The sequence below is a fragment of the Dermochelys coriacea genome, chromosome 7, assembly GCF_009764565.3.
Source record: "Dermochelys coriacea isolate rDerCor1 chromosome 7, rDerCor1.pri.v4, whole genome shotgun sequence".
Lineage (NCBI taxonomy): Eukaryota > Metazoa > Chordata > Testudines > Dermochelyidae > Dermochelys > Dermochelys coriacea.
The window spans coordinates 60645846-60717934 of record NC_050074.1 but is presented as its reverse complement, the minus strand read 5'-3'; the positions used below and the strand labels follow the sequence as shown (position 1 = coordinate 60717934).

At 46.1% G+C, this 72089-nt stretch overlaps 1 long non-coding RNA gene across 1 annotated transcript; it reads left to right on the top strand.

Annotated features, from left to right (window-relative positions):
* The first annotated feature begins 44617 nt into the window (after positions 1–44617).
* Positions 44618–70965, top strand: LOC122461018. Its single transcript, XR_006282700.1, has 3 exons — positions 44618–44840; positions 67805–68050; positions 69310–70965. It is a non-coding gene; the product is annotated as an uncharacterized LOC122461018 (long non-coding RNA).
* Positions 70966–72089: the final 1124 nt, after the last annotated feature.

Below are 72089 nucleotides of genomic sequence, written 5' to 3'. Positions count from 1 at the left end.
GCAGGAAGCCAGCATGTTAGTGAAGCTGCTCAGAATTTCCAGCACAAACGTTCCCCCTTCTAAAGTGTGGCTTTTTCAACAAGACAGTTTTACAAAACTGAGTGGTTTTAAAAATGAAATTTCAGTTTTTTGAAAATGTGACAAATCAACACATGCAGCTGTGTGTGCTCTGGGTTTTGTTTGATCGGTTTTAGGCTTCTCTTTGAGGTCTTGGTTTTTCAGCTTTGGTTGCTGATTCTCCTCTTCCTCCTCCTACTTTTTGTATTTTTGTGACGAGGGGGAGGAGTGCCCGATCTGCCACTCTAAACCTTTCTTTATTGCCTATAATTCCATCATGCCCCTCTCAATGTCTCCTCATGCGGGGTCCCTACAGACCTCAAGTGATTTTCATTGCAAAGCCCTCTTGTATCTTTAGTGATATAGTCAAAGATCCATAGTTTAAGGCCAGAAGGGATCACTGTGATCACCTAGTCTGACTTCCTGTATAACCCAGGCCAGAGGACCCCCCACTCAGTAAGTGTCTCTCTCTGGTTTTCCAGATCTCAAGTCGGGTTTTTTTTTCTTGGCTCTTTTCTGAACCAAATCACATTTTCCAAGATCCTCTTTAAAATGTGGGCACCATAACTGTGGATGAACTAGAACATATCTTTAAGATTGGATATCTTTCTAAAGACTTAGAGTGATAGCGAATCCACTACATCTTTTGGAAACTATTCCAATGCTTTATTACATCGTTAAAAGTGCAAACCTTATTTCCAATTTAAGTTTGTCTACAATTTCCAGCCACTGTATCTTGTTACACCTTGATCTGATAGCAGAGTCCTCTTTAATTTATCAGTCAGAAATCTACTCTATGTAAATACTTAAGGATCATAAGTATTACTTTTTTACATGAGCTATATAGATTGAGCTTCTTCAGTGCAGCAAAGGGCCACATCTTGTCTCAGACTCTCATACAACTCTCCTAAGGGCAGAAATTGGCCTTTTGTCTGAAAAAGGTGTCTGTCACTTTGGGTGAATTCCCCCCCCCCCCCCAGCAACTTCCCAGCATTCCAGGCTAAAATACTTACCGGGGAATATTAACACAAACTGTTACATCCTAGGCACCTTACTGTGCTCGGTGAGCAAGGAATCATCTACCAAACAAACATAGCTTCTGCAGTCAAGTTAGTTCTGTTCTGAGATGTTTGCTAAATATCCTAAAATTCTGATATTAAGGGGCAGAGGAGGTAATAAGTTGTGGGGGTACCAGAGGGATGCCAGCTTAGTCCATTGTATGTCACAGGGTTTTGGTGGTAGCCTTTTGAACCTGCTTTCCTGTTTCAGGAAAGTACTTAAACTGAAGTCAACGTAACTGAAATGCATATTTTGGGTTAGGCATGTGCTTAAGTGTTTTGCCGAACTAGGGTCTAGAATGATCATTATGAATATTTCAGTGAACACATTATGGAGGTACAGCATGTTACTGGGGGGGTTGGGAACTAGTCATGCAGGATTTAATAATCTGATCTTAACCTAGGGAGAAATATCCTAGAAGAAAGTATTGGCAAAGCTAGAAAGGCAGGTTTAACGCATAGGGAGCTGTCTGGAGCCATAGGAGACACTGGGTCAATGCCTGGCTCTGCCGCAGGCTCGCTGTGTGACCGGGGGCAGGTGGCTCAATATGGGGGGTGGGGGGGAGGGATAGCTCTGTGGTTTGAGCATTGGCCTGCTAAACCCAGGGTTGTGAGCTAAATCCTTGAGGGGGGCTGTTTAGGGATCTGGGGCAAAAATTGGGGATTGGTCCTGCTTTGAACAGGGGGTTGGACTAGATGACCTCCTGAGGTTCCTTCCAACCCTGATATTCTATGTCCACAATTCCCTACCTGTAAACTGGGGGGGTGATGAGGGGTACAGATGTCAGTTAATGATTGTGAAGTGCTCAGATGCTACAATGGTAGGGGCCATACAAATATATGGCTGGATGAAGTCTGTCCTGTTGGTATGATGTGAGGAGAGAGGACAGGGCCAGCATCGCCATAGCAAAATGAGTTTGTGACCTGGGGTAAGTTTCCCTTCTGTGCTGAAACTCTGTTCGGACGTCCCATTCCAAGATGAAATTTTTCTAACCAATTTTTAAAAATAAATTCATTTTATAGGAGTAAAATGATAAATTTGTGCCACTCTCAAAGACTGCATTGCTCCTCAAAAGCCACTGTGTTAAACATTCATGTGGTGCTTGTGCATAATGTGGATCATAACGTCCATACTGGGTCTGACCAATGGCCCATCTAGCCCAGTATCTTTCTTCTGGGAGAGGCCAGCTCCAGATGCTTCAAAGAGAGTGAACAGAACAGGGCAACTTATCAAGTGATCCGTTCCCTGCTGTCCATTCCCAGCATCTGGCAGTTGGAGGTTTAGGGATACCCAGAGCATGGGGTTGCATCCTTGACCATGTTGGCTACTAGCCATTGTTGGACCAATCCTCCATGAATTTATCTAGTTCTTTTTTGAATTCAGTTTTATACTTTTGGCCTTCACAACCTCCCCTGGAAACGAGTCCCACAAGTTGACTGTGTGTTGTGTGAAGAAGTACTTCTAGTTGGTTGGTTTAAATCTGCTGCCTATTAATTTCATTGGGCGACCTCCTGGTATATCTTATGTGAAGAGGGTAAATAACACTTCCTTATTCACTTTCTCCACACCGGTCATGATTTTATAGCCCTCTCTCATATCCCCCTCTTAGTTGTGTCTTTTCCAATCTGAACAGTCCCAGTCTTATTAATCTCTCCTCATATGGAAGCTGTTCCATACGCCTCATTTTTTGTTGCCCTTCTCTGCACTTTTTCCAATTCTAATATCTTTTGTGAGATGGGGTGACCAGAACTGCATGCAGTATTCAAGGTGTGGGCATACCATGGATTTATACAGTGGCATTATAATATTTTCTGTCTTGGCTATCCCTTTCCTAATGATTCCAAACATTCTGTATGCTTTTTTGACTGCTGCTGCACTTTGAGCTGTTTTCAGAGAACTATCCACAATGACTCAAAGATCTATCTGGAGAGGTAAGAGCTAATTTAGAACCCTTTAATTGGTATGTATAGTTGGAATTATGTTTTCCAATCTGCATTACTTTGCATTTATTAACATTGAATTTCATCTGCCATTTTGTTTCCCAGTCACCCAGTTTTGTGAAATCTCTCCAACTCTTCACAGTCTGCTTTGGACTATATTCAGTAATTTTGTATCCTCTGCAAACTTTGCACTGCACTATTTACCCCCTCTTCTAAATCATTTATGCATATGTTGAATAGCACTGGTCCCAGTACAGACTATTGGTGGACATTGCAATATAACTGACATCACTGTGACAACTGACCATTTATTCCTACTGTTTCCTCTTTTAACCAGTTACTGATCCATGACAGGACCTTCCTTTTCCCATGACTGTTTAGTTTGCTTAAAAGCCTTTGAGGGACCTTGTAAATGGCTTTCTGAAAGTCCAAGTACACTTTATCAACTGGATCACTCTTGTCTACATGTTTGTAGACATCCTCAAAGAAGTCTAGTATATTGGTGAGGCATAATTTCCCTTTACAAAAGCAGTGTTGCTTTGGCTCCAACATATCACATTCATGTATGTGTCTGTCAGTGAATTTGCCTGGTACTGAAGTTAGGCTTACTGGCCTGTAATTGCCAGGATTGCCTCTGGATCCTTTTTTAAAAAATTAGTATCACATTAGCTATCCTCCAGTCATCTGGTACAGAGGCTGACTTAAGCAATAGTTTACACCCACAGCAAGTAGTTCTGAAATCTCATATTTGAGTTCCTTCAGAACGCTTGGGTGAATACCATCTGGTCCTGGTGACTTACTACTTAATTTATCAATTTGTTCCAAAATTGTCCAACACCTCAGCGTGGGACAGTTCCTCATTCCCTGAAAAAGAATGGCTCAGGTTTGGGAATCTCTCTCATATCATATGCAGTGAAGACTGATGCACGAAACTAGTTCACTTAGCTTCTCCACTATGGCCTTGTTTTCCTTGAGTGTTCTTTTAGCAGGTTGATTGTGCAGTGGCCCCACTGATTGTTTGGCAAGCTTCTGCCTTCTGAGGTATTTTTTCTTTTAAGTTTTGGTGTCTTTTGCTAGTGGATCTTCAAATTCTTTTTGACCTGTCTAATTATACTTCACTTGCCAGAGTTTGTTCCTTTCTATTTTCCTCAGTAGGATTTGACTTCCAATTTTTAAATAGAGGCAAGACCACATCAATTGCCTCTTTTACTCTGTTTAGCTATGGTGGGGGGGTTTAAGTCCACTTTTTTTATTTGGGGTATACATGTAGTTTGAGCCTCTGTTATGGCATTGTTTAAAAGTTTGTTCAGCTTGCAGGCATTTCACTCTTGTGACTGTTCCATTTAGCTAGCCTTCTCATTTGTTTAGTTCCCCATTTTGAAGTTAAATGCTACTGTGGTGGGTTTCTTTGAAACTTCTCCCTAAAATGAAATGTAATTATGTTATGGTCGCTATTACCAAGCAGTTCAGCTGTAGTCACCTCTTGGACCAGAGCCCGTGCTCCACTTGGGACTGAAACAGGAACTGGCTCTCCCCTCATGGGTTCCAGGACTCCAACTAGCAGTCATTAATGGTGTCTAGAAATTCTCTTCATCCCATCTTGAGGTGACATTTTCCCAATCAATATGGGCATAGTTGAAATCCCCCATTATAATTGGGTTTTCTGTTTGGCAGCCTCTCATCTCCCTGAGCATTTCACAATCACTATTACCATCCTGGTCAGGTGGTTGGTAGTAGATTCCTATTGCTAAAATCTTTTTATTCAAGCATGGAATTTATATCCATACAGATTCTATGGTACAGTTTGATTTTTACTATATTTGATTCTATGCTTGCTTTTCCCATATAGTGCCCCATCAGTGTGACCTACTCTGTCATGCTTGTATATTCTATATCCTGGTATTACCCTGTCCCATTGCTTATCATTCCATCAAGTTTCTGTGACACCTATTATATCAATATCCTCTTAATACCAGACACTCAGGTTTTACCATCCTAGTATTTAGACTTTTTTTGCATTTGTATACAAGCACTTAAAAATTGTCAATATTGTCTGCCTTCATGTAATGAAACTGAATGGGACACTTTTTTTGACTGTTTCTCTTCAGTTCCTGTTTTATTATATCAACTTCTATTCTCTCCTTATCTAGGATATAGAGTATCCTCTTTAATAAATCCTCCCTTCAGGGACGTGCCTGTCTAAACTGTGTGCTCCACCACATCTGTCAGCTTTCTGCCAGGTCTTAGTTTAAAAACTTCTCTATGATCTTTTTATAGAGGGCTAGCGGTCTGGTTCCATTTTTGTTTAGGTGGAACCTATCCTTCCGGTATAGTCTCCTCCTCCTTTCCCAAAAGGTTCCCTAGTTCCTAATAAACCTAAATCCCTACTCCATCTCATCCACACATAGAGACCCTACAGTTTTGTTTGTCTGCCCCGTTCATGGAACTGGAAGCATTTTAGCAAATGCTACCATGGAGGCCCTGGACTTCAATCTCCTTACCATCATTCACTCTAGTTCAGGCCAGCAAGTGACCCATGCTACAGAGGAAGAGAAACAGATCTAGATCCAACTCTGTCACAAGATCAATGGCATGTTTAGGGCCCCACAGGTAATGGAACCATGAGCAGTAACTAGACTGGGGGAATCCAGTCAGACAGACTTGCCTGCAATTTTACATTTTCTAGAATTCTAGATGAGCAGGAGCTGTGGGATATCTGCATATCAGTAAAGTGCTTTATACCACTTATCCCCCAGTCCCATAGAAAAATCCTTTCAGATTTACTTGGACGCTGCCTTCTGATCTGCAACCAATCAGTGAAACTTTAGAGATGAAGAAGCCCTATCCCTGGGATAGGGTGAATCCCTTTTAGAACCACTCCTGGTTCTCCATGGCAATCAGAAATGTATAACCTTGTAAACAAACAACATTTGAATGGCTCTGCATCCTTCTTTCAGCCATTTGCTCTCTCCAGATGGAGATGTTATCCCTAGGGAAAAGGGCTTTTCTAGGTCTATGTGTTATGAGACCTCCATCCCGTTATGGTCTAGCTGGAGCTCGCTTCCAGCCCTTTCCTATAGTCAGACACACATTGTTTCTCCTTTTCTACCTAGACCCCACCTGATTTCAAGTAAATGGGCAGCTAACCTCCTTTCCATAACTACTGTGGTGTTTCTCCACCATGTTAGCTCAGTCCAGGCAGCATAACATGGCTGACAAGCCCCCTTGTGATGGAGAGCAATATGCCTGAAACTGTGCTAGCTGGCCATGCTGGAGCCTATTGGGGTGCTTAGATAATAAGGTAGGTGGGCCCAGACCTGAACACCAGAGTAGGAGCCACCAAAGGTGGCAGAGGTTTAGATCCAGCTCTGCTACATAGGCTCCTCTCTGGTAGTACTTCACACTCCAAAGAGCTTCAAGTTAGTGAAGGAGCTGCCTGGCCCCATGGCAAAGCAGGCAGATGTTGTTAGCTCCATTTTGCACAGGGTGAAAGTCCCCGTGTGGCAAAAAAAAAAAAATTTTCCCTCTCGCCAGCCTAAGCATTTCTCCCCTCTGGCAATGGTGGGCCAGGGGAAATTAGTCCCACTCAGGGTTTGCCTTCCCCCTTCAGTGCTCCCTTGGTTGTGTCTTCAGGGTAAGCCTGATGGTAAACCTAAGAGGTGCTCCTTCCCAACTCAAAAAGGAGAAATAGTTCTATAGACCCAAACAAAGGGTGATACCTTTCCCTGCCTCCTTGCTGGAACGGGGTGTCATCCTGTTCTTTGTTCAGGGATGTCAGTCCTTCTCCTAGCCAGCACTTGGGCTTGTCTGCTTCCCCTATGGGAAGGAACACAGCTTTTCCTCCTGGAGAAGCGACTTCCCTGCTGCTACTAGCCTTGTAACAGCTGGTATCTCTCTCTCCTCCCTTTCTCTCACTGGAGGAGCGGTTTTAAAAGGTCTCAGGCAGCCCTTAACTTGATTCAGGTGTCTCCAATTAACCTCAGGTAACACATCTCTGCTTGTAGGAAAAAGGGCCTGTAACATTCCAGGTCTAACATATGTCTTCCACTACCCTCTTGCACCTATGACCCGCAAGGGATATCGGTTGGCGGCTCCTTCATGGAGGACAATGCCTGTTCATTCTGTTGTCCCCCAAAATCAGTTGAGTTCCTGGGCTCAGTGGATCCTTCCCAAAGGCTGGAGGCTAGTCCTTTAGCAGTGAGTGGGCTTATGCCTGCCCACTTCCCCTGGAATTTTTCAATAGGACTACCCTCTTGCAGCCATGTGGCCTGACTTAGTCACTCCAGAAAAGGAAATGACTTGTCCAAGTCATGCAGAAGAGTCTGTGGTTCTCGTAGATCTTCTGGCTCACACAGGCTTGTGTTCTAACCACTAGACCACAGTTTCTCTCCAATGCCTAATGAAATCAGTGTCTAACACAGCACAAAGCATTTGCAGCTCAGGAAATGCTTTGTGCTGTGTTAGACATCCTCCTTGTCCATCCAAGAAAAGCTTTTCTGTGAGTTTTCTGTTCTCAACTCTTCCCTGTGTGTGAAAAGCATAGTCCAACTGCAATATTTCACTGGTAAGCCAGTCAGTTACACAGGATGGAGTCCAGGAATTTGTCTTGTGTACTATCTCCCATTATGTTGGCTCTGCTCACCAGCATTTTATAATGTGTAATATGAACAACTCTAGTTATGTAGCAACTAAATATGATCTGGGTTTGGTAGGGATTGAATGGCTCCTACTTCTATATTTTCTACAAGTGACTGAGAAATGTACAGCCCACCACAGGGGTCCAGCCCTTGTTTTGTCTAGGAAAATGTAATGTTTAATTTTCCTGGAAATGGCTATCATTCCAGAGAGCTGCTCGGCCATTCTTCGGGGAGTAGCATGCAAAGCACTTGCTTCCACTGTGCACTTTCCTAGTGACAATGAAATGGCAGTGGGCCAGATCTTGCAAAGAAACAACACTGATTGACACCAGCTGGGGATCCGGCCCATTGACTCCAATGGTGTGTGCTGATTTATGGCAGTTGGGGATCTTGACCCACTTGGCTGCTTTACACCATCTGGGGTTCTGGCCCCATTGCCTTCAATGGGGCAAGGCCCATTACACTAGCTGGAGACCTGGCCCAGTAATTAATAGGGAGCCATGACAGTCTTATTTTAACTGTGGGGAAAAAAAAAAACCAAAAAAACAAAAAACCAGGTTTTAATAAGCCCAATTTTTAGGCCCTCTCCCTCCCCATGCTATAATTAACCAAATTGGTTTGACCTGAAAATTGACCCATTTGCTCTGAAAGAAAAGAATTTCTGCAAATTTTGAAGGAAATTGTTCAACTGTTTTTTGAGTTATGTTAAATGAGCTTAGTTTGACATCTTGGTTTCTTTGAGTCCTTCCAACCCCAAACCAGCTTATTACTGCCTTATTAACCCTTCCACATGGCAAACTCTCCGGGAACACTCTAAAGAAAGTAGGCCATAATAAAGTGAAGTTATTAATGATTGCTGTCTCTGAGTGTAAGGGTTATAGTCAAGGCCCTGTGGCCTATGCAGCACACTAGACCTAAATGGCTGGCTGGCAAGGCTGGCAGATTATGCTGTACTGCTTCCTTTGGCTTTTTCCCCCTTCCTGCACGACCGACCATAACCCTCGTGGTGTTAACAGTGTGGCACTGTGCAGCTGTGTCTCAAACTCTTGAGTAAAAGGCAGCAGGGGAGGGAGCAATTAGGACTCTTAGTACCCAAGGGAGTTTGAGGCCATTGGTGTTTTAGGACAGCGAAGGGGTGATGTCATCTTTCCTTCTCTTCTTAGGCCAGATTTGTGTAGCAGCCCTGAGGGGCCAGAGAATTCTCTCCTCTCCCTCCCCCCCCCAACAATTTTTTTTTCCAAACATAATTTTGTAGCAATTGATATGGCCCTGTAACAACATTTCCCCACAGGGGCCTGGTCAGGTATAGCTAGGAGCTGCATGCCCTCTGCTGGGTGGCGGCAGCCGGGGAAATGAAATGGTCAATGACACTCATTTGCCATTAGCCTGTGCTTTTGGAGCTGTAGCAGGAGTGTTGCAGGTGTGCAGGGTTATCCGGTGGTGGTGCTTGTTTAAAGCAAAGGCTTTGGAGCAGATGGGCACGCAAGTGGGGTTTTTGACAAAGTGCGAGGCAAGGTGCTCACACTGTTTCTAAGTCACAGATGCTGCAATAGCTCTATAGGCTATGCCCACACTGAGCTGGGGATGAAATTTCAAGTTTGAGGATGCACACCCTCGCCAAGCAATCGAGCTAGTAGCTAAAACTAGTCATGTACACGTGGCAGCAGGAGGGGCCCCGAGTATGTCCCTGTCAGACTCTCTCTACTCAGGGCAGCCAACCACTCTCACAGCTATGGCCACACTCAGTGCTTAAACAACAAGGAATACTTGTTGCACCTTAGAGACTAACATTTATTTGGGCATAAGCTTTTGTGGGCTAAAACCCACTTCATCAGATGCATGGAGTGGAAAATACTGTAAGAAGATATATACAGAATATATGAAAAGATGGGGGTTGCCTTACCAATTCTAACGAGACAGTTCATTTAAAGTGGGCTATTAGCAGCAGGAGGAAAAATCACTTTTGTAGTGGTAATCAGGGTGGCCCATTTCAAACAGTTGACAAGAAGGTATGAGTAACAGTAGGGGGGGAAATTAGCATGGGTTTTTAGTTTGTGTAATGACCCATCCACTCCCAGTCTTTATTCAGGCCTAATTTGATCGTGTCCAGTTTGCAAATTAATTACAGTTCTGCAGTTTCTCATCGGTCTGTCTTTTTTTTTTTTTTTTTTTTTTTTTTTTTTTTTTTTTTTGGGTTGAATTGCCAGCTTTAAATTTGAGTGACCAGAGAGATTGAAGTGTTCTCCAACTGGTTTTTGAATGTTATAATTCTTGACGTCTGATTTGTGTCCATTTATTCTTTTACGTAGAGACTGTCCCGTTTGGTCAATGTACATGGCAGAGAGGCATTGCTGGCACATGATGGCAGATATCACACATGTGCTTAGCATGCTGATGTGGGTATGTCTCCTTGAGCTGGGGGATTATACCCCCATCTCAAAGTGCAGCCATACCCATAGTGAAGGGTGTAATCAGGACTCTGTTATCAGCATTTGTTTCATTTCCCTTACGCTGTACCTTTCCACACGAGTATTTCTGCTTTGCTTTGAAGGCTCACTGGAATTTTGTTGTTGAAGTTCGTAAGGCAGGTGGTCAGACTGTTTTAATTCATGGCATGCTGGATGGGAAGGCAGGCAGGGGAATGGAGGCACGCCAAAACACAAATTCAGGAAGCTTCTTACAATCTAATTGCAATTTCACTGCAACAGTCGTTGCCAGTAAATAACCCTGCTGCCTTCTTCCCAGGAGGTGCTTGGCCCTGCTCAATTTTTTTAACACAGTGTTATTTTAGTGAGAACAAATGTCTTTGTGGAAATCTGGGGGGAACATTTTTTTTTCCAGGTTTTCAACAGAAGCAGGGGAAACAGAACCTGATTTTTTTTTTTTTTTTTGATAAACTTGTTTTGGTTTTGGTGAAGATTTTCTGTTCTTGTGTTCAATTTTTTTTTAATTTTTATTTTTCCTAGATCCTATTTATTTATTTTTATTTATTTTGAAAAACAACTTTTCAATTTAGGGAGGTTCAGTTTTCTTCTTTTAAAAACTGGGGGCAGGTTAAAATCTTGATTAAAAATTTTCTTTTTAAATTTCCCATGACAAATCATTTCTCATGTTCAGATCAGCTGCAGCTGCCCTTAGCTAGTGTGACCCACTGGTAACTGTGTGGTGCAGTTACCACTCCCACTCCCATGCATTTAGTGCCAGTCCCCAAAGGAGATGAGTGAGTTACAGTCCTACCAGCTGAGCAGGACTCCTTTTAGCTCCCGGTGTAGCAGTGTGTGTTTCTTGCACTGTGTGCCCTTTGATCTAGAGGGCCCATGTTCATGCCTCGGGCAGCTATCGCACTAATCTCAACAGGGAGTTGCTTGGCCTGGCAGATGCCTTATGCAAACTTAGAGCAGCCCTGGAGCATACACCTAAACACACATGACACTCTAGGGTCATTTTCACTTTGTTTGGCCCAATGCATGGTTAACTAGTGATACGCAGTGGAACAGCTTCAACAGGAGAGAGACCCTCACTAGAATATCCCATAATCCAGGGGGAAGGGCACTCTCTTCTGAGATGTGGGGAACCCAAGCTCAAATTCCTTCTCCACAGCAGGCAGAGGCAAGAATTGAACTGGGATCTCCCCACCTTCTGGGTAAATGCTGTGCCTGGGTTAGCCTTACCTCCCAGCCCTTTTGTGTGGAGCTAGGTGTGCTCTGAGAATGCTACCAGACCAGGCCCTGCAGGCAAGATAGATGGGGAAATACCTAGTTTGAGGATCCCACCAGGGCTTAGATGAGCGCTGGCCATGAGGACTGAGGCATTTGCATGCCATTGGTAGAAACGTAGGCATTCAGGGGACTCGAATGGCAGAAATTTAGACACTGAGGGATTTTGGGCACCTACAGAAGTAGGTAGCAGCTGAGCAAGGGTTTTGCGGATCTCAGTGGTGGCCAGTTTGACTTGGGCACCCCTACTGTGGCAGTTAGCACTTAAGGGCTTTTGTGGATCTGGGCATAAGTGCTTTGCTGAATTGGAATTTTAGGCCCTGATCCTTAAAGGTGTTAGGGTGCCTAACTCCCATAGACATCAATAGGTACCTGAATCCCTGTGAGGCTCTGGGCGGTAAGCCTCACTTCTGATCTTTGAATGTGCAAATGTGGCTTTTGTTTTAAGTGCTGGCTGGGACTAAGGTGGAACAATCTGGTTTTGCTGAGGGGAGGGATAAGAGGGGATCTCAGCACTTGTTTCCTCTCCAAATCATGGCTGAAGTAAGTTCTCTCCATATGAGTGTGTCATGAGGTAAAGCAGAAGAGAAGCACCATAAAATCTGTTGGTTGTTATCCTGATTTGGTACAGAATTAGGTTTTCTAGGACATGAGGAAAAAGTATGCCCAAAACATGATTGTCTCATTAAATTTAAGATCAAACTGTGAAGTCAAGATGTTGGTGGGAACCCATAACATACATCATTCCCTTTGGCTTTCCTAACTTTATGTTACCGTGTTATTTAGGTCAAACTGGAAAAACGGCAAAAGTAATTTCATTTAGCTTTTGTTTTTATTAGTGTCAGTGTTTTGCAATACAAGTCCCTGAAGTATGCATTGTAAATGACTTAAAAGACAAAACAATTGACATGATGTTTGATTGTTATGGAAATTTTAAAGGACTAATGGCAACAGCTTTAAGAAAAAACCATTCTAAAACCATACTTCAACCTGGGAGCCTATTTGTCCATCATTTAACCATGAAACACAATAGAATTATTTAATTTGAGGAAAGAATTGTGAAAATCTCCTTTAACTTGATCAATGAGGATTTCATGGTCATTTTTAAAAAACAAGAGTTAAAGTATTTAGCGCTTGAGGCACTTCCATTTTTTGTGCATTAACGATTTTTATGCCATTGTTTCATTACGTAATTAGCATGTTTACTGGCTACAGTAAGAAATTAAACACATGAAAAGCTATGAACTGAACAGGGAAAGACGACTCAAGGAGAGCATTTGACCTCTTTAAAAGGTACTTTAGCTTTAGGTAAGTCTTTTTAAATCAAGACTTCAGCCAGGGGTTAGGGGTCTATTACAGGAGTGAGTGGTGAGGTTCTGTGGCTTGCAATGTGCAGGAGGTCAGACTAGGTGGTCATGATGGTCCCTTCTGGCCTTAAAGTCTGAACATTTTGTTTCCTTGCAGGGCTGTCCTTAGGCATACGTGGCTGTGTAGGGCACCTGAAATTTGAGGCACTATCAGGACTACAGGCACCGACTTCTCATCTTGCCAGGGGATGCGACTCCTTCCCCCCCCCCCCCCCCAAACTCCTGGCTCTTCCCGCTCCTGCTCCACCCCAACCAGCCTCTTCTCTGTCTCCTCCCTGAATGCACCCTGTCCCCACTCCTCCCCTTCCCTCCCAGAGACTGAAAGCCATGAATCAGCTGTTTGCGGCTCTGGAAGCACTGGGAGGGAGGGGGAGGAGTTGGTAAGTGCAGGACTGCCGACACGCGAGAGGCACGGGGGAGGGGGAAAGAGGAGGGGAGTTGGGTCCGCACCCACTAAATTCCTTGTGGGTGCTCCAGCCCTGGAGCACCCACCCACAGAGTCCATACCTATGATCAGAACAGCAGGCAAGAGTGGGTCGGCTCCTGCACACCCAGTGTGCATTGCAGCCTCCTTACTAGGCAGAAGGCAGGGACTGTATTCACAGAGCTGAATGTGCTGGCATAGGGGCACCAGTTGCGCAGCATAGGGGCACCAGTTTAATAATACTGCGTAGGGCCCCATCAATCCTAAAGACCGCCCTGCTTCCTTGGGACAGAATTAGGAACAGGGATTTCCAATCTTCCCTTTTTTGAAAACCAGCACTTCCTTTCTTCCAACCTTTTAGCACTTGTCTAGGGTTTAATTATCATGATAGTTCTGAGTAGTACAGTATGTTCATTAGCAAATCCCATTAATGCCCAAGGATGCATGTGGCTCAGACCAGCTGATCTGTATACGTCTGAATTGTGAAACTCCCTCCCCTGCTCTACCTCAGGAGTTATTGTAAAAATAAGGCTCCACTTTCATTATTATTGCTTAGAAATCTGCTCTGTGTGTGTGTGTGTCTGTGTGGTGTGTGTGTGTTTTTGTTTTTTTTAAGGGGAGATTTATAAAGAAGAGCTGGTTGGCCTAATGGGACCATTGAAGGAGGTAGGGAAAATCCAGCATTTAACACAATGAGAAACTCTTGGAGCAAAGGTGTTGTCTGTGTACATGCTATTCTCTTTCGCAGACATTTAATCCTTCTTGGAAACTGACCAGTGTATCTGCCGTGCTAGCTCAAGTGGATAGCAAACCTGCTGAGCACAGGCCAGTCTGCACAATAGAAGGAGCATTTTTGGTGGCATGATGGGTATGGGGGTTGTGGCTGTGAAACAGGGACCCTGAGTCTCTGGAAACGTGTGTGTGTGTGTGTGTACGTACCTTGGCTCCTCACTCCCTCATGGAGCTTCTCGGGCAGAATCCTGAAACCAGCGCTTTCCCTCCCCCACCCCTGCATGCAACCGTGTCCACATGGGGGCAGTGTAGGAGGAAGGGCTTGGCTGTGACAGGAAGGAGTTGGCACACTTTTTTTTTTTCTCACTCCCTACACCCCAGATGTTTCAACCCTCCTGTGCTCAGCTCCCTCAGCCTACCAGACTCACGCCCCCACCACAGCTCTACCAGATTCCATCCCCTGCCCTGAGCGTGACACTGTCGCTAAATGAAATGGTGCCTCTCCCAGTAGGGCACAAACCCACCACCTCAGTGAGCCCCAGAGGTGCAAATGTGCTGCATGGCTGAGGGTGCTGTCCCTGAGTGAAACCCACCATGGGCAGCTCCTTCAGCTAACAGGGAGGAGACTGGGAAAAGTGTGTGCTGGGGATGGGTTTGGGGGGGGGAGGGCGCAGAGAATGAACCAAGAAAGTGTCAGTGTTTTGGTTCCCAGTGCAGACAGAGAAGAAACTTGGCAACAAAATGAGAAAATGAAATGGACCCTCCCTCTTTGAATGGCCCTGTTTCTAGCCGTGGGGGCTCCTGTCTCCTCTTGGATCTGCCCAATGTATCTTGACCCCCAATATCCTGCTGCCCTGTTGAGCTCCCCACACACTGCTCTGGAAGGCAAACAGCAGGCAAGAGCCATCCCCCCCCTTCCCCTCCCCGAGCCAGATCCACCTGGATCCGCCTGCTGAAATCCACCACTCCCAGCGAGTTCCATGGAACCAGGGTTGGGCCTATAGTATTTTCTTTTGTCTGTTTGTTTTAATGAGAAGAAAAACTTAAGTCCTCTAGGAATCGGGGAAGTGCATGAGGAAGAAATTAGCTGAAATGATGCTCTAGCCCCCTAAGGGGAACATGCCCTGATTCTCACTACAAGGTTACTTTGTTTACCAGAATGCCTGGAGTTATCTGGCAGATAATAAATCCAGGCAATGCAGGACCCCGAGTTCTTGCACAAATAGCTCAGCTGAGTGAAAGGAAAGTTAGTTCCTGTACTTTATGGAGGAATAGTTTGGAGTATTGTTGCTGAAAGGCATGTTGCTGAAAGCATTAAAAATAAATTTATTAATTGCAGCATTTAACCCCCTGTGTAGGCTGTGAAAAATGCAATTTGCATAATTCTGATTATAGCCATATGACCTATTTAAAACAGAAAACCAACTTCAACAGCCAACTCGGCAGAGTAACTGGGAAAGTGTCACTGTAGCCACTTCCACAGCTTGGTCCCTGTTTGTCCAAAGGAATCAGTGAGGGGTTTATGTTCCAGTTTGCCTCACAGACAACAGCCCAATCTCTTCACTTCAGGACTGAGGGGGCTCAGAGTCTGTCAGTGGTTAGGAAAAAGTGAGGGAACTTGTCCAACAGTGATCCTGCACACAGAACAGGACATGGGCAGTAACTGGGCTCCTTCTGGATCCGGGCAGGGAGTTCTTTGGGTTTGAATCTCATTCTCTAGCCTACATCAGCCTCGTGTCTGGGGTGGGTCTCAAACCAGAAGGGGCCTGATGTCTGGTTTAGACCTAGTGCTGATCTTGCAACACTGCCACTATTCCAGATGGCATAAGTCTCATGAGGGAAGCTGATCTCACGCTAGAGTTCACTCATAACAAAGGCTGACGGGTCAGAATTCTGGTTACTTGTGAATAATCCCAGGTGGATTTTAAATTAACATTGTCCTGATGGCATAATCCCTCCCTTTGCCAAAGTCTGGCTCTAGAGGTGCCCCCATACTCTGGTGCTGGCCAGACATGAGGTCCTGTCTCCTCTGGGGATTTTAGCTATCTGTGTAGCTGTGCTGGTGCCAACCCAAGTGCTAGCACTCTGCATGGGTGGAAACCGTGATTCACCCTACGTGTACCTTCCCCCATCATGCCCTAAATATTGACAGATGGAAATTGCATCTTTTTAATCTGCTCTGCTCTGATGGCTCCCCTCAGGGTTCTCTGGCTCCAGGCCATGCCCTGCTCTGTACTGACTCAGCAGTTAGCACAGGGGTGGCCAACATGTGGCTCTGGAGAAGTTAATAGATGTCACCTTGTATAGGCACCGACTCTGGGGGTGGAGCTACATGCACCAACTTTCCAATGTGCCAGGCTAAGCTCACTGCTCAACCCCTGGTTCTGCCTCAGGCCCTGCCCCCACTCTACCCCCTCCCCTGAGCCTGCCATGCCCTTGCTCCTCCCTCTCCCCACCCCAGAGCCTCCTGCAGGCTGATCAGGAGATGTGGAGAAGGAGGGGGAGGTGCTGATCGGGGCTGCCAGTGGGCAGGAGGTGCTGGGAGCAGTGTGGGGAGCTGATGCGGGGGCTGACAACTTATTACTGTGGCTCTTTGTCAATGTACATTTGATAAATTCTGGCTCCTTCTCAGGCTCAGGTTGGCCACCCCGAGTTAGCATATGGAGGCCTATTGCTTCATCATTAATAGCTACTGATTCATTCTGATGTAGGAGCTCTTGAGAAAGGAGCCTACAACGATTCTGCTGTGGGCTTCCCTGAGGACTGGGGAAAGGATTCCATGTGGGAGTGGACATTAGATTCAGTCGCATTACTGAGGAGTTTTGTAGAAACGCCCACGCAGAGGGAGCAGTTGTTGCCTTGTATTATTTTCTGGGGATTTCTTAACAACTTTGCAGAAGCCGCTTAGCAATTTTCTGCTATGGCTCGTACAGACTTAGTGGCCTCAGGACCCTGGCGGCTGAGAAGTATTTACCCCTATTTTACAGATGGGGACAAGGGAGATAAAGGGACTTGTTCAAGGTCCCACAAGAAGCTAGTGCCTGAACTGAATTGAATCCAGGTCTTTATGTCCAATGCTCACTGCTAAACCATCCTTTGTGCCCTGCTATGTACTGGATAAATATGTAAGAGTAAGGCCTTTGTCTGCAACCATATTGTAAGGCCTAAAACCTAAGGCCTTCGTCTGCAGCCAGATTAAAAGAGCAGCAAAGCAGCAGCCGTTAGCTGAGAAGCAGGAAGTCACATCCTCACATTTCATCTAAATTACAGCAAAACAATATAATACCAGGCTGTTAAAAAGGAGACCCCATCCTAATGGCACCCACTGTCGCCAGGTAAAGAAACAGATCTTAAGATGGTTCAAGAAAACTTAACATTCTTTCTGGCAAGAAATAACTTAACAGTTGTGGCTGTGAAATCCTCATTTCTTTATTGTTTTGTCATTTTGGTCCCCACTTTCCTATTGTCTATCTGTTTGGTCTCTGTCTGGTTCTTTTGTTTGTCAGTTACATAATTTTGCTAGCTGTAAATTGATTAAGGTGTGGTAGGATTGGTTAAAGAATTTTGTTACACTAGGTTAGGATTGGTTAGTAAAATTTTAGTATAATGATTGGTTAAAGTATAGCTAAAAAGGACTAAATTTTTACCATATAAATTGGGGTCCAAAAGGAAGTTCTTTGGGAACCAACTCCAGGACACAACCCCAAAGATCAGAGCTGCCAGACCTCAACACTCTGCCAATGACACCAGGCAGAAACTGGAGTCCTCCAGATGACCTGATCCTGACTGGCCATCAAGAAAAGTTCCACTGTCTTATTGGGAGTGGTGAGCTCTGTATGTGTAGCATGTGCTGTCTCTTTTTTGGTGATAATAAATAGAGGTTATGTAGTATATTACTGTGTAAGGCTCTTTCACTGATTAAAAAGTCCTGCAGAAGTAGAGTACATCTGGAGCGCTACATATTGGGAAAGGGTGTGGGTACTTAAATTGACCAGGTTAGTTACACCCTGAGCCCTACAAATTGGGTAAGGGTATGTGCTTTTCACCTGGAGCCCTACAAATTGGGGAAAAGGTGGGGTGCCCTAATGTGTGCAGGTAACAAATACATTCAACCCCACTGGTGTGAATGAAGTAAAAATCAGACCCAATTCTATGGGGAACAAATAATACATGGGGCTTCCTGATATGAGTCTAGAATTGCGGAGCTTAAAAGAATGTGCTGGTGGCAAGGGATGCTCTATGACATGCCCAGGATGGGTGTACTCTGAAATCACAGCGCGTGCCCCCCCACCCCCCAACTCCTCAGCCTGTTAGTGGCATTACACCAGACCTACACCTGCAGGAGGTGCACTGCAGAACAGAGCAACAGCGGGGCTGGGTGGGCACTGGTCAATTAACACATTCCTAGGGGGATTCTCCAGGTTTTGTGCTGAACCATTATTTGATAAATGCTTTCCCCACTATGTGAACAGCCCTGCAGCTCCTGGGCTGCTATTCAGCTGCAACATAACACTATCTGTTGAATAATGTTGCTGGGTCTGCTGTTTGACCAGCCCTAGCCACTCTTGCTAGCATTGACCAGAAGAGCTGATTGTGGCCCTGATTGCTGGGCCCCCATTCCCATGTCCCAGCCTTACACCCTGACTGCTGCCATGTTTACTCCCTCCCTTGCTACTGGGCATCCATCCTAATCTCACTCTCCTCCAAGATCATGTTGGATCCCTCTGTCTCTCCCTAACACACTCTCTCTCTCTCTCTCTCTCTCTCCTATCTCAGCCCCCTCCCAGTCACTCTCACTGACCCTTTGGTGGCTCCCCACCACTTTTGGCTAGGGGAGTTCAGGGGAGTCTCGAGAAGGAGACCAGACTGCTCCCTCCCTGACTCATCTGTGTGTCAACCAGCAGGATTCCCTCTCATGTCCATTAAGAACTTGGTCTGAAGGAAGCACTTACAGCCCAGCCCTGGCATGTCCAACAGGTGAACAGAAACCCAATGGTTCCTTTTGTGCTAGCTGCCCCAGCCCAGCTCCCCTGGCACAAGGGCGTGTGCTTTGCAAAGTAAGACAATGTGCTGAGCAGATGCTGTCTAGGAGATGTAACAGAGGTTTCTTAGCTATGCACAGTGGTCTGCCTAAGAGTCCTACAGCTCCAAGATGCATGACTGCATTCAAATTCCTAACAGGCCCCACAAATGAGCCTGGGTCAGGAGCAGGATATATACCAGTCTCGTCATGCCAATTGGACTATACAAATTCTTTCCTAGTCAGACCAATTTGAAACTCTAAAAGCTGTAAAACCAAGCAAAATGGCTTGCTCCCCAGGCTTTGCATGTCTGATCCAAACTGGGTTGAGACAATCCAAAGCAAACATGCATGTGCAAAAGCCAAAAGTATGTGGTTCATTGGTCTGAAATTCCTTGTGTACCCAGAGCCCTGACAAAGGAGGGGGACTAACCCACACTCATTGCTCAGAGTGACAGTTTCCCTCTCTTCATCAAGCCATGGATGGCAAAATAGAGTATAATTTCCTCTTGCTGTATAGATCAGAAAGCCAGGAACATGGCACAATGTAACCCAGGAATCCGTAGGCCTGCTGGGACGAACACTTCGGTAGGCAGTGCTGAGTTCTCTGTTGTGCAGTACCTAGCACAGTGAGTCCTGGTCCTAGCTCTGAGCGCTACTGTAATAGACATAAATAATAACACTGTAGCATCAGTAGTGGCTGAATGAAGACTATCAGGCCATATAGTTTTTAAAAACCCAATGTGGCCAGCACCCCCACAGCATAGCTCCTATCGCCCCTAGTCTAGCACCAGGCAACAATACCCTTTGCTTTACGTTCACGCAGCCTCTCTGAAACCACATCTGCTGGCAGCCCCAGTCATGGGGGAGGGACTAGTTGGAAGAAGATTAGAATATGACTTTATACAGTTTGGCAGAGTCCTGGCTCACTGCAAATGCAGAGCCACTGACTTGGCTTGAGGCTTTTACATAATCCATCATGATCAGGGCCTCCTGTAAATCAGGAGGAAGGTGAGCACATTCCATTCCTGCTCATGGAAAAACAGCATGTTTTATGGGTCCTGGTGACATGTTAATGGCTGGGTATAAAACCACAAATTGTAACTTAAATCATCAAAGGGCATGAGCTGAAAAGACAGGAAGTTTTTTTTTGTAACAAATAAAAATGCACAAAGTATCAGCTAAGAGCAACAGAATGCGCCTCTATTACTGAGGTGCAAATCTGGAGAAACTCCACTGAACTCAGTGAAGTGACTCCAGATTTACACTAATGTAGATGAGATCAGAATTTGCCCATATGTCTCCTAAGCAACATTACAGATTCACAGATGTTGCGGTCAAAGGACCCTTGTGACAATCTAGTCTGACCCTGCATGTTACAGGCCAGAGAGCCTTATCCAGTGATTCCCGCAACAAGCACATAATCTATGTCTGAGCTAGAGCATATATTTTGCAAAGAGATGTCCAATCTTGATTTAAAGGCTTCAAGTGATGAAGAATCTACCAGGTCCCTGGGTCAGCTGTTCCAATGGTTAATTCCTCTTGCTGTTAAAAATGTGTGTCTTATTTCTAGTCTGAGTTTGTCTCTAATTTCATCATCTAGCCACTGAATCTTGTTCTGCCTTTGCTAGGTTACCAAATCCTGATTTCTACTATCAGAAATCTCATCCTAGGGAAGGAGAAGACTCATAGACCATGGTAGTCCATTCTTAACTCTTTGATAAGCTACATAAATAGAGCTCCAGAGGTTCCTCATTCTGAGGCTGCTTTCCCAGACCTCAAATTGTTCTCGGGGCTCTTCTCTGAGCCCTCTCTGGTTTTTCAACACTTTTTTTTATTGTGTGGATGCAATTTCCAAGTGGTGTGGAAGGGTTATTACCTCCATGAGGAACTCGGGTATAAAGAAATTAAAGCTACAGGTCTCTCCATGCCCCTGATGGTGCCACAGCATGAGAGCAGTGGAGCAAGAGTTGGGATAGTCTAGGCAGAGGTGTCGTTCTAGCCCTAGAGGTTAAGTCTACACTGTAGGAAACCCCAAACCTACGGCAGCGAGTCTCCGAGCCCAGATGAACTGACTTGGGCTTCTGGGGGTTGTGCTATGAGGCTAAAAATAACTGTGTAGACATTCTGCTCAGGCTGGAGCCAGGGCTCTGAGCCCCCGCCCCAGGTTGCAGAGCTTGGCTCTAGCCTGAGCAGAGCCAAGGTGGCACAAAGCGCCAACTCCACAGATAACCTCATCCCCACAACCGTTTCCCCCTGCTCCTGAACCTGGGCAGTGCTGAGCCCCCTGGGCCACACTCACACCAACTTCTGGGCCCAACAAAAACATCTGCACAGCTGTTTTTAGTGCTGTAGTGCGAGCCCTAGTCTGTCAACCCAGGTTCTGAGACTCACTGCCACAGGTTTTCAAATACAGTGCAGACATTTCCTTTTTGTTCAGAACATCCCCAGGTTCAGTCATCACTGGACCCAGCAGACCCAGGTGGGATGCTGGAGCCCAAGGTTTGTGGGTGACGGGAATGTGAAGCCTGCTCAGAGAACGAGGGAGAAGCAGCTCTGCAGGATAACAAAGAGGGAGCTGTGCCACCAGCCAAGGGGCAGTGCTGAGCACAAACTGGGGTGCACATACAAACAGCAAAACTGCTCACTACAACACCACACATGGAAACAACAGCACCCATCCTGGGTGTTTTTATACACAGCTTTATGAATTACACCTATGCAACAGCTGGGCTTTTAGCTGCTAGTATTCCCATATTAGAGCCCTGTAGAGCTGCGACTTGGAGCTGGAGTCCTACCTTCACAAAACATTATTCCTTTCCTCTGGCATATAGATCGGATGCCCAGTCTGGCAAGGAGTACTGCAAGCCTTATGTGATGGTGTGTTCACCCCACTCCAGCCTTGAAAGGGTTAATGAGGCTGAGAAGGGGGCCAATTAACTTGATAGGTCCCAGCTGAGGGGACTGAGGCTGGCTAAGCAACCCCTGACTGGGGACAGAGCCCAACAGAGGAGGAACAGGTGGGGCTATGATAAAGCCAGAAAGTTGGCAGCAGAAGGGGCTGCAGTGTGGGGCTGTCAGTCGCTCTCTGGCCATAGGGAGAGGAGCAGCCCTGGGGTGCTGGCCTTGAGGGAAGGGCTCTCCCAGCAGTGAAAAGTAGGAAGGAGCACATGAAAATAGCCAGGGGCTCTGGATGTAAGCAGACCGTGATTGCTGGACGGAGGGTCCCTAGGTTGGAACCCGAAGGAGTGGGCAGGCCCAGATTCCCATACCAGCCACTGGGGAAGTGGCACACTTAGGGTAGTGGAAGTGAGATGGCCTCAGATGCTTCGTCCTGCAGGATTTTGATACCCCGGAAAAGGGAAATGTACATAGTGACCTGGCTGGAAGGCCAATTTACAAAGAGGGAGAGGACAGAGTTGAATCTTGGAGCAGCCACAAGGAGGCGCCACCTGCAGTGAGTGAACCCCTTGTCTAACTAGGTGTTCATGTCCCACCCTGCAGAGCAAGGAGACCTGCTTGCCACGCTTCCCAGAGTGGAATGTGATTGTGCAGAGGCCTCTCAAAGAAGAAATGAAGGTTACTCACCTGTAAGCAGAGCTCTTCACATAGATGCTGCACATTCCCATTGCCCGCCCACGTTCCCCTCTCCCTTGGAGTTCTAATTTCAGCTTTAGTTCTGAGGAGGAGGTGGAAAGACTGGAGGTGGCTACAGCACCATGCCCCTTTTTATAGCCGGGCTCTCAGGACTTCTGGAGCCATGAGGACAGGGGCGTGGGCCCATGAGCACTCCACCAGGCACTGCAGCTAGATGGTCCCACCAGCCCAAGCCTTGTTGGCGCCTCCTAAGAACATGAAAGTGCAGAGGCCACACGAGAACGCTGGGCAAAGGAGAGAACCTTCATTTCTGAGCCATTGTTCAGGGACAGTTTTATTGAAGGAAGTATGCAACTCAGCCCACCCTCAGCCAATCAGGACAAGCAATTGTATATTGCTGAAATCCTGATATAGTCATTGGTCAGTAACCCCACGGTGATTGACCGAGACCATGCCATTACAGTGCTATAATCACCTAACTTTTATGATCTATTTTATTGTCTGCTTGGATGGACCTGTTTTCTAATGCTGTCAGTTTTTCAGTAAAGGAAAAAAGCTCTGTCTTTGCATCTGCATACCAATAGCCTGACATCAATTTCCTCTGAAAAGGAGGAGTGTGCGTGTGTGGGGGAGGGAATAGCAGGTTTTTTACAATTTCCCATTACATAAGCATATTACAGTCCAGGACCAGCTGTATCAGGGAATTACTCCAAGTCTTATTATGCTAATACTATAATTCAATACAATCGTTCAAAAATGCCTCTTTGAAATGGCACTGTGGTCAGTAACATGGGTCGAGTCTGACTCACTGACAAATGTCAAAGTGCAGCTGATGAAAACATTCACAAACTGATGCTATTTCAAAAAAATCTTCCTCCCCATTACGCTCCAGAGTGCAAATATCCACGCAAAACCAAGGAGAACCCTGGGGAAATTAAATCTCTATGTTGCTGGCCCCATGAGGATTTGGGGAAAGCTGCTTGGTGTCAGAGAGAGGTCACGGAGTTCCCTAGCCCAGGGCAACCCCTCTCTCAACCCATGGGGAGCACCAAAAGGAAATGAAGATATTAAACTACACAATATTCCCCCTCCCTACTCTGGCTGGGAAGCCAGGGCACTGGGCAGCTGTGAGCATCTGTTGCAGGAGGGGGGATTTACAGCAAGGCAGAATGGTGGTGTGGAGGGACAGAACCATCCCAGCCATCGCTCAGGATAGAGCCCATGAATGGAAAAGATGGGCCTGGACAAGTTGTTGTTGTTATTATTATTATTAATAATTATTATTATTGTCATTTACCATTTTTTGTGGGGTGCCTAAGAGCCAGGGTGAACCCCACTGTGCCAGACGCTGTACAGACATACTATGAACAACGACTGTCCCAGCCCCAGTGTCCAAAGGACCAAGACCCTTAATCCAAGTTGTGGGTGTGTTTAAGGTTGGAACCTGGTCCAGATCTGATTTTTGCCTAGGGCTGCCTCTTTGTCAAAGCACATCCCTGGGTTTGTGCAATATATACCTACTGTAACTACCTCGTAAGCCTTGCAGAGCCTGAGCATGGCCAGGCCTGGCTTGGGAAGGTGTACTGTTCCTGAGGACACTGGGACCCCTCTCGAGCACAAGTTACTGGCTACACTTCTCTACATGGGCCATGCAGGAGGAGACTAGATGGGCCTATGGGGAAGCACAGAATATGGTATACCCTGTGCCAACATAGACCTGGTGAGCACATGCTGCCTCTGCCATGCTAGCCTATGACCTGCAGCCTCCTGGGGGAAAGGGGCTCTTTGAGAGTGGGTGCGTTTATGTAAATACACTCATTACATGCAAGGCCAAATGGAGAAAGGGATTTTGAGGTTACCAAGTGGCTAAAGAAGGAAGAAGATGATCCTGTGCAGTCGGCGAACTCTGTGGTGCTAGAGGAGAGGCCATGCACAGGGGAGCTGCAGCTGCGTCTCTGTCTGTGAGATATGAACAAGGCAGTCACATGAAAGCATCATCAGATGCCTACCTGTGGGGCTATAACAATTGGCTAGTGTCTAGTTTCAGTGTCCTGAATGCCAGACCTGGATACCAGACGTGGAAGGACAATGGTGGCCACATTTAGTACCTCCTAAGGATGATACCGATTTCCCCTGATTGGTATTCATTCTGCCCAAGAAATCTTTCAACAGGAAATTTACCACGCCTTTGCTGGGAGCCATAGTGATGATAGAGTGGGGTCTGCAGCTGCTGAGGAAGAACATGATGCCAAGTTGTGTACCATGCTCCAGAGATATAGGGAAGAGGGGTCAACATAAATCCAGGCTAAAGCAGGATAAGAACAACTGGCATGAAGTATCTGAATCACATCCTCTCAGCTGGAAGTTTCCAGACCAACCCTGCAAAAGTAGCAGCAGGAGCTCAGATGAAGCCACCAGCCAGTGTGCTGCGATAGCAAAGCTGCTAGGGAAGGTGACTTATTGGTGAGTTTGTGCCACACCATGCAGCAGTTTGGGCTTCTCTATGAGATCTTATAAAAAAAAACTCAGAGGGTCACTGGGCTGCCCAGCAAAACTCTCACTGGCCCTGGATGAAGCTCTTCATTGCCAGTGCTGGCATATTTGCATCCTGTGATATAAATACAGAGGAAGAAGTTCAGATAGACGTATCCAAGCAAGAACTTGGGGTGGGTTCACTGCAGCAAGGGGAGCCAGTGGTTCATGCATCCAAATCTTTCACATATACAGAAATAAACTAGGCGTCAATCCAAAAAGCAACTGGTTGGGTCATGAATGCTTCCACTGGTGTGTATCTGGTGGGCAGGGACAGTCATCAGCCTCTGGAGAGGGTCACAAAACTCCCATGGCATCATCATCAGGGCTCCTAAGAATGTTGTAAAGCCTACAGAAACACCAGAAAAGGACATGCCAGTTGCTGATACCTCAAGCAGATTGTCTGTGGCAGGGCAGGACGGCATGTGGGAGTCGCAAGATAGACTTTCACTGAGTCATGTGCTGCCATCTGTCAGACAAGAAGCAGACAGAACTCGGTGTTGCAGGCAAGCCTGCAGTCTGCACAGCTGAGACAATCACTGCTGGCTGCCTTGAGTGCTGTGTCCACCACAAGGACAGTGGTCTGGTTAACCGGTCAAGCGCTCACACCTGTGGATGATCTGATCTGTAAAGGTGAAAGACATGTCCTTCCATGCTCACCAGACCAGCAATGACAAAGCCCGTTCGCTTGTGCCACATGGTCCTAAGGAATGGCAAGTAAAGGGCCAGAGCTGCTGGGGGAATGCACAAGTCAGAGGTTCCAAATGTTCAAACTGCTTTGAATTCCATGGAGCCCAGATCCCTCGTGACATGAACAAACCCCAAAGAGCTGGGATCTGACACGGAACCTATTGGATCCAGGCCGACAGTCTGACCTGGGGCTTTGCTAAAATTAAGCAGGTAAAAGGTAGCAAAAGGTCACTGTCGGCCAAAGTCATGGTCAAGGAAGAATGTTTGTAAAAAATAAGCCCAAATTTGTCTAAGCCAGGAGAACTGGTGAGGTGACTTCCAATGACTTTTAGCAGCTGACAGCTCTTGGAAACACGAAAAGAAAAGTCTGTGTTTGGGACATGGAACTCGTACTTGATTGGCCAACTGTGGGAACAGGGATGGCTGGCTACACCCCTCTGGAAAGTATTTAGAGGTGCTGTTTTCCAGGTGGAGGTATCTTTGGGACACTGGGCGTAAGCAGAGCAAACTGCCCTGCCAAAGCAAGGAGAAGGACTTGTAACAGGAACCAGAAATGTTGTTCAGGTGCTAAACTACGGCAGGGGAAGTAAGATGGAGACCAAAAATCAAAGTGCACCTGCCCATCTGTACAGCAGCTGGGAGGCAGTCACCAGGGCACAGGGACAGAGCTGCCTGTCCTCCCCTCTCTCCCATCCTCCTGAGTGTCCACGACATCTGTGCAGAAGCAAGAATGTGAGATATCTCAGCCATTAGCGATTATCTTCTAAAAGTCTTGGAAGATGGGAGAGATTCTAGAGGACTGGAAAAGAGCAAATACAGAGACAATCCATTGAAAGGGGAATAACGACAACCCAGGGAATTACAGACTAGTCAATTTAACTTCAGTACTCAGAAAGACAATGGAGCAAATAATTTGCAGACACCTAGAAGATAATAAGGTGATAAGTAACAGTCAGCCTGGATTTGTCAAGAACAAATTGTTTCAAACCAACCTAATAAGGTTTCTTTGACAGAGTAACAAGCCTTGTGGATGGGTGAAGTGGTAGACGTAATATATCTTGACTTCAGTAAGGCTTCTGATACTGTCTCGCATGATGTTCTCGTAAACAAACTAGGGAAATGCAACCTAAATGGAGCCATGATAAGGTGGATACATAACTGGCTGGAAAACCATTCCCAGAGAGTACTTATCAGTGGTACACAGTCAAGCTGGAAGGGCATATCAAGTGGGGTCCCACAGATATCAGTTCTGGGTCTGGTTTTGTTCAGTATCTTCATCAATGATTTAGATAATGGCACAGAGTACACTTTCAAAGTTTGTGGACGATAGCAAGCTGGGAGGGGTTGCAAGTGCTTTGGAGGATAGGATTAAAATTCAAAATGATCTGGACAAACTGGAGAAATGGTCTGAAGTACATAGGATGAAATTCAATAAGGACAAATGCAAAGTACTTCACTTAGGAAGGAACAATCAGTTGCACACATAGAAAATGGGAAATGACTGCCTAGGAAGGAGTACTGCAGAAAGGGATATGTGGGTCATAGTGGATCACAAGCTTAATATGAGTCAACAGTGTAACACTGTTGCAAAAAAAGCAAACATTCTGGGATATATTAGCAGGAGTGTTGTAAGCAAGAGACCAGAAGTAATTCTTCTGTGCTCAACTGGAGTATTGTGTCCAGTTCTGGGTGCCACATTTCAGGAAAGATGTGGACAAATTGGAGAAAGTCCAGAGAAGAGCAACAAAACTGATTAAAGGTCTAGAAAAAGATGAGCTATGAGGAAAGATTGAAAAAATTGGGTTTGTTTAATGGAAGACAACTGAGAGGGGACGTGATAGCAGTTTTCAAGTACATAAAAGGTTGTTACAGGAGGAGGGAGAAAAATTGTTCTTGTTAACCTCTGAGGATAGGACAAGAAGCAATGGACTTAAATTGCAGCAAGGGAGGTTTATGTTGGACATTAGGAAAAACTTTGTAACTGTCAGGATGGTTAAGCACTGGAATAAATTGCCTACGGAGGCTGTGGAATCTCCATCGCTGGAGGTTTTTAAGAACAGGTTAGACAAACACCTGTCAGGAATGGTCTAGGTAATACTTAGTCCTGCCATGAGTGCAGGGGACTGGACTAGAAGACTTCTCGAGGCCCCTTCCAGTCCTATGATTCTATCTCAGTGCTGTGATGTTATATACGAGCAGATCCTCAACTGAATCAAAGAAGTTGGTGTGTACACTGTCCCCGTGGGGCAGCAAACCTGGTGTTTCTGTGAGTAGCCAGTGATGGGCCGGATATCACAGGAAAAGGATTCATGGGGGCTTGGGGACTGAGGTGCACTTATTGTTAACCTGTGAAGCATAATGAGGGCTGGCACATCTCAGAGGAAATTGTTTGGGTGGGCACCAGGATGGTGATGTCAGGGAGCTGACAGCCAGTTAAGCACAATCAATTCTTCCTCTCACTGGAATCATAGAATCATAGAATCATAGAATATCAGGGTTGGAAGGGACCCCAGAAGGTCATCTAGTCCAAACCCCCTGCTCAAAGCAGGACCAAGTCCCAATTAAATCATCCTAGCCAGGGCTTTGTCAAGCCTGACCTTAAAAACCTCTAAGGAAGGAGATTCTACCACCTCCCTAGGTAACGCATTCAAGTGTTTCACCACCCTCTTAGTGAAAAAGTTTTTCCTAATATCCAATCTAAACCTCCCCCATTGCAACTTGAACCTCCCCCATTGCAACTTGACGGGGGTAACAAGGTGACTCCCAGTCCTGGGCACCCGGAAAGCCATATTTATTTTCAGTTGCCAGTGTCCATGTGGCTTTGCTTTGGGTTCCTGGATTTCTTTGTGCTGTGGTTTCTAGAACAAAGCAGGCCAAGGTCAGTGGGCATATAATCCTGACTCACAATGGACTATTTAGTGATGTAAGGATGCTAGTAAAATCTTAGCATCTCTCATCCCAACACACCTTCAACACGACAAGCACAATCCACAATAAATCTGACAGTTTGCAAAGAGCTACAATCTTCATCCCCCAGGGCAATGGGCAGTATTGGCAATGACGTGGTGAATGCCAACAGAATGAAGGTGAATCACTCTTTATTGTGAGCGAGTACAAGACAGAATGGGAGCAGCTGCTCAGCTACTAATGAGCCATCGATTTACATTTGCGTTTTTCCTTCCACAAAGTGTCAGTTAAAGCCAAAAGTCATCTGTCCAGCTGAAGCTCAGGAGATGCAGGAGACTCAACAGGTTCACCAGGCCACATACCTCAGAAGGAACACTGAAGTGTCACCTCTTCTGAAGCAAGGAGAGAGAGTGCATGCAGATTCCTGAGGGCCAGGGCATCATGGCATTCCCAGAGCTCTGTCACACCCATTGAAAGCCCAGCTGGTACAGACCAACCATGGGGAATGTTTAACTAAATCCCAAGTGCTCCAATCACAGGAGCTAATTCTAATCAAGACACTGCCAGATCTTATCAGACCAGGGTCCATCTAGTTTCAGCTCTGATGCTGACCAGTGCTGGCTGCTTCATGGAAAGGTGCAAAAACCCACAGAAATGTCATATCGTAGTAGCTTTGGGCTTTAATGGTATCTTGTAGCAGAGAGTCCCACATGTCTCTTGTGCATTATGTGAAAAAATGTTTATTTCCTGTACTTGGTTTTGAATTTCCCATCTTTTAATGTCATTGATTGCCCCCTTTTCCTTGTGTTATGAGACAGGGGAACAGAAACTCCCGATCTCCCTTCTCTAGACTACTTGTTATCTTGTAGGTTTTAATTGTGTCCCCTTAGTAGTTTCTTTGCCAAGGTAAACTGTCTCAATCTCGTCAATGCCTCTCGGTCATAGTCTTCCCCAGCCTCTAATTATTTACCTCCCTGCCAATGAACCTCTCACTGCTATCTGCTTTATCAGTCAATGTGCCCAGAATCATGCCACCATGGCTCCATGCCTTGTGGGACCAGATGAGCTCAAAACAGCCCCTTTTAATGCACCAGAATCCAAGAGTTCTCAGAAGCTTGTGCAGAGAAATGATTGGTGGATTCACAAAGTCTGGGGATTAGGCACCTATGTCCCAGTTTTAGGCTCTGCTGCACGTACAACTTTTCCTGAACTCTGTAGGTGCCTAAACTAGTTCAGCTCCTACAGTTTCAGGGTAGAAGTTCTCTTGGTGCCTGTTTCTGTCCCTAGGCATGCACCCTGCTGCCTCCCTCTAAGCATCCAGAGAGACTAGGTGTGTGTGTGGGGGGAGGGGGGGATATCTATTATTGGATCAACTGCTGTTGGTGAGAGGGACAAGCTTTAGAGCTTACACAGAGTGTCTAGACATCAAATCTCCCACCTAAGCCCCAGAACAATCCAGGAACCATGCTCAGAGGCTGCCTGCCAGAGAGCATGCACTCCTCTCATCGGCATCTCCCATGGGCTAGCTTAGGTGGCACCCTGCCTAGCCTGCTGGCTATTATGGATCCCATTCTCTCCCCATAAAACTCAGGCTATGTGAATTACATTGTTGTTCCTGTGATTTTTCTAGGAACCTAAAAGTGAAGCATGTGACAATTAGCATCACAACACCTACATCCCTTTGTGGTCCAGGCCTCTAGCCTGACCTAGCTCAGTGCATCAGCCTGGCCATGTGTAGTGAGTGCTGGGCGGCTGTGCCTGACCCACAGAGGATTAGTCTCTAAGGTGCCACAAGTACTCCTTTTCTTTTTGCTACAGAGCCTGGATCTTCAGCTCAAGCAGTGATGTATGCGGTCAGTGCTGGAGCTGCCCAAGTCAGTCCTCAAGACAGCAATCTGCACTCCTAGATCTACGGAAATCTTTTACCGGACACGCTTGCGGGACAGGTTTAAGCTTCCATTGCTTTGGGAATTCTGCAGGGTGTTTGTACAAAACAACCTTCCTTTTTTAAAACCAAGCTGAGGGACAAGTTGTACAGTGGGGAAACAGGTTTCAGAGTAGCAGCCGTATTAGTCTGTATTCGCAAAAAGAAAAGGAGTACTTGTGGCACCTTAGAGACTAACAAATTTATTTGAGCATAAGCTTTCGTGAGCTAATGCATCCGATGAAGTGAGCTGTAGCTCACGAAAGCTTATGCTCAAATAAATTTGTTAGTCTCTAAGGTGCCACAAGTACTCCTTTTCTTAGTGGGGAAACAGCCCATCTGGAGGGCTTTCACCCAGCCATCACAGAGAAATCCCTGGTGAGCAGGGACTGCAGACAGTTTGGTATAATTCAGCACTACTGCAACCTTGATCAGAGCCATGGGCACTGACTAGCATCACTGAAGATGTCAGAGCTTGATTTCCATCATGCTAACTGGGACAGCATGCTGTCCAAACAAGGGCTGCGTGAGGTTTGCATGCGCTCCCTTGGAAAATGTGGCTAGAAAAGGGCTGTTGTTAATCATGTGGGCAGACAGAGGTTTGCCACAGATAAAATATTCCCAACAATTACACAGACACTCCACTGTACCACAGAATTACTGCCCAGCTTGAAGAAATGATTTAGGCTTTGCACAAGGCTGAATGCCCTTTCCTGGTCTGTTTGGACTGGGAACCTTGTATTTCACGCCATGAACACAGAAAGGTTTCGGGGCGGTTGAGGGACAGAATGTAGGCTCTCTTTCTTGCAAGAAATGACACATATATAACAAAAAAACCCCAAAGTGGAACCAACTACAACAACTCCAAACCCACAGAACATCACCTCCGAGAGAAACTATGGCACCAAGACCAACCACATGGACGCTACACAACACCTCAACACCATCAATTTATCAAGACTACCCCTAACCAGAGCTGAATTATCTGTACTCACCAAGGGACTGAACTTCTTTCTCACCACAGAAACTAACACCATACTAATATGTGGAGAGCTAGAAGAATTATTTCGCTGACTCCGCCTCAAAGAATTCTTTCACAACAATGATGACACCCCCCATAACTAACACGCTCCCCTCGACAGTCATAAGAGAAAGAATCATCTGACTGGACACTTCACAGTGGATGAAACTACACACTTGATCGTTACATTGATTGCTTCAGGGGGAAAAATGGACTATGAAATCCTTAACAAACATCACATCCACCTCAACCTCTCCACCAACGAGAGGACAGCTATATAGTCGCTGAAATCCAACCGCTAGACAGTGACCACACCAGCAGACAAAAGAAGTGTCATCATAGTTCTCAACCACGAGTACTACGTTAACGAGGTCAGCAGACAACTCTCTTACTCCACCTCAAAGAACTCAAAGATGACTCAACACCACAATTCACCCAGGAATTAAAGGATATCATCAAGTCCCTCCCCAAACAACTCCAACGGAACCTGTACAACCTCACCTCCCTCCAAATCCACTCCAGGGATCTTCCCAGGACTCCTGCTACTGCCAGAGGGGCTGCCCCCCATGACCTTCCCCCAGCAGAGCTAGTCAGAATGGGGAGATTCTCTGGAGCAGGAAACTAGTAGTCACTTCTTTAGGAGCCTGCTCCAAAGGTCATCAAAGCCAACGCCCATCTTCAAGCAGCTTTAGATCCATCCCCAGATGATGCTGGAACCCAGCTCTCCTGAAGGGAGAGATGGATCACCCCCACAAGTAGTGGAACCGACAGCACTGTACTGGACTCTACTGGCCAAGATGGACATAGGTCCAACTCATAGGTCACGCCCAAAGTTCCTCAAGGACACAGAGCACAGTGATAGGCTCCTGACAAATGCAATAGACAGGCAGCAGATCCTTCCCTCCTTGGCAATGGAGCTGCTCCAAGAGCAGTGATCTATTCAAGCACCACCCCTTTTCATTCTACTGTTCTGTCTGTTCCTAAATAACCACATTATCAACTACAGTAATTTATTCCTTGTCTTCTGGGCGATGTCATGAAAATACCAGCTTCAGAATTATTAATGCATATTCATCTTAGTCCCTGCTTCAGGTTTGAAGTCACTATTCTGGTACTTATGCATAGTTAGCAGAAGGTTTGAGTCATATTTAATCTACACATTATTGTGAAGAAGACAAGAATAATAAAACAGGCCATTCTGACATGATCCTAGAATCCTTTCCTGGAAAAATTTACCCTTCCAGAGCCTAGGAAATGTCAATTATTTGAAGATGAATTTAAAATATTTTCCTCAAGAACAGCTGAATAAATGATTTTCCTGTGAAGGGGGGAGAGATTCATAAAGGAGCTTGTTGATTCCTTGTCAGCTGTGGTGGTGAAACGCTCCAGACCTGTCATCCTCTCATCAGCATTCATGTTAACAAACAAGAGCCCCAGATGCATCTCCTTGCTTGGCTTTTTGGGATTCTCCCAGGTCATCTCTTGCCCAAGCCACACAGCCAGTCACATCCTGGACCTTGTCTTCAGAGTAGCTGTCAATATCAGGCACATCACAACCCAGCCACTGTCCTGGTCAGACCATCGTCTCACTAAGCCAGAGGTCAGAGCCTTCCCAGCTCCCAGACAATAAGATCCCTGACCCTGATTCGACCATGAAGACTCATGGTCCCCATCCAATTCCAAAGCTAACGGACAGCATCTCTCCCCCTGCAGGATAAGGAGTCAAGAAGCTGGCAAATCATCACCATAGTCTGAAGGATAGACTGACTAGCTCCCAAAAAGTCGCTTCCTCCCATCACCCACACAGATCTTTCTGGTTTCCTTTCACTCTGCACTGGATGAAGAGGGGCGGGTGGAAACTTGAGTCTGGATGGGGAAAAACAAGGCTGATACAGACAGGATGAAATACACCTAGGCTTGGAAGGATTTGATATGTATTGGTAAGTGCTAGTGTCCCTGAACACACACAAACCAACACAAATAATTTCTATCGATAATAATCAAAATGTGCAGAGAGGCAAAGTATGGAAACTCCAGCTTGAGAACTTATTGGAGTTGTATGTCAGGATATTTGCATAGTAGATTTTGAATCTGATGGTAACAATTTGTGTTTTAGCGACAACAAAGCTTTATAACTTTTTGAATCTCAAGTGTCTACTCTCTTTAAAGAATTATTGTCGGGCTGCCTGTAATTTCCCACCACTCTGAAAATGTAAATCAATTACAATTGAGAAATGGTTAAAAATAAACCTTGATATTATCCATCAAAATGGAATTCTGCCAAGCGTAAACATACCGAATCCCTCCAAGCCTGTACTGAGGCCGTCTTACACCACGCCAAGAGAATCCTCCTGCACAGACACCTGGGCATAGGATGGACTAAGCTGACATGCATAGAGGGGTCCCATCTAAGGAGAACCTGGATGGAACTTGGTTACAGCCCAACACTGAATAGATGGCACCCACCATGGGCAGATCCTAGGCTAATGTACATTGGCATAGCACCATGGAGGCTGAGCCAATGTACGCTAGCTGAGGATCTGCCCATGGTGGGTGCCATCTATTCAATGTCGGGCTGTAACCAAGTTCCATCCAGGTTCTCCTTAGATGAGACCCCTCTGTGCATGTCAGCTTAGTCTGTTCTAGTGCCCAGGTGTCTATGCAGGAGGATTCCCACAATCCATTGCACTATGTGAGAAACATCCACAATTCTCCACCAGCGGCTTAGGCAGCACGGGATAGCTACCAGGTTTCCCACAATGCACTAGTACAAACATGACTGTGCAGCAAAATAAATGTAGACAAGCCATCGTGGCTGACAAAATTCGGTTGGGAAAATTGCTGTGTGGACACACTGACCCTGTACCCATGTCCAGTGGGGCTGTGAGAGCCCAGCCATGTTTCAGAGAGTTCTGTCTGTAATGCAGCAGTGGCCTGATATCACTCCCTGCATGTGACATTCCCATTCTCTTGGTGTCAGTGCAGTAGCTTGCAGTCATGCATGCTACGCTGGGGTGAGCAGGAGAGAAGGGTGAAGCTAGCCAAGTGGTGCTGAGATGCCATAGGGGCAGTAAGGTCCAATGGGAGATCTGGGTGAATTCCAGTGGTAAAAATCCCATTGACTTAAATGAGGGCAGAAAGTCTCCCCAGATTCTCGCTCCAGCTCTGCTCCTGACTTGCCGTGTGCCTTTGGCTAGTCACTTCACTCCTTTGTGCCACAGTTTCTCCATCTTGCTTTAAGATACAAAGACAATAAGTGCAGGGCTCGAACTGGTGTATATGCAGGTACATCATTCTAGGGACTGTATCAGGCCTTGGTCTCTAGAGCTGGAAATGTAGTGCTTAGAGAGCTTATGCTGTGCTGGAATATACTAAAGGCTATTGTCGTCATCGTCGTTGTCATCTTTTTCTATATGGGGTCAGCTCTTGGAGATCTTCTTCTCCATTCCAATCTGTCTTGAAGCCGTTCCTCAGAAACTCCACAGCTAATTAAACTGTTTTGTGTGACATTCATCCATCTAGTTTTGGGTCTTGCAAACCTTCTCTCACCCTCCACTTCTAAGTTTAACATCCTGTTTCCTGTATATTCTTCCAATCTTCTTCTTTTTATGTGCCCAAACCATCTAATCTTGGATTCCCTCCTCTTATTTATAATTGGTGGCACCTTCACAATTCCCCTACTTCATTTGTTCTGAACATGGGCCCTCCCTCTAACTCCAAGTACCCATCTTAACGTTTTCTTTTCCACTGTATTCAAGTTCTGCTCCTGTCTCTTCCTCAGTGTCCGGCATTTGGAGCTATGCAAAAGGGCTGGCCTAATTACTGTCTTCTGGAGCTTACTTTTCAGTTTGATAGGCATCTCCTATTGCAGATCACTCCACTCATTAAATGGCTATCACCTGTGAATGAGCAAAGAGAAGGGTCTAAACTCAGGCTGAGAAGAAATGAATCTGACAGGACACAGTAAAGGGGCCATCAGGACTTACAGAGGTTCTGTCCACAAGCCATTCTGCTCTGAATAGGGTCTGTGGAAATGATCCAGGGAGATCTCTGGTTAGTATGTCTCTGAGACCAGAGCAAAGGTGGTCATGTTACAAGACAAGCTGTTTGTTCTACCTCCCATCCTGTAAACTGCCCCTGGGCTCTGAGAATCAAGCTGGGTCCTTTCTGGCTTAGATATTTTCACCTATCAAAAAAGGTTTTGCAACTGGCCCTTAGGTCTCGATTCCACTGCTGGGGCATCCACCACAGTAGAACTCCTCTCCCTCTCTGACAGCTGCATTGCCTTGGCAGTCTGCAAACAGATTTTTCTCAGGCCTGGTCTACACTAGAAATTTAGATCAGTTTGTGAAAAAGCCACACCCCTGAGCGATGTAGTTAAGCTGACCTAAATCCTCTTGTAGACAGCACTAGGTTGATGGAAGAATTATTCTGGCAATCTAGCTACTGCCTCATGGGGAGGTGGATTACCTAGGCCGACAGAAGAACCCCTCCCATAGGTAGTATCTACACTGAAGTGCTACAGCTGTGCCATTGTTCCTTTTTAAGTATAGACCAGCCCTCTGAAAAGGAAAGCAGATGCTTCAAAGGAGAAACCTGTTCAGTAGGAAAATGTCGTGTTTACAGTGTAACTCTGAGTCTAGAAGTGAATCATACAAAAAACAACTGACTTTAAACAAAGATGAATGGCCCATTAGGGAAAAATATTCTTGGAGATCCCATACCACTGCTCAGTTGGAGATGACACTCAAGCTGGGGCCCGTTACACCCGCAGGACACACTCCCCTTGGGGGATTGTACTGTCAGACTATGATTTTTGGCAGCCCCTACAAGCTCCAAATTAACCTGTTCTAAGGTATCACATCTATTGTGATTCTGATTCCTCTAGTGCAATTCATAAATGACCCAGTATCAGAGACTGGTGAGGAAATGCAGATTCCCCAGCCCAGGCTGAGATGAGCCCAGGTACTTCCAATTATTAATCTGAATTCTGTTTTGAAGACAAGCAAAGGAAAAGGGTAAATGATGATGGGTCCTTTAAAAAGGAGATGGATGGGTTGTGACTATCCCATAGTATAAACTCTTTGCTAACCACAAGTGGTGGTATGTTGCTGTGAGTTATAAAAGCCATTTGTGGGCATGAGAATAAAATATTTGTGTGCTTAAAACAGCTAGGGAACTTCCAACTGTTATTTAAGGGAGATAAGAGCTTGAGAAAGTATGCCTGATTCTCACTTTATCTCCCATAAATTATCTAGCTGAAGTGAAAGAAATTTGGTGTTTACCCAGGACAGCTGCTAGGACACAACATTAATTTAGAAAATAAAAATCGTGCAATTTGAATCTGATAGCACTGATATCAGGCGGGGAATCTTGAGCTTTTCATTGATCTTTGGTGCTCAACAGAGTACACTTCTGGTGTCAATGGTGGCTCGGGGATGTGCAATGGCTTGAGAATGCAAAAGCAGTTGCAGTGTTTTAAATCACAGAGTCAAATCATCTTTCCTAAGCAGCTTCTAAGAAGCTATTGCTGACCACCAAAGTTCATAATGCAGCACTGTTCCCTGGAATTTCTGGGCCCTTGCAAATATTCTGGCAGTATCTAGCACTTTATTAACTAGAATAACACTTAGGAAAGTTTACAAATTGATATAAACCATTCTTTATAGCTGCTTCCTTTTGCGAGCTAACCTTTTAACTCTTGTTTTGGGCTGACTATAAAAAGCCAGACTGTGCTACTGGGCATTCATGGGAGGGATTATATGAACAAAGCTGTCATTAAAGCACCAAAGCTTCACCAATGGCTCATTTTTATGGCAGTCGAAGTTTGCTATTTGAATCAAGGCCTTGAATCAGAATGAGGGCTGGTCTACACTGGGAACTTACATCTGCATAGCTACATCTCTCATGCAGGTGAAAAATCCATACTACGGAGAGATGGAGCTATGCCAACCTCACCTCTGGCATAGATAATGCCAGGTCGATGGAAGGGCACTTGCTGGGGCCACAGTGCGTAAACACTGCAGGGGGGTAGCCTGTGCCAGGCAGACACAAACACAATGTCTGGCACCCCTCCCTCCTGAGCTGCCACGCCAGGAAAGTTCTGTATTAGCAGGGGCAGCAGAGACCCCTATGGTCACCAGGGGCCAGTGCATGGTGCATAGCACAGGCTGCTGTCTCTCTGGGGTGGCATGGAGTCCTGCAGGCAGAAATTCTGGGATGGACTTGTGCTGCTCGCAGAGTTGCCCTGTGGAGGTGTTCCAGGAATTCCACTGCTTCACCCCTGGCACTGCATCTGGTGCCAGTGAAATTTCACTGCACCTGCCATACTCAGAGAAGATGAAGTACAGGCTGAAGGGGCCACTGCAAGAACACTCTCCATTTCTCTTCACCTTGGAAGAACCACATGGCAGAGGCAGTGTGAAATGTAAGTGATGTGGCTGTGACAGTGCACAATGCAGGGCACATGGCTGGGGCAGTGCACTACATGGGGCTGGTGAAGTGCACAACACAAGGCATGTGGCTGGGGCAGTGCACACTGTGGGGCATATGACTGGGGTGGGGCACAATGCAGGGGACATGTCTGGGGTGATCTTCTTGTCCAGAGACAAATTCAGAGCTGTTGGCTGTTTCCTACTGCTACAGCCTCCTCCCTGGCAAACATCCCCTGCCAGGAATGCTCTGCCTGGAGCTGCAGCATAGGATGGATTTAGCCCGTTGTCTTTGGGCTGGTAGTTTAGTGTGCAAATCGTGATTCATAGATACTAAGGTCAGAAGGGACCATTCTGATCATCTAGTCCGACCTCCTGCACAGCGCAGGCCACAGAATCTCACCCACCCACTCCTACGAAAAACCTCACCTATGTCTGAGCTGTTGAAGTCCTCAAATCGTGGTTTAAAGACTTCAATACACTGGAGCTGTCTGTTCTGGGGTAAGAGATTGATTGATCTATAAAAGCACTGGAAAATTTCCCTGAGGTCGTAAGTTTTAATACATTCTGTACAAGCACCTAGAGTCCCTAGGACAAGCACTTTCAGCATGTGATCATAAATAAATGTCAGTTTCAGGCTGTAAAGGATCCACCAGTTATAAGTTCTCCCCGTAACTGTATTTGGCATTCTTCAGAGAGAGCCATTCAAAGCTCTCCTATCCAGTTTTCACACAAGAGCCCATTGCTGGTGCAGTGACACACACCGATTGTCCCATTTGGGAAGCAGACTATCGGAGTCTGGCTCCCAGAGCACCGCCCTGCTGTGCCCAGATGCTGAAGACTGAGCCTTGTGAGCTGCCTGGCTCTCTGCGGCTGAGGAGTGGGCTCCTGTATGATTACTATTCTCAGCTAGGTATGTTTTGGCTGCTTAGAAACAGCTTCCCACAATGAAAGCACAACGTTATCAGAGATAAATCAGTGCAGAAAACTGTACAAATGGAAACCTGGACAATAGCATCAGTCAAATTTACTCAAGTCCATGGAGCAGTTCCAAAGGCAGTCCATTGCTAAGTGAGCAAACACGGCTGGGGTTATGGCTCTGGAGTCTCCCATCAAAACCTTCAGCAAATGCTCGCATGTTTTGACTCCAGAGCTCGGATTGGCACAGCCCAGCCATATGTGCTGGCCAGGCTCATTTGCTCTGGCCACCCAATGGTATTAAAATCAGCAATAAAACCAAGGCTCAACCTCAAAATGTCAGATCAAATTCAACTCATAGGGCTGCAGCTAGTTCACAGCTGGTGGCTGGTTCTGCCAAAGAACAAGGTAGCTTCCCATCAATGGAAGAAACCCAGCTTCCTAGCTCAGCCTCAGGACGCAAACACAGCGCTGGCTGCTCTCTGCTCATTGTTACCTAATCAAGGGATTTCTTTGGCTGCTCACAGAGAATCCAGGGAGGGCTAAACCGGCATCACTCAAGTCATTAAAGCAATGGTCGCCATTCTCAGGCCACACTGGGCATTGTGTTACTGTTGTGTAGGATTTGTTCTCTCCAAGAGACCCTGGTGCCATAGTGTCGGTGTTGTACATTCAGCCTCTGACCCCAGACACATCAGGACTTCCCTGAAAGCCCAGGGACAGGCTGGGGCCTGCGTGAGGGATCTCTCCTCTGTCAGATCCCATTTCCTCACCCACCAATCCACAGCCAGAATCCAAACCTGGGAGTCTGGAGACTAGCAAGACACAGGGATAGAGGGGTCCAGGCACAAAATCCTCTGGTAAAGGGCTGCATTTTCTCAGCTGCGTGGTGGAGCAGCCATACGCAAAGACCTATGGACAGACCTGGCCATCTCAGTCCCATAGCTCAGGCAGGGTTTACATCAACTCCCCCCGTGCCTGCTCACAGCCCCCTGCCAGTAGATTGTGCCCATGTGTGGGTGAGCCCCTGTGGGAGTTGGAGCTGGCTTGCAGATTTACTGGGCTCCCTGAACAAAGCCTCCTTCCAAGAGCAGCCTCATCAGGGCCGAGCAACATGAGCACAGCCAATGGGCATGGGCGGTCGTGTGCACAGGAATTCCCAGACCTCACGCAGCCCTTGGAGCTCAGATCGGCCATGGACTTGCCGGACAAGGCTGGCTGCATGTGACATCCACTGCTTGCCTGGAAAGAGGCCAATCAGACTTCTCCCCAGAACAGTCCCTCTGGGCAAAGGGGCAACATGTGGCCAGGCAGCTGTCCACTCCCAGGGGGCAGCGGGAGAGGGAAACCTGCCTGTGAAGGTTGGTATGTGATGGAAGTGTGGCCTGGTGGTTGCAGGGGGGGGGGGGGAGGGTCCATTCCTTCTTACTGCAGAGGGGGGCTGGAAGGGGAGCTCTTTAACCCCTTCAGTACTAGTGTGGGATTTATACATCCCCATCACACAACCTCCCCCTCAAGTTCAGTGTCAGGGTATTCTCTGTACAGCTGTGGGCTGGTTCTTGGTATGGGGCACACCAGCTCTGCACAGCTGCGGGCTGGTTTGTGGTATGGGGCACACCAGCTCTGCATAGCTGTGGGCTGGTTTGCTGTGTGGGGCACACCAGCTCTATACAGCTGTGGGTTGGTTCATGGTACAGGGCACACCAGCTCTGCACAGCTGCAGGCTGGGTCACGGTGTGGGGCACACCAGCTTTGCATATCTGCGGGCTGGGTCGCGATGTGGGGCCCACCAGCTCTGCACAGCTGCGGGCTGGGTCACGGTACAGGGCATACCAGCTTTACACAGCTGCGGGCTGGGTCACGGTATAGGGTGAACCAGCTCTGTACAGCTGTCATCAGAACTTTGCAGGGGGATTTTTTTTAACAGCAAGACCAGAAATATAATCCAGGCTTCAAAAATGCCCAACTGCTAAGAGTTTGTGTTATTTAAGGGCCATTCCAAGCTAAACCTCTCCAGGAAATGGCAGCGAGTATGTGCATCCTGAGAACTACCTTTAATTTTTGGATTAGGAATAGTTTGCAAAGGTTAAATAAGTCAATGTGTGTGTGTCAATGTGTAAGGGTGCATGTGTAAATTCACGTGTGTATGTGTGAGTCCATGTATAGGGTTGACATTAATGTCTGTGATTGGTGGGAAGAACAATTATGTTGCTCTGGCAGGTGTGCCGGAGGTCTGCTGCAGAGAGCAGTAAAAGATCATTAGAGTTTCTAAATATTATAGGTAACTTTCTGACACAGTTGGTATTATGCCCACCCAGAGGTAACCTATATAGGACCTCATTGTGCCGGATAAAAATGAACTGATCATTGGGCTGGACAGTGGTGGTTACGGTGATTTTGGCATGATTAAACTCATTCTGGGCAACTAAAGAACTGTCCTAACCTGTAATTGCATAAATTTGGCTCTTCAAAAGGGCTAATTTCCCAAGGCTGAAAAAAATTATGAGTGAAATTGATGGGGAGGAAAATTTGGCAGAAAATTTTGAATGAAAATTGGGAGTTGTTTAAGACTAGTTTATTAGAAAGCCAAAAAGACACAGTTCCTCAATCAAAAAAAGAGGACAACTTTGGGGAAAAGCCCATCCTAGTTCAGTGGGGACACGAAGGCCGCAATTAGACAAAAAAAAAAAAGCCAATATAGAATACATGATAAAAAGGGGAAGTAGATAGCAACCAATGTAAATGAAAAGTGATGAAGTGTAGAAAATAGATAAGAAAGATATCAGGGGAATAGCCATGGCTGGGAGCAGCAAAAGAAATCTTAGCAATGTATGGGACAGTTTCTAGATGGATATGGTAAAATTGTTAACAATGATGCAGAAAAGGCAGAAGTGTTCAGTAAATATGGTCTGAATTTGGAAAGAAGCAGGATGATATATTCATACCACATGAGCATGAGGAAGTACTTTCCAATCCATTATTAACTGAGGAGGATGTTGGACATCATCTACTGGGACTAAACATTTTTAAATCAGCAGGCTCAGATAACTGGCACCCAAGAGAGCTAAATGAACTGGTGGAGGAGATCTCTGGCCTGCTGCTGCTGACTGCTAATAAATCTTGGAATACCAGGGAAATTCAAAAAAGGCTGAGAAATTGCTAATGTGCCAATTGTTAAAAAGGGCAAGCTGGATGCCCCAGGTAGATATAAGCCGGTTAGCCTGACATCAATCCTGTGCAAAACAAGTGAACATAAACCTGATATGGGATTTAATTGACAAAGAATTAAAAGACGGGAATATAATTAATGCCAGTCAGCATGGCTTCATGGAAAATAGGTCTTGTCACACTCATTTGATTCATTCTTTGATGAGATTACAGGTTTGGTTGATAAAGGTAACTGCACAGCTGTAATGTACTTAGACTTCTATTAGGTGTTTGATTTATATAGCATTAATTTTGCAATCAGAATGTTACGCAATACTAACATCAGTAGAGCACATGTTAAATGGATTAAGAACTGGCTGAATGACAGAGCTCAAAAAGTATTCATCAATGGGGACTCATTATTGAATGGGGATGTTTCTAGAGGGATTCCACAGGGATACATACGAGACCTGTGGCTATTCAACATTTTCATTGGAAGTAAATATAAAATCATTACAGATAACATTTGTAAATGACCCAAAGATTGGCAGAAAATAATGTGGAAAATACACGTGAGGACAGGGCAATCCCGCACAGCGATCTGGATCACTTGGGGAGCTAGGGCCACTCCAACAAAAGGCGTTTTAATACAGCCAAATGCAAGGTCACCCATCCTGGGGCAAGGAACGCAATAACCACAGAATGGTTATTGTCACCTGGAAAGCAGTGACTCAAATAGTAAGGAGGTAATGTCCCCTCTGCACATGGCAATGGTGAGACCAATACTGGAAACAGGATGTTGAATAATTGAAGAGGGGGCTCAGAACAGCCATGAAACTAATTCGACAGCTGGAGGAAATACCTTACAGCGAAAGACTGAAAGAGCTCAACCTGTTTAGCATATCAAAAAGCAAACTGAGAGGTGACTTGATTAAGAACATAAGAATGGATCAGAGCACTGGTCTGTCTAGCTCAGTATCCTGTCTCTGACAGTGGTCAGTGTTAGATGCTTCAGAGAGAGTGAACAGAACAGGACAATTTCAAGTGACCTGTCTCCAGTTTCTGGCAGTTGGAGGTTTAGGGACACCAAAAGCATGGGAGTATACCCCTGATCTTGGCTAATAGCCATTGATGGACCTATCCTCCATGAACGTATCTAATTCTTTTTTTAACCCAGTTATACTTTTGGCCTTTAAACCATCCCCAGTCTGACTGCGTGCTGGGTGAAGTACTACCTTTTTGTTTGTTTTAAACCTGCTCCCTATTAATTTCATTGGGTGACCTCTGGTTCTTGGGATTATGGTGTATGAGGCACAGATCCACAAAGGTGGATTGATTTCAGTGGACATTAGGAGCCTAAATACCTTTGTGGATCTGGGTGCAACTACCATTACAGGGAGAACAAAGATACTATGTACTAAAGAACTCTTTAATCTAGCGGAGAAAGGCAGAACTAGAGCCAATGGCTGAAGCCAAAGCCAGATGCATTCAAATTAGAAACGACAATTTTTATTTTTTTATTTATTTTTTTGTAAAACAGCGAGGGTGATTAACCCCTGGAACAAACTCCCAATGGATGTAATGGATTCTCCGACTCTGGATGTTTTCAAATCCAGGCCGGATGCCCTCCTGGAAGATGCTTTAGTCAAACACAAGTTATTGGGTTCTATAAAAGAACTGGGTAAAATTCACTGGCCCGTTCTATGCAGGAAGTCAGACTAGATGGTCTAGATATCCCTTCCAGCCTTAAACTCTGTGAACCTATTAATGTGTGAAAGGATGTGTGTGCATCTTCATGTGTGTTAGTGTGCATGCAGGCATGCTTGTGTGTCCGCGTTGCCGTTGATCTCCAGCTACAATAGCCTCAAGCATTTCCATGCTTGATAGTGGCATTTCCTATAAATGTTACCGCTGCGGCGCAACGACTCACCGCTACAGCGCTTCCTGCTGGTTGTCCAGGGAATTAGCTCTTTTCAGCCAGAAGCACCGTCTGCCGGTCAGTGTCTCACCTGCCACTGGCCCCATGCCCCTCCCGGACCCCGGTACCCTTCTATCTTAGGGTTCTTCCCCCTGGAAGTACCCCCTCAGTCAGGTCTCCCCTCCCCAGGGGAACCCCCTAGTCCTCCCTTGTCTCAGTGGCTACTGTCAGTCATCATCTAGCCCCCGCTCCTTGAAGAAGACTGTAGTCTGTACTACTCATCATTGGCAGGGGGAGGGGGTCGGACCAGCTGCCTCTGTCTAGGTCTGGGCTGCTCTTCTGCAGCTTTAGTACTCTTTTGTGGGCCTTTACCTCAGCCTGGGGTTCTGCTAGGCTGTGGCTCCCTAGCTCCCTCTACCCTTCCCCAGTACTGCTCTGCCCTAGGTACCCTCCTCAGCTTCCTAGGCAGCCAGGTCCTCCTCTCTCCATGTAGCTAGAGAGAGTGTCTCTCTCCTTTTGGCCCACTGCCTTCTTATAAGGGCTAGCTGGGCCCTAATTACACAGGCTACAGCTGTGTTTTCCCACACAGCCCAGCTTTTTCCCTCTCCCAGGGTTGTTTTAAGTCCTTCAAGGTATGGCGGGGGGACTACCCTGCCGCAATTACACTGATAATTTTTGTTTGTGACACTTAAGTGTCATTTTTGTTATTTGCACACATTTTGATTTAAGGGAGTGGATGGGTGGGTGGGTGCATGTTTCTTTCATAGGGAAGTACATGGGGCAGGTGGACATGAATTGAACAGGTAAGACCCTTCTTGGCCTCCAAACAGATGAATTCCAATATGTTTGCACAGCTGTCTAAGTTTCCCATTTCCTTTTCTTTGATGATTCTTTTTATGTGTCTTTTTCTGCCCATAAACATCTTTATTTTTCCTTCATGGTTGTCAGCTTTGTGCTTGTCCACTTAGACTTGAGAAAATTGCTGCTAGATTGCACTGTGCATTATGTGCCCTAGGAAAGTGCTGAGAATTCAAAATATAATTCTCTAACCCTCTAACATAATTTACCCAGGAAAACCACTCACATATCCACTCACACTGAGCTGGCTGTTGTTTTGATTGAGGGCTTTGTGTTAGAAATGGGGGAGGTAAGGTAGGATAATTAACTTATATCTGAGATTTGTAGCACTATATGCTACATGAGAGCCATCTGTCTTGAATGGTTGAGACACAAGAAATCCTGCATCTTGGTAGGGGGTTAGACTAGATGACCCTTGTTGTCCCTTCTGACCCTATGATTCTATGCAGGTCCCCCTGGGACCAAGTGTTCCAAATAGCTCCTAGGGAGATGGCTATGCAAACCCCTTTGCCAATGCTCTTTATGTGCATCACTGTGCAACTGCTTTTTTAAAGTACCTCTCTGTGTCTGTGAGGGCTTGTCTATGTAAGCACTTAGTTTGCAGCAAGCTGAGGTGTAAATCGACCCTGCACTACACCCTACATCGACACTACACTGTGGTGTGAGCAGTTGTGGGGGAGTAGTTGCCCAAATACCTGCCCAACATCCCAGATGAGCGTGCAGTCAAGGTGGCTAGCCCTTCCCGCCACTCGTACCACAACATCCATACTCTCCGTTTGGCGTGCTTGCTCCACCAGAGTTAGCATGAATATGTCTCCTCGAGCTGAGAATCATAGCCCCAGCTTGAAGTGTAGACACACCCTTCATGTCCATGTGGACTCTGTGCTGCACAGTAAAAGTTCCCCAGCATGCTTTAAGGCTAAACCCAGGGTTGCGAGTTCAATCTTTGACAGGGCCATTTGGGGATCTGGGGTAAAAATTGGGGATTGGTCCTGCTTTGAGCAGGGGGTTGGACTAGATGGCCTCCTGAGATCCCTTCCAACCCTGATATTCTATGAAAGAAGAACAAGTACTCCCTTTTCAAAGTGCAACAGGGAACATGTAGCATGAGGCAGAAGGATCCATATGGACGGGTAGTGCGTGGCAGGCTAGTGCGGGTAGAGTTGGTGCAAACTTGTATAGACAAGCCAGGGGTCGGACCTCTATTGCCTCCATTCTGGAGCTCTGGAATTGAATGCTTTGCATAGTGAGACAGTTACTCTTTGAGCTGGGCTGGATCCCAAACCACTCCAGGGCAAGCAGGTTCCCATTAGATCACTGGTTCAAACACAGCCTAGGTTAGACGTGATGAAAAGTTGTTACTGGTGATGGGCCTATACCAAGACCATCAAGCCAAGCCTTGCAGCTATTGTTACTACCACTTACTGGCTGGTCAAAGGCTTCTGTGAAATGACTGCACACAAACCAACCCTCGCATTCTATGGAAAAGGCTCATTTCTCTGGAGCTGCTCTGCAAGGTTACACCAGCTATTTGCAAAACAAATGTTCACAGGAAATCTCGACTCTTTGTGACTCTCTCTGGGACTGCACAAGCATCCAGTTGTTGTGGGCTGGAATTCGTACACCCCTAATCACAGAACTATTTAGGACAGATATCCCCATGTGTGCAGGCGGCTGCTGTGGACTCACTTGGGGAGCGTGACATGCGGGCCCCAGGGCCACGCAGCTTCCTGATGCTGTGGATTCTGGAAGGCTAGCGCATTCTTCCTCCTCTGGCTGTCGGAACACATTCCCCTTTCTCTCCTGACGGATGATTTGCCGATGACCCTGCAGTTGGGGTATAGCCCATTCTGCTTTCATGACACATTGAGTGACTTCTTCATCCAATGGGACAAAATGCTGGACCCACTGAGACAGAAATGTGAGAAGATCAGACTCTTAACATGGTCCTGTGGACTCAGTACCTCAGTATCTGAAGTCACTGGATGAGATGAGCGGTGAGTCCTGGCCCAAACCCCTTGCCAAGGACAAAAGGGTATCTTTTACTAGCATGGGTGTGACTATGCTAACATGATGTTGTGATGCCTTTATGGGTGTGTGACTATGCTCATGAAAAGGTGAATGACTATTTTGTGGGTGTGACTATGCTAGTGAGTTGATGGGATGCTAGTATGTGGGCATGGCTCTTTCATTTATTTAAATTTTGGCCTTGTACAAACTCCCCCTAAGGGCTTCCAGGCAAATCTCTGAGCATTCTGGGCAGAAATTTAAAAACATGAGCACATGGGAGTTAGAAGGTAAAACTTCACCCAAACAGCAGTGGCAATTCCTCCCTCCCCACTACTGCCTACCTTCCGATCACCAGTCATGGGCCAGCACACTGTCCCACCAGAGAAATCCTCCCACAGCCGCCTCAGCCCTGTGACAATGCCCAGCCAGAGGGGCGGGCTTTGCAGCATGCCTGGAAGGGCAACAGCTATTGTTATACCAAGGAACAACATCCTGCTAGTATGGGAGTGGCTGTGCTAAGCACCTTAGAGACTAACAAATTTATTAGAGCATTAGCTTTCGTGAGCTACAGCTCACTTCATCGGATGCATCCGATGAAGTGAGCTGTAGCTCACGAAAGCTAATGCTCTAATAAATTTGTTAGTCTCTAAGGTGCCACAAGTACTCCCTTTCTTTTTGTGAATACAGACTAACACGGCTGCTACTCTGAAACCTGTGCTAAGCATCTGAGCATGCTCAGTGTGAACTAGATTTGCCAGTAAACCAGTGAGAATAAGCTTGGTGCTTGTGTGGTAAGTGAGAGGTACTGCACCATCCCCCCAAACATTAAACGGCCTGGCTCTGGGTGTCAGTGTCCCGTGCACAGGTGTGTAAAAGGATGCATGCAGGACATTCGCTACATGCTCTTTAGAATGTACACAGCCTGGAGGTTCTGCTCCCCAGCCCTCTCCTGGGCAGGCAGCATGGTGCTCTCAGACTGGAATTCCTCAGGGGATGAGGCAGGAGTTTTCAATGCACAATGTATTGACCTCTCAGCTCCATTTAGTTTCAACGCTGACAGGAGAAGAGTTTCCAGAAAAGAGATTCAAACCACCTCCCTTCTCCCCAGAAGGACTCTAGCTTGTTACCATTCCTGGCAGGCTGTGCTTCCTCATTCTCCAGGCTCAGGACAATGTGACCTATCGGACAGGGCTCAGTAATTTGACTCCAGGGTCTCTGTTCATATCTCTGTTTTTCCTGGTGCTGTCTGTCATGTACGCCTTGCACACAGCAGGTTGCAGATTTGGACTGGCTATAGCGCTTCCAACATGGAGAGATACAAGAGATGAGTTCTTTTTATGGTACTTTAACACACTGCCATCTATAGCTGTTATCAGCTCAGACAAGGTGTGTTACACACATACCTGGCTTCAAAAGCCACCAGATGGCTGAATATTAGAATACAGTTTTAGCATTCCATCACTTCCCCTCCTTTTAGTTTTACATTCCTACCATTAACAACATTTACACTATCACAGTCTTTGAAGTTCAGTGTGGATCAGTCTAAGTGTCTCTGAATCATAGTGCTTTTCTAGTAACACAACACAATTATGTAACAGCTTGGTCATCTGGCTGCTCATTGGTTGCAACAACTGGCTGTGGTCAGTTTGGGATCTTTGAGTCTTCTTTCTGCTCTGTGTCCACCATTGTTTGATTTTGGTCTGAGTGTTCCATCTGAGGAACAAACTGAAGATGTTGACAGTTTCTGTTGAATGCTCCACTGTCAGTCTTGTTCACATCTGATCTGGGTGCTGAATACTTTTTCTTTATGACAGCTGGAATCATCCATCTTTTTTTCTCTGTCCACTTTGACACAAACATAGTCACCAGGTTCTAGACCCAGCATTTATCCGAGTGACATCTATTGTAAAAGTGTTCATAATTTCTTTTTGCCTTTTTATCTGATTTGGCTACTTTCTTCATATCTGGCCACTTTGGAGATTATTTCCGAGTTGTCTTTCCATCAGGAGTTGTGCTGAACTATATCCAGTAGTTGCTATCAGTGTTGATCTGCAGCTCAGAAGAGCAAGGAATGGATCTTCCTGCTGTTGGATTTTCTTGGCTGTCTGCACACCTTTGTTAGCCTCTCCATTCACTTGTGGGTAATGTGGGCTGTTAGTTATATGATCAAAATCATATTTCGCATAGAATGATTTAGCTTCCACTGCGGTAAATTGTGGTCTGTTGTCTGTCACTAGTTGTTCTGGAATACTGAAAGTAGCAAAAGTACACTTCATGTTTCTCAATAACCTTCTGATATGTTATGTCTTTCAAGGGCATTATTTCTATATATATGCATTCAATTATGAAATTGCTTTTACTTTTTTCAGGGCTAGGACTGATTCCATCTTTGTTTATTGTCTGTCCCAAAACCTCAATTTTTTGTAGGCAAAAACCTAATTTTTTCTTGTTTAGCTTCCGTCCACACCGACTGATTAAGCTTACAACCTCATTGAGGATTTTGTAGTGTTCGTCCATCAATGACTTATGTATGAAAATATTGTCCATGAAAACTACAACTCCATTTGTGTTGGTTAACGGTTCTGCCACCTTTCTTTGGAAAATTTCAAGTGCACGGGTAATCCCAAAAGGTAATCATCAAATGCAAACTCTCAAATGATGTGATAAATGTAGTCAGTTTAGCACTCTCTTTGGCTAAAGAAATTTGCCAGAATCCATTTGAGGCATCCAGCTTGAAGAATAATGTAGCTCCTTTCACTTTGGGAGGTTTCAGAATAGTAGCTGTGTTAGTCTGTATCTGCAAAAAGAAAAGGAGGACTTGTGGCACCTTAGAGACTAACAAATTTATTTGTGCATAAGCTTTCGTGAGCTACAGCTCACTTCATCAGATGCATTCAGTGGAAAATACAGCAGGGAGATTTATATACACAGAGAACATGAAACAATGGGTGTTACCATACACACTGTAACGAGAGTGATCAGGTAAGGTGAGCTATTACTAGCAGGAGAGCGGTGGGGGGGATGGCGGGGGACCTTTTGTAGTGATAACCAAGGTGGAACAACACCCATTTTTTCATGTCCTCTGTGTATATAAATCTCCCCACTGTATTTTCCACTGAATGCATCCGATGAAGTGAGCTGTAGCTCACAAAAGCTTATGCTCAAATAAATTTGTTAGTCTCTAAGGTGCCACAAGTCCTCCTTTTCTTTTTTCACTTTGGGAGGAGGTCATCCAGTGTTGGGAGTATATATTTTTCTCACATCTGCTTCATTAAGTCTTTTAAGAGCCAGACGTTTGTATATTTCCATTTTTCCTTATAACCCATACCATTGGCGTACACCCTGCTGTTGGCTCACAGATTTTCTCTAGTATGCCAATCTATTCCATTCCCTTTAACTCAGTTTCCACTTTGTGAAGCAACAGGATGGGAATCCTGTGAGGTGTTCGTACACCATATGGTTCAGCATCGTCTCTTAAAGTTATTTGTACTAGATCAAGGTTCCAGTATCACCAAATACTCTGTCAGGTTCTTCCACCTTTCTCACTAGGCCCATCACAGCTTCTTCACTGCAGTTGAGAAGGTTGTTGTTTGATCACATATACTCTGAATGGCCCATGCAGTTCAGAGCACCTTTAGGGCTACGTCAGGTACTTTCAGCTCTGAAGGGGTTGAAGGTGATTATATGTTCCTTCTGATATGACTATCAATTTGCTCCTGAATCAATGTTAAAACTGGTTAAAGTTAAAGTTAATAGTCTTGTCATGAATGTTCAGTTTTACTTTCCAGAAAGGCTTTTAGTCATCACTCGTGATAAATTCCAGAAACAGTGGCTCTTGACTGTCTGTAGTAATCAGTTCCCTAACCCTCTTTGTGAGGCAAACAGCTGCAAAATGTCCATATTTTGTGCACTTATTACATCTTACACCTTTGGCTGGACACACATCTTTGGGCTATGAAATTTTCCACATTTTGTGCATTTGGTGTGAAAGGTTTTGTAGTTAGCCCAGGATTAGTGCCTCTTTGCCTCAGGGATCTTATGATGATTACTTTTAGAAGTCAGGTGTATTTCTTTACAGCTTCTATGCTAGTTTCTGATTTTTCAAGTTGCTCCTACCTTTTGTTTTGCTACTTCATTAGTTCAGTTTGCTTTGCTTTCTGGATAGCTGTGTTATAGTGTTAAATCTCTCATTAACTGTAGTTGCTGTAAGAGGCTTTTGTCTGTTAACCCAATAACCTGTCTGTCTCTCATATTTTCTTGTACTGGAGACCCCAAAATCACAGTTTTCAGCTAAGGCATTAAAAGCTCTTATAAAAGATCCAACAGATTCCCTTAGTTCTTGAATTCTTTTATGAAAGGCCATGTTTTCACCAACCACATTTCTCTGAGATATAAAGTACAAATCAAACATTGCCAGAACCCTTTCATAGTCATTGTTGTGACTGTCATCAGTAAAGGCAAAGGATTTAAGATACATTCTGCCTGCTTCCCCATAGTATAAATGACAGCTGATACCTGGATGTCTTCCTCTTCCTGGTGGAGTTTGCAAGATTCTGCATTGCTACCAAAGTGCTGCTTCCAGGCTGTCCATTCTGAGGGTCTGTCAAAGCTGAAGTTCCCTGGGGCATTGAAGAGTGGGGTGTTGATGAGATCGCTCTTGCAACTTGTGTATCTGTTTTCCTTCTGTTTCTGCTCTCCTCTGGCACCAGTTAGGCTACCTTTGCTTCTGACACCATGTCACATATTCCTTGTACATGGTACATCGCAGGGCTGCTACTAGCAGGTCAGGCTTTTGTACCAGCTTTGGACTGGCTATACATTTTCCACCAGAGAGAGAGATCGATCTCTATAACAGTGGTTCTCAAACCTTTTTTCATGGACCACTTGAAAATTGCTGAGGGTCTTAGTGGACCACTTAATGATCTTTCCAAATGTTGTTTGTACCGTTAGCTAACTATTGTAAAGCGCTTTGGATAAAAGCGCTATATTAAAAAAAAAACTTTTTTTTGTTCTACAAATAAAAGCACACAACTCATATTTTAATGTCAGTAGCCTTATCTTTCTAATGCGATGGATGTGCCCTCTCTCCCCCGCTGTAGCAGCCCCCGAGCTGGGGCTGGGAAGGAGGGCCGTCTCTCCCAAGCAGCCAGAGCTCTGGAGCTGGGGAAAGCCACCTCTTTCTCTGGCCTCCACAGCCCTGCATGTCCCAGATTTCCCCCCCACCCTCTCTTCTCACCCCACTTCCCCCTCCCACCTACCTCCTATTCCCCCTCAAGGCCACCACCTCACCTTAGATGTGCGTCTTCTCCAGGGTCCAGGCACCTAATTAGTGGAGCCACGCCTGTGCAGCTCCGCTAATTAGGTGGGTGGCCCTTCATTCTCTCGTGTGCAGTTGTCCAGGTGCGCACCTTAGAGAAAACTATCTGCAGACCTCCTGAATGGAACTCGTGGACCACTGCTAGTCCACGGACCACAGTTTGAGAACCTCTGCTCTATAAGATACTTCAGTGCACTGCCAGGTATGGCAGTTACCTTCTCAGGCAAGGTGTGTGACTCACGGCACCACCTAGTTGCTGAACGTTATAATACAGTTTTACAATTCCATCCCAGTGTCCCAGTGTCAGTGACTTAAGGGTTTTTGTGATACAGGTGGATGCAGCTGATATCTTGTTTGGCATTGCTTTGATCCATATCCTCCTGATGAATCACAGGTTCCACTGAGAGAAAACCAAGAAATCAGAAATAACCCCCCCCACACACTCTGCTTGTTTCTTGTTTTGGTTTTGTTACTTGACAACTTAGCCCCCAATTCAACAAAGCACCTAACCACATTCCTAACTGTTAACACAGGTTAAGTCCATTGAAGTCAGTGTGACATTACACCATCTCCATACAGGCATGACACCATCTCATTTGCAGTCACTTGATTGCTCTCTTTGCATCCCCACCTTTTAAGCTACTTTAATTTTTGTAAGGAGACAGTTTTGACAGCCAGGCCTAGCTTATTCAGTCATGTGCGTATTTGGCTAGTTTTCTAAGGCACCTCTCACTCCAGGCTGATAGTGGATTTGGTCCCCTGGCTGGTGCCAGAGTCTGCCATGATTCTGCTATAGATTCTCGCAATGCTTTCTCTGTCCCTTTTTCACCTCTGTCAGCAGGGATCTGGGGGCTCAGCTCTGTCAAGATTATTCTTGTTCTGTGGAGGCCAGTCACAGCACATGGGCTGGCACCTCCTTCAAAGTGAAGAACCTGATCTTTTAACAGTGAGGGTCATTAACCATTGGAACAATTGACCAAAGGTCGTGGTGGATTCTCCATTACTAGCAAATTTTAAATCAAGAGTGTATGTTTTCCCTAAAATAACTGCTTTAGGAATTCTTGTGGGGTAGGTCTCTGGCCTGTGTTACACAGGAGGTCAGACTAGATGATCACAGTCATTCCTTCTGGCTCTGGGATCTAGGAATCTGTTCTTTACAAACTACCAGTGAAATTAATGATGTTGTGGAGCTGGGTTCTGACACCGCAAATACTTCCCCACATACTGCACTATACACAGGGAGCCAATGGGGCCGTGCAATGGGAAAAATTCAACCTGAAGATGAGTATGTGCAGGCTTGGGGCCCAAATGCTTGGTGACAACAAAACTGATCATGGTACAGTAACAATGTCCGGTAAAACAGGTCTACCCTTGGAAAAGTCATCTGGGATTGGGTGTTGAATACAAGGCACTGATGCCGCTGCCCGTACCATCACGCCATTGACCTGTGGCTCATCACCTGGGCCCTTCCAGGGAACAAATAATGCTTTGAATGCCTCGGGGACTCATCTGCGTCAGTTCCAGACATCTCTGCTCAGCTCTAGCCCTGCCAGAATTCTCTCCCTTATTTCCTTTTATCCTGTCCTGCTGCTTGCAAACTGCCCAGGCTGCCTGCCTTAATGCTGCCCTTAACTCCCATGCTTCAGGATATGCATCATTCACTAGCTGATGGGCAGGGGCAGACTGAAGGTTAAAGCCTGAAGGATGGAATGGAGGGCACTAGGGATGCTTGAAAATCTTCTCTCAAAACTTTTTTTTAAAATGTAAAACTGGGTTTTTGATTCCCCAAACTTATTATTTAAGGTCTCTCCTTTTGGCTTTTCATCAGAGAAGGCAAAACTAACATTTTTGGGGTTTAATGGGAGTGTTTGGCTGAAAATGTTTCATCTGGGGCCAGAAATATTCAGGTTTTGGCAGTTTTTGGACAAACTTTCAGTTTTCATTTTTTTTCCAATTCATTAGTTTTTTTTTTACACAAATTTAATATCATTTTTTGATGAGATTACGAGTTTGGTTGATAAGGTTAACTGCGTAGATTTAATATACTTAGACTTTTGTAAAGTGTTTGGCTTAGTACCACGTGAAATTCTGATTTAAAAATTAGCATGATACAATATCAATAGAGCACATGTTAAATAAATTAAGAACTGCCTAACTGACAGATCTCAGAAAGTAATCTGTGTAGAATCCTGAAGGAATTGGGGTGTTTCTAGCGGGGTCCTGTGGGGATCAGTGCTAGGTCTGATTGTATTCAACATTTTTGTCAATGATCTGGCAGTAAATACAAAATCCCTGCTGATGAAATTTGCAGATGACACCAAGACAGGCAGAGTGGTAAATAATGGTGAAGATAGGGAAGCCATACAGGGTGATCTGGATCTCTTGGTAAGCTGGGCCCATTCCAACAAAATGCATTTTAAAAGAGCCTCCATTTAGCCATCCAGTGCATTAAGGCAGCCAGTGTCACTCTATAGATATTATGGGCCAAATTCTGCTCTTTGTTTTCCTGGTGTAAAGCCACAGGAGCTCTATTGAAGTCAGAGGAGTTGCTCTGGACTTACACCAGTGTGACAGAGAGCAGAGTTGGGGACCCTGTGTCTGTAATTCAGACCGAAAGCTAGTGGAGGCAGGGGCTGTCACCTCTTTGCACCGTTCTGATCATCCCAAGAGCACTTAGTGTGACATGTAGTTGGTCATACATAACATACTTGGTTTCAGCCTATCCAAGATCTACTGGAGGACACTGACTCCTGGTTGCATTGACCACAGGATGCACACACAACATTCCCTGTGTCGCTGCATGCCTTTGATGCCAGCTTTCTAAACAGGCGTCCTGGTGCCCACCCTGCTGTCCGCAAGAGCTGCACCCCTGACCACAAGTGGAGGACCGTGAGGAGGATAAGCAGATCAGAATGTTTCTTGACTTTGCTTCTGAAGAAGGATGATAACTAACTGAAAGCATAATTCCAACAGAAAGAAAGGACCATCCAGCATTAGGGCAGCCTGATGTCATCAGATCATGAGAAACAGGGAAATTGCTGCTTTTCTGAAAATAACCCTGCAGTCTGAGACAGGAGCCCAGCACGGGGCCAAAAGTCACCAGGAGTGACTGGAACAAACCTGGTGATATCAACCCATTGCCTGGGAACCGGACAGAGAATCTGCAAGCACCTTTCTCATCTGCCCTGATTTCATCTCCCTTGGTTTCCAACAGCAGGAGGCTGGAATCCCCTGGAAACCCTCTTCTCCTCTCTGGCCAGCTTCCCGCTCCCCAGGAGAGAAGTGGAAGCACTGCCCAGCCTGGGTTCTGCTCACCTGATGCCTGTCATCAAGCGTCTCCGGTGTCTTTACCAGCTTCTTAATTACCCACCTCTGCTCTCACACTAAGGTCTGTACAAATCATGCTCAATTGTCACCGGCGGATTGAGCTGTCATCATTCCGTATGTATTTCAGCTCCATTACTTTCAATAATACGCAGCCGCAGCTTCATACAAAACCAGTTATTACCTCTGGTGCCTGGTGACTCTGTGACCCAGACAGGTTCTGCCATGTCAGCAATTCAAAATGACAGATGGGCCATAGCAATTCTATGGAACACAATGGCTACGAGTTACAGAGTTTAAATAGGAGACAGTTACAGTGAATGACTTATCCTACAGGCTCCGAGCCCAACAGCATGGTTCCTGGAGAATAATTAAGTCTTATGCTGAGAAAGTTGTCTTGTCTCTGACAAAGGAGGATTTGAGTGTTGAGGCCAGCCTTTTCCTGGGGAATCATTCATATTCAACTGCAAATAATTTTGGGCCTGTTGTAATAAGAATATACAGCAGCTTCTGGAGTAGGGTGCTTGGCCAGGAAACCAAAACGTGAAAAAAAGCTGAAAGACACAGGTTGTGAAAGATGCTGTTGCAGCTGCTGTTGTTTCCAGGTTGACAGTTAGACTCTTACTTGGGAAGAGGAAGCAAACTAAGGAAATGTGCTCTAAATGGAATTACTATAAGGTGGGGGTGCAAATGGCTGAAAGACCATACTCCCAGAGTAGTTAGCAGTGGTTCGCTGTCAAACTGGGAGGGTGTATTGAGTGGGGTCCCACAGGGTTCAGTCTTGGGTCCTCTACTATTCAATATTTTCACTAATAATTTGGATAATGGAGTGGAGAGTATATGTATAAAATGTCCAGATGACACTAAGCTGGGAGGGGTTGCAAGCATTTTGGAGGACAGGATTAGAATTCAAAATGATCTTGACAAATTGGAGAATTGGTCTGAAATCAACAAGATGAAATTCAATAAAGAAAAATGCAAAGTATTTCATGCAGGAAAGAAAAATCAAATGCACAGCTACAAAATGGGGAATAATTGGCAAAGTGGTAGCACTGCTGAAAAGGATCCGGTGGCTATAGTGCATCACAGACTGAATATCAGTCAAAACAGTGATTCAGTTGCAGAAAGGGCTAATACCATTCTGGGGTGTATGAGCAGGAATGTGATATGTAAGTCATGATATGTAATTGTCCAGTTGTACTTTTGTGAGGACTCAGCTGGAGTACTGTGTACAATTCTGCGTGCCACACTTTAAGAAAGATGGGACAAACTGGAGAGAGTCCAGAGGAGAGCAACTAAAATGATGAAAGGTTTAGAAAACCGGACCTATGAGGAAAGGCTAAAAAAAACTGGTCTATGCACAGGCTTGATAACTATTCAATGCTGGGGGTGATATTGTGCTTATGTAGTTACACCCAGTATAACCCCAGAAGCACCCAGAATACCCAGAAGTCACCTACTATAGGACAGGCCCAACAAAGAAAATAACAGAACACCACTAGCCATCACCTTCAGCCCCCAACTAAAACCTCTCCAGCGCATATCAAAGATTTACAACCTATCCTGAAAAATGATCCCTCACTCTCACAGATCTTGGGAGACAAACCAGTCCTCGCTTACAGACAGCCCCCCAACCTGAAGCAAATACTCACCAGCAACCACACACCATACAACAAAAACACTAACCCAGGAAGCTATCCTTGCAACAAAGCCCAATGCCAACTTTGTCCACATATTTATTCAAGTGACACCATCATAGGAATTAATCACATTAGCCATGCCCTCAGGGGCTCATTTACCTGCACATCTACCAATGGGATGTATGCCATCATGTGCCAGCAATGCCCCTCTGCCATGTACATTGGCCAAACCGGATAGTCTCTACGTAAAAGAATAAATGGACACAAATCAGATGTCAACATTCAAAAACCAGTTGGAGAACACTTCAATCTCTCTGGTCTCTCGATTACAGACCTAAAAGTCACAATTCTTCAACAAAAAAACTTCAAAAACAGACTCCAGCAAAAGACATCAGGAATCATAACATTCAAAAACTGGTAGGAGAACACTTCAACCTTTCTGACCATTCAGTAAAAGTTTTAAGGGTGGCAGTTTTGTAACAGAAAAGCTTCAAAAACAGATTCCAATGAGAAACTGCTGAGCTTGAATTAATATGCAAACTAGATACCATTAACTTGGGTTTGAATAGAGACTGGGAGTGGCTGGGTCATTACACATATTGAATCTATTTCCTTAGGTTAAGTATCCTCACACCTTCTTGTCAACTGTCTAAATGGGCCATATTGATTATCACTACAAAAGTTTTTTTTTCTCCTGCTGATAATAGCTCATCTTAACTAATTAGCCTCTCACAGTTTGTATGGTAACTTCCAATTTATCTGTATGTGTGTGTATATATACATATCTTACTATATGTTCCATTCTATGCATCCGATGAAGTGAGCTGTAGCCCACGAAAGCATATGCTCTAATAAATTTGTTAGCGTCTAAGGTGCCACAAGTACTCCTTTTCTTTTTACAACTCCTAGTGTGGATGCAATTATACTGGGATAAAGGTGCCTTAAATTGCTTAGCTTTCCCTCTTCCCATATGGCAATAGCTATACCGGTGTAGAGCACTCTTATAACTATGTCCATTCTGGGTGTGGAGGGGGTTCCCACTACTTTAACTAGACCAATTTACATCAGGGTGTGAGGGCAGAATGAGGGTTCAAGAAAGAGACATTGGAGTTGTGCCTCATCTTCCTGATCATTCCAGAACTTTAGGCCAACAAGAGTTCATTGAGGGGCAGACTCAAGGGTACCTGTCTATAACCAGACAGCTAGGGAGTTAACTCTTTTGAATCTATAAGGCCAGAGGGTATCATTAGATCACTGGTATAACACAGGTCAGAGGATTTCACCCAGGTCCCACTGTATTGAGCCCAATAACCTGTGTTTGGCTAAAGCATCTTCCAGAAAGACTCCAGTCTGGATCTGAAGCCATCAAGAGATGGAGAATCCACTAGTTCACAAGGGCGTTCATTCCAATGGTTAATTACCCTCACTGGTAAATACTTGAGCTTCTTTCTAATTTGCATGTGTCTGGCTTCAGCTTCCAGTCATTGGTTCTTGATCTGCCTTTCTATCCTGGATTGAAGAGCCCTGGAATATTGCGTGCAGCTCTGGTCGCCCCAAGATACATTAGAAATGGAAAAGGTGCAGGGAAGGGCAACAAACATGATGAGGGGTATGGAACAGGTTCCATATGAGGTGATATTAAAAAGAGAGGGATTGTTCAGCTTGGAAAAGAGATGACTAAGGGGGCATATGAAATCATGACTAGTGTGGAGAAAGAGAATAAAGAAGTGTTATTTACCCCCTGCACATAACACAGGAACCAGGGGATCACCCAATGAAATTAATAGGGAGCAGGTTTAAAAGAAACACAAGGAAGTACTTCTTCACACAATGCACAATCAACCTGTGGAACTCATTGCTAGGGGAAGTTGTGAAGGCCAAAACTATGACTGGGTTCAAAAAAGAATTTGATAAGTTCATGGAGGATCAGTCCCCCAATGGCTATTAGCCAACATGGTCAGGGATGCAACCCTATGCTCTGCATGTCCCTAGGCCTCTGACTAGGAGTGGCCGATGGGCTGGATCACTTGACAATTGCCCTGTTCTATTCATTCCCTTGGAAGCATAGCCACTTTTGGAAGACAGGATGCTGGGCTTGATGGACCGTTGGTCTGACCCATTATGGCTGTTCTTATGTCCCTGTGTTCTAACAAAGGGGAATTGAAACCAAGGAAGCAGTTTGTATAATGCATCCAGACTGGGAGTCCTGCCTGAAGCTGGAGCACAGACCGGGCCCAGTGAAAGAGTCATAGCAGAGTAAGCCAGACCAAGGAACAAGGAGGATGCTTCTCCAAGTATTTAATGGGATCGGTTTCATGTGAAAGAATTTGCTGAGCTGCAGAAACCACAGCCAGTGCAGGCTGGGGGAACAAAGGGCAGTAAAGTTCTGGGCGGGTGTCAGTGCTGTCAGGTCTCAGGAAAGCGTCTGTTTTCATTGATATTAAAGAAGGTCCCCAGCTGATGGGGAATGTGAGTCCGTTTGTGGCAGGAGACAGGCAGTCTGGTCATTAGAAATCAAAGCGAAACAAGCAGATGACTTTTGTAGGGGGAGCTCTTTCATCTCGTTACTTATGTCTGTGCTGTGGTAATAAAAAGCGTTTCAGGAATCTCCTCAATGCAGGCTGTAAAGAGAGAAGGAACCATACCAGCCCTTGGGAGGATGGGGTGGGGGGGTTCCCCATGGAAGTTTGAATGTGAACTATTTCTGGCTATTGATCTGCATGAGGGAGAAGTGTGTTCATGAGAAGAACAAAGGGCAAAATGCTGCTTTCAGATCAGGGCTTGGCCAGTCCAGAGAGTGGGGGAGCAGAATAACCTGGTTATTAGACTGTGGGTGCTCCTGTTTCCTGTGATATTCCTGAACTCTAGACTGGGGAATTCTGCTGGGCATAGGAGCCTCTCTCAGAACGGAACAAGTTTGAAAGGGTGGCTGTTGCCATTGTGATCACAGGTAACAGGCATTCGCCATCTTCATGTTCCTGGTGATTTACAGAACATGCCAGGATGCTGGAAGCAGTGTCTGTCTGAGGCACTGGCCATGCTCAAGCCTATCTTGTATGCACTTCTGCTAACAGCTAACTGTCCTGGATGGTCCCACAGAGCAAATGAGAAAGCTGCATGCAAGAGAGTTTGCAGCAGACGCTCCTTTTGCAGCAGGGCTCCGCAGGGCTCTGCCGCATTCACAGACCTGCCCTAGGGCGACCCAGGGCTTTGCTCCACTCACAGATCTCAGCCTATATGGAGCTGGCCTGAAGCTCATGGGAAGATGTGGCAGTGACAATCAAGACTGTGACAAATCCATGTTGTGTTAGTGGAACTGTGCCACGGAGCCTGTCTGGTACAACGTTATCAGATGCAGTGTCTGATCCTGGCGCCGTTGGTCTCACTGTGGCCCAGCACTTGCCTAAATCCAGACCCACGTGGGAGGATGGGGCACAGCTGGATTGAAATGTTCCAAGTTTGTGTGTGTCACATCCCTGAGGCACCTGGGAGATCTCAGAGAAACCTGTTGGAGCGGGAATCGCTATGCTAGTGAGTACGCACTTCTGTGCAGGGAGAAGTATGGTAGAGGTGTGAATAGACTTGTTACCCCAAGAGCTGGCCCCAAGAGCAAGGAGATTCCATTCACAGACATGAGTCTATTCTCCCGGCAGTGATCGATGTCTGTCTGAAGGTTCAGTGCATGGACCAGTTCTTGCTGCAATTATTGAAATAACCAGTCAAAAACTGGGTGAGACGTGTGGGAACTTTCCAAGTTGTTTCCATCACACAAAAGGTCAGAATAGACTCATTGCTCCTTTTTTTTCAAAATTTATCAAGACTTTTGTTAATTGATTTTTTTTTATCAAAAGCTTTATTGCAGTCGTTATCAACATGGAGATTATCAGAATGGAAGGGGGATAAAGATAAGGATAATATTTTTCCTATATGTTGTCAACAAAATTTTATTAAAAATTGTCTTAGAAAAGGCCATATATGAACAAAAAAAATTGGGGGGAAAAATTGAATTGTTACAGAGGAATAGTCGGTTATGAAGCTGACATTGGCTTTGCTGTGTTTTGCAGGAGGAGCTATTGGTCTCCATCATTCCAGGATGAACAGGAGTGGGCAGTGGAATTGTTAAATGGTTTTCAGAAGTGCAGGCTCTGTGTTCTTTGTAAGGCCTACGCTCCAAAAATGGACCATTTCCCCCACAAAAGCAATGTATGTATGATATGTAGGGCACTGCTGCAAAAACAGTGGCTTGGTAAAGAAATCTGAAACGCTCTGTGGAAGTGCCTTGGGATGCTCTGCTGCCATTTGTGACTGCAGAATTCTGGAGTTGATGGCATTCAGAATTTTGGAAAAAATTACATTTTTTTCAGTTCTGAGCATTGGGGGAAACCTGGGCTGCCATAGGTCACTCCACATGCCCTGTGCAGAGTGGTACCAAAGGGTCAGAGCTGGGGCAGGGGCTGGGATCTGGCCCAGCGCATTCAAATGCACATGTAGGAATTTCCAAAAGTCAGCATTACAGCTGCAGTTTTGCTGCATGCAGGAAGCATCCCCAGAAGTCAGTGACACCCCACAGGTGTTCATCCACTCACAACACACTACATGATCTGGCGTAAACCTACCCTCAGAGATGAGGAACTGGGCATCATGAAAACCACGAAGTAAGTGCAAAGCAATTGCTTCTATCCCTGCAGCTCTGAACTCTTTGGGGGAAATTCAATCCCAGAACTATTGAAAACTACAGCTCCTTCATGAAAGTGATAACTACAGAGGGTGGGATGGGGGACCAAATCAATCTGGGTCAGCCTGGACTCTGGAGCTGGCTCCAGCCCCTCCAGAACATGCTAAGAAAGGCTCAGTCGCTCTCCAGCTGGGCAGGAGATGCATTCTGGTGATGGCAAGGTGAGGTCTCAGGCTTGTGGGTGTATGGTTTGGTTTTACTGTATTTGCACTGGACGCATCATGGAAAGTGAGATCCGATGATTCATTACTGTTATTTGGGTGATCTGGGCACTGCCACATCAGGATCACGCCCCTCTGAGCTGGGCACTGCTTAAACACCCCCGAGAAGCAATCCCTGCCCCGGCAAGCTGGTAGTGTAGAAAAGAACATGGCCTGCAGGAGGCAGGGAGGGAGGCCAGGGGACACAACTTCCACACGCAGCGTTTCGGAAACGTCCGCATGACCCAGTTTGGCATTTTTGGAACGGAAAGGTTCAATTTTTCACTTTGAAATTTACTTTTTCTATTTTAACAATGTAAATGGTCAAAATGGAAATGCAATACTTCCATTGATCCCACATGGGGAAAAATGGAATTTTGTTTTCTGAAAAAATTCCAAATTGTTTTTTTTTTTTTTCCTTCAGATTTGGGATAAATAAACATTCAAAATCTCACAATGTTTTGAGAGATGGAAAATCCGTTTTCCTCCCAGCTCTCTTCTGAAAGGCTGAGGGGTCGGTGCGGTCTCTGTGAGCCCCCTCCTCAGGATCTTCAGAGGCCTGAACTCCTGCTGCAGGCCCAGCCTGACTCCTCTCGGCTGGCCTGGCTTCCTGCAGCTGCTGGCCTCTGGCACTGTTCCCAAGCCATGGGGTCACTTGGCTGCTTGTGCCTGGCTTGTTTAAACTGGGAAATGAGTCAAGAAAACTTCTGAGCAGCCTAAAAAAGATTGTAGCTCAGTGGGGAAAGGGAGAGGGAGACAAGATTTTTCCAAGGCCCAAATAAAAGCCATCAGAGGAGGTGAGAGAGCCCTGTGCCATGGCCTGGCCCACTCTGTCCTCTTTGTTTATATCCTTGCCATGGTCACGGCCCACGAAATAAAGAGCGGCCTTTTGAAACACTGGGTGTACCCACGGAAGGAGTGAGGTGGCGTAGGTTACAAGTTTTGCATGGGAACGGGCGGGCAGGTGATATGCTCTTGTGGCAGGCAAGGGTTGTGACTGAGTGTGGGGTGTGCATAATACATGCATAATCTGATCGGGGTTGTGAGATTGGCACTTGGCGGAATTAGTTGGTTTATATTTGGCACGGAGAGGAACTGTGTAGCTGAGCAGGAATTTAAAAAGTGCCCCTTGTACACACATAGACCCTGTTTAATTTCAGGCTGTGCAGAAATGCTATGAGCAAGGTAATTACAAGAGCAGTGAGCACTCCATGAGATTTGGGCAGGAGGACCGTACCTCCTGACAGTGCCTGGAGCCAGCACCAGAACAGGGGGTGATGACGCTCCCTTTGGCACTGCTCAGTTAGGCTCCCGTGTACAGGCCAGCTCTTCTCCAGTCCGTACCTGTGTTTACAGGATGCTATTTTCAAATCCTCATAGCTAAAATACATTGTTTCCCCCCAATGGAGTAGTGGCCCAGCTACTCTGGGCAGCCTGTGTCCTGTCAAGACTTAGCTATTCCACTGGGAATGTTTTTGCTGTAGTCTCGATTTTAAAAACTGGGCCTAGCTGCTGTTTCTGCTAGGAAATGTGTATTTTCCCTCTAGTGGCTCAAAAGTGACCGGTGGGAGTTTGCTGAAAGTTAAGGGAGAAAAAGGCTACTTATGGAAAGTGACCAAGCTTGGGAATTTCACCCCAGCTGGGAATGTTTGAGAAGAGATGAGCATGTGCTGACTGGTGGTTATGATGGAAAGTTTTAGCAGCCTGAATGCTCGTCACTGTTACTGGCACAACAGCTGTAATACGCAGTTTGAAGGTCTGTGCACGATTCAAGCCGCTCGGTGATCGTCACTCTGTAATTTTCTTGTTTTATAAACATTGAGTCCCCACATCATTATTTTTCTGGTCCTTGTGGTTGCAATGTTTGGATCTGTAGTTTGAGCAATTTCTGCCTCAGACCCGCCTGGGGCTGTTCCCAGCTCCGTGGAGAGACCGTCTCAGCTTTCATCCAAAAGCAAACTCAGGCCAATGCTGGAGGGAGTGCTGGGTAGGATGCTGTCTCCTTGCATGGCTGGGCTGAGTGTGTCGTCTCAGTAAAGGCCATAGAGGTGTATATAGGCCATGAGAGATGCAGGCACGGAGTCAGATGTCAAGGGCTAGGTGTTTAGGTGAAGCAGATGCTTCTTTTGTGGCTGTGTTTGGCTTGCCAGAGTGTGATGTCATGTGACAGCAGCCAACCAACTTTACCACAATATCATGTGATACAAGTCGGCCAGGGAGGAGGTGACATCATGTGACAAAAGCCACCCAGTGCCCCAGAAGTTGGAGAAAGCACATGCCTGGGGTGGGAGGGTGGCTGGGCTGGGTATGCCTCCATGCCAGGGGGCATTGCTCCATCCTCCACTCTCACAAGGGTTGTGTCCTGTCTGGTTGCACATGCCGCAAGGCTAGGGAGGATGGCTCCACTCCTGGGGGCAGAGGCCTCCCACAGCTTCACACCCTGAGCCCTCAGGAGATGCTGCCCAACACTGGACCCAAATGCCCAAGCTTAGTTCGACATCACGGCTCCAAGCTTTAGACCTGGGCACTGACCTGAACACTTCCTCACCATGCATGGGATTCTTGCCTGCCCTCCATTATGTAGAGCAGTGGTGGGCAACCTGCGGCCCGCGAGCCACACATGGCCCATCAGGGTCATCTGCTGGCAGGCTGTGAGACAGTTTCTTTACATTGACCGTCCACAGGCATGGCTGCCTGCAGCTCCCAGTGGCCACGGTTTGCCATTCCTGGCCAATGGTCCCTGTGGCCCCATGCCACTTCCCACAGTTCCACTGACCTCCAGTGGTACTTGTGTGCCTAAATCATCTAGGTGCTTTCAGAAATCCAACCCTTACTCTTGGCTATGATCAGATGCCCCCACTTCCCATTTCTCTGCTCTAACCTTTCTCCAGGGCATGGAGGTTGACAGGATGCTGTGCCATAGTCCAAGGGGGCTCCACCACTCTCCTGCTCCAGAGCATGACAAATCAGGGTGCAGCAAACACCAGACCACACTACCACCAACAGGGATAGAACCAACACTCTGCATCCTCAGAACACAGCTTTCTGCCTGGAACCTCGCTTACCTGTACCTGGCCGCACAGCTCCTCCTCCATTGACCACCCGCGCCCAGCAGACCATATGGGAACTCGTCACAGCACGCAGCCCGGAATCACACTGGTCGTTTGTGCAGCTGGATTTCATGTCAAACTTGCGTCCCCCTTGCTGCCCCACATCTTACCTCGTCTCTCGCCATGCCCACTATCCAGGTTCTTCCATCCCCCAAAGCATGTGGGTATGGGATTACTTCCCCCAGAGGCATGAGCGGCATTTCCTAGGAACCTCTGTTTGTACCGTTCTGTCCATGTTTCGAGCCACTCTGAGTTCATCGATGCTTTTTTAGGGTCTCAGTGGAGGTCGCAACCCCTTGCATTTAGCCAGGGTCTTTAACATGTCATTTACCCGCCCCCTCCCCCGTCACCCAGAGCAGCAGAGACCACCCAGCCCATGACTCCTGCCAAGGCACTTGAGCCAGCTGTGGAGAGCCCCATGACAGCTGGTCAGAAATGTTCAAACATTTCCCTTGAAAACATGTCGCTTTCACCAAGCAGTTCAGGGAATGTTGAAGTGAAACAAAACCAAAGGAAAAAGAGCATAAAATACAATTTAGTTTCAGTTTTCAAAAACCAAAACCAAGCTTGAAATGTCAGAATTTCAGCAGTTTTTCCATCTGTCACTGGGCCCTGTGTAGGCTCAGGTGGGCCTTCTGCATAGGAGCTTGGCAGGCAGGAGCTGGGAATCATCTGACCCAGAGGGACAGCAGTTACTGATTGGGTCGGATGGGTCCTAGCTGGGGGTTATAAAGGAGGGTCCCAGCTCTGAGGGGACCTGGGACCAGGAGAGGGCTGGGAGTGCCCTCTCCTGTGACTACACCTATCTACCCAGCAGCCACCCACTCCACAGATCTCTCTGGGCTTGGGAAGGTCCTAATCATTAACCTGACAGAGGCCACAGGACCCCACGATCTAGGCTGGGATCTGAACTGTTGCTTTATGTTATGATTACACGTTCCATTTTGTGCGGGTTGGAGAATAAACAGGGCACTGCCTGAGGTAAGCGCTAGACTGAACTGGGCGTGGTTAATTGGGTCCCCCAGCATGCTCCTTCTCTCCGTCTCCGTTTTGTTCCCTGACCATAACAGACTGGACAAGGAAAGTTTTTTGTTTTTTTTTATTTTCCATTTTGCTTTGTTTCCATTTTCCTTTTGATGCTTTGTAACATATCACCCATTGGAAAAGTCATAGAGCAACAAAAGGAGAAACAAAAAAAAGGAAAGAAATTCCTCCTAGAAGCCGTTCATTCTAGTCCATCCCATGGCAAAAAATCAACTGAAGGGGCAAGGGGGGGGGAGTTTTGAAATTTGACTGTTTATTTATGTGTTTATTTCTAAAACCCGAAACAAAAAATTCTATTTGAACTGAAAGGAAACCGAAACTTTGCCCCATTTCACTGGGAAAATTTCCTACAAAAAAAACATTATTTCCAGCTCAAAAGTTTGAACAAACAAAATGATTGTTTCCAAACAGCTTTAAGTGCCACTGGGCACCCCCATGTGACAGTGTGGGGTATAACAGCCACTGGAACCTCCAAACATTGGTACGTCAATGCCACCAGGGTCCCTAGGCAGCAGCAGATGGAAGCATCTCCTGCTTCAAACACTACATGTGGAGTCCAGCTGCCCTGGTGGGATGAACTGGGACAGCACCATTGACGACCGGGCGCTGATACAGTACCTAGGGAATGGCTGACACAGCTGGGACTTTGCTGGGGGGCTAAGCCTGCCCTCCAGCCTTGAATCACTGGCCAACACAAATGCAATTCTTGATTTGCCCAATGCTCAGCCCTAGGCCACTGCCTGCCATGCAGCGCTGTCTAAGAAGAGGGCTTTCCTGAGGTGATGCGTCCTATCCTGCCAGTCCAGAGCAGCTATGAGGAGGTGCAGGGCTGGCTGCGGGGACGCCGTCTAGCACCAGCCCTGGGATGCTGAGGCCAGCGCATCCCTCTCCAAGCTGGTACCCGTGCTGCCAACCCTTGCAATTTAATTGTGGGTCTTGCACTCTTTGGTGTTTTAAAGCCCCAGCTCCTGGAGTCATATTGTTACGTGAGGGTTGCGGCTTTATTTTTTTAGAAAGAAAGAGTCCTGGCTGCATAGAAAAGCTTGAAATCACAACCTGAGTGCAGCCCAAAGGCACAAAACCCAGAAGACAACTCATTTTCAAACATTATTATTTTAGAACGTCTCATGATTTTTCTGGGGCCCGACTCGCAGTTTGTGAACATTTGGGGCTGGAGATCCTGTAGTGATCCCAGAGCAGAGCCAGGCAAATGGATCCCTTTCACTTGACAAATCCTCATCTGTTTTAGCCAGGCCAAGGCACTGCAGCTCCCGTTGGCAGACACAGCTTTGGGGAATGGGGGGAGACGCTGCCCTGGTGCTGACACTGTGAAGGAGTTTGCTGGATGTTTTTCCGGGTGGGAAAAATCTCCCTTGTTGCTGCAAACACAACTTTCCATGACCAGGGTGTCAGACCCCTCCCTTGACGCCTGCTCCTCTTTGCTCAAAGCCAACTGCCTATCCATTTACCCCACCCCGCCAACCTGCGAATGCTGGATATTTTCCCATCAGTACAATTTCTTTTCACAGAGTTCTACCCATCACTCAGCTGCTGGGGCACACAGGCCTTCCCTGCCCCTTCCATCAATGCTTCTTGTGCACATCTTCCGGGCAGCCCGGAACACACTTTCCCTGTACACCTGTGCGGTCATTTCCATGTGTGGTGAGGAACTCCAAGCTGTCCAGAGAAGTCCCACCGCTTTGGGGTCCTCTCATGGAATGTGCACATATGCCCAATAAAACCTAGGGCGATGGGCCAAGCTGCAACATGTTGCGGTGAGTGTCTGGCAGAGTGGCAGGAACGCAGCCTTGGGGGGAGATTCCATATGTCCATGGATTGCTGCACGCTTGTTGAGCTCCGAGTTCAAAGGTGCACATAAGGGGGGCCGTTTGCCACAGGGCTGAGCTGGACATAAAAGGTTGTTTACTCCGCTCACTAGAAAACAGACTCATTTAACGTTCCTTCTGGCTTTTTTTCTTTTTCAGATCTGAAGTTTAAAACCCTGTCACTGGAAAACCCAGCACATACTCTGTTTGCAGGCTGAGCCCGAACATGGGAGTAGTCCAGGCCCAGATCCTCAAGGATCCGATTTCAGTGAAAATTAGGAGCTCAAATATCTTTGAAGATCCATGGATGACTCACGTGAGTCAAGAGTCTCTGAATCAGACCCAGTGGTTCAGTTTTTGTAGATTCATAGATGTTAAGACCAGAAAGGACACACTGTGGTCATCTAGTCTGACCTCCAGTATAATATAGGCCATAGAACTCCCCCCAAATCATTCCTTTTTGAACGAGAAATTCTTTTTGTCCTCCTCGGTATTTCATTGCTGGGGACATTCCAACAAGAATATTCTCCCCCTTCCATAGACTATTTCATCCAACGTGCTTTTTCAGCAGTAATGACCATAGCTTCATAGCAACCCTGTGAGGAAGATGAGTATTTTATCCCCATTTACAAGGGAAAGTGAAGCAGACAGAGGGGACAATCAAACCATGAATCAGTGAGGGAGCTGGGCTGAGAATCCAGCTGGCTTGAATGCCAGCACTGGTCACTAACCATCATCAGGCTGCTTGCTTCCTGCAGGGTCTGTGCTGCTCAGCATCTCACGCACTCTGCTGCTCGCTCCCCAGCTGCCATCAGAGCTGATGCTGTGCAAAACATTTGAATTAAACCACAGACCCACTCAATCCAGAGCCTGCATGTAAGGAGGAGTTGGGCAGGAAACTCTTTTCACAGGCCATGTAGACCTTTGACATTTTGAAAGTGGTTCCCAAATTGCCCAAAGTGGGGAGAAAAGTATGAACTGACAATCCAATAAAATAAAAATAAAAAAATCACATTAGGTCAATTAAAACGTTTCATTTTGATCATTTAAAAACATTTTGTTTCAGATTTGACCTTCATTTTTACTTTTCTTTTTTACTAAGAACGTACGTTTCCAAAGGGAAAATTTGTTTCAAAACAAAAAAACAAAACCTGTATGGGACATTTCAACAATTTCAAAGCTTGTTTTTATCTAATTGTTTTTGACAGGGACATGTATCAATAGCGACCTTTTCCTGCAAAGAGTTTTGGTTTCAATGACTCAGTCTTTTCCAAATGATAGAAGTTTTGTCAAAAAATTCCCAGCCAACCATAGTGTGATGTCTGAGATGAGGGATGTACACAGCTGCCAAACTCACCCCAGCTGCCTGGTTCCTCTGAGGACATGGGGACGTGATCCCCAGCAGCAAGACATGTCCGAGAGACTAGCCACTAGATACTCCCCACCCTGGTAAAATGCAAGGCCCTGGACACTGAGGAAGGGGACAGCTGTTGGGAATCATTCCTTTGGAGGTTGGAGTTCACTGCTCTCCAAATGCAGAGCAAACCTACATGGCTGTTTGTATCATGCTGGCTGCGTTTCTCTCTCTGAATTATTCATTCCCATTCTCTGTTGGTAGAAAACATTCCTAGGCCAAGAGGAGCGAGAGCAGAGAAACCAGAGACCCTGCGGGTAGGAGCTGTTGCTGCAGGTTAGTCTGTGTCCCCTAGGTGGCAGGCCAGAGAGCAAACAGCAGCTGCCAGCGGTTTCCTATTCCATATGGCTTTGATATTGGGAAGTCAGCCCTGATAGCTGCAGACGATCTGGAGCCATCCTTTATAAAGTAAAAGGCAGTGATTGGTGTGCATGTCTGCCACTGTTTCCCATTTACACCAGAAGGCTTTGGGAACCAATCCAGCAGCACTTACAGCCCAGGCAGCTTGTCAGGCCCAGCTCCAAAACGATTTGTCAGAAGAAGAGTTTAACAAGTGAGGCTAGCCTAGCGTCCTTGCTTGGGAATAGGTCAGGCATTCACTGGGAGAGCAGCATTCCGACACTTCTGTTTAGCAACACAGAGAGACAAAGTAAACACCAAGCATTAGCTCACAGGGTGTGGTGAGGTCCCTGGAAAGTCAGCTGGCTGGAATGCCGTATGTTGACTTTCCTTCGGGCTACAATGAAATGACACTGACACTGTAATTTAAGACGCTGAAAATAGGTGCTCAGATGTGAAACAAGCTCTCAAGTGTATTAATGCCTACTGCACACAGTGGATTTTCAGGGAGCGCTCTGGCTAGCGGCAGCTCCTGGATAAATTACACAGAAAGCAATGGGGCAGAATCCGTTTGCAGGAGCAGTAGGCGGCCATGGACCCTGGAGAGCAGTGACAGCTGGGGCCATGTCATACACCAAAAAGAACAGAGAGTGGTCACACAGAGAGTCCCCTGCACACCATTGACTCATTTCAACCAATAGAATTGCAGCTTGCAAATTAGCCAGAGTGGAAGGGTTATGTTTGGTTAAGTTACCTTTTGAGGTCATAATAGCACCACATAGAATAATGTGACATATTGACCTAGCCCCGTCTAGTGTTTATAGTCATAACACTCACAGTGTTAATCACTGCACTTAATCACAACCGAATGCCTTCAAGTGTAGCCTACATGAGATGGTCAAACTGTTTTGGTTGAAAAGCCTTTCTGACAGAAAACGGCTTGTTGAACAATATCAACGTTTGCCAAAAAACATCAGGAGCATTTGAAACTTTCTGATTTTTTTTGTCAAAAAGAAAATTTTCATTTTAATTTCATTCCATTTTTTAAAAAATACTCTCTATGCAATTTGATTTGATTCAAAAAGAAAAACATTCTTTTTTTGGTAGTGACAAATGAGAGAGAGCCCCATGTAAAGCCCAAAACTGAAAACATTTGAATATGATTCAAATCCAGTATAATGCCATTTCTCATTTAGTAACTAATCCAAAGAAACAATGTTATTGAAATGAAAAATCCATGAAAAAATGTCAAATAAAATGAAAGTGGCATTGGCATTTTTGCTGGACAATAATTGCCATTTTTGACCAGCTTTGCTAGAAAGCTTGAAAAGCTGGTGAAATGACATGATTCATCGCGTGCTAGTGCAACTCATCTCCTCCTTGTTCAGCCCACATACAGGTATGGGTGTGCAAAGGGACACCAGTCATCACAGACCCACAGAGGCCACCTACCATCCCAGAATCCCACCTGTCTCCTGTACTCCCAGGGAGCTGCTCCATGGTTCTTTACTATTTTCATTTTAAAGGCTTTGGATGAGCTGAGGGCCCCATTGGGCCAGACACTGCACCCACCCAGCATGCCCTGAGGCGTGTCCTTCCCCAAAGAGCTCACATTCAGACTAAGGCGAGAGGAAATGGTTGCCCCAGTTTCATCCAGCAGGTCAATGGCAGAGCTGGGATTAGCACCAGACCTCCTGAGTTGCAGTGCAGGCCACACAGTGTCCTCTGCTCATCTGCCTTAGCCCCTTCTTCATCCTTGGCTGCCCCACGCCCCCATCTGGCTGCGAAGGTCAGGCCCTGCAGAGGAGTAGTGTTGTGCAGAGTGCCTCCACCACAATCCCTCTTGCTAGTCTGACAGGACCCTGTCAGTATAACTGTGCCCTCAGGGAATCTCCAGGGAAAGCAGCTGCCCGCTGACCGCACAGTGAAAGAAGAGGGTGGCCTCTTGGGTTGGGTCTGCAGGGGCAGCCTGGGCGTTGCATCCCTTTGACTGCACTTAGCATCCTGCTTTTCATACTGTCTGGCTGGTGTTTTAGTGATGTGCTCTTAGGATGATAAACCGCCTCTGTGCAGTTATACGCATGGCCAACACACTGATCTCAAGGACCTGGGGAGAAGTCACCAGCTAGAACTGAAGCATTTCCTACACCCCGCTCCTAATTACTTGCATTAAAGGCAGGGGTAAGCTCTGGCAGTTCAGGCCTGTAATCCTGGTCTTAATAAAGCACTGAGAAA